This window comes from Delphinus delphis, chromosome 6 (genome assembly GCF_949987515.2).
Source record: "Delphinus delphis chromosome 6, mDelDel1.2, whole genome shotgun sequence".
Taxonomy (NCBI): Eukaryota; Metazoa; Chordata; class Mammalia; order Artiodactyla; family Delphinidae; genus Delphinus; species Delphinus delphis.
In genome coordinates this window covers 77,295,466-77,367,554 of record NC_082688.1, presented here as the reverse complement: position 1 = coordinate 77,367,554, position 72,089 = coordinate 77,295,466, and the positions used below count along the sequence as shown (strand labels likewise).

General features: G+C 34.8%; 1 long non-coding RNA gene across 1 annotated transcript; it reads left to right on the top strand.

Moving 5' to 3' along the window:
* The first annotated feature begins 11,550 nt into the window (after window positions 1–11,550).
* Window positions 11,551–68,066, top strand: LOC132426697 (uncharacterized). Its single transcript, XR_009519756.1, has 5 exons — window positions 11,551–11,662; window positions 12,910–12,989; window positions 34,627–34,685; window positions 67,798–67,909; window positions 68,052–68,066. It is a non-coding gene; the product is annotated as an uncharacterized lncRNA (long non-coding RNA).
* The last annotated feature ends 4,023 nt before the right edge of the window (window positions 68,067–72,089 follow it).

The following is a 72,089-nucleotide window of genomic DNA, read 5'->3' as shown; positions in this document are numbered from 1 at the left end:
AAATAATAAATCCTCCTCTGCTTACTCTACTGAGAGGGAATCCAACGGGCAACAGCTGAATCCATACTCATTCTCTGCCGCCTTCTGAAACTTCAATAAACTAAAAAGGTTTTTAATTGTAAATTTATGATTACAAAGAGAACATGAGTGGAGACTGTAGTGTATAAAAGATGTTAACAAATTTTTAATGATGAAATGGGATGAAGCATTAACAGATTCAAATGTTGTTGTTAGTTGCCTGCACAGGATAATGCAAATGGAAAGCACAGTGATTCATCCTGCAGAGCCCTGAGTAGACTTAGAAATCAGAGGCACTGATATTATTGAGTGAGGTGAAGAGTGGGAGTGAGGACTGTGTATTATGTGTGGGGCTAAAATCCGGGAAATTGGTTTAAAAGCACAATATGAAGCTGGTATACCCCCAGGTTACTTTCTCATTCCATGCATCCCAGTGACAACATGTCCCAAACTTTGGTTGTTTACCAGGCAACTGGAAAATTGAACTAGAGAGGCATCAGACTCAGAGATACTGGTCACTGCAGGAAGAGAGAGAGAGAGAGAGAGAGAGAGAGAGAGAGAGAGAGAGAGAGAGAGAGCTGCTTTCCAAAGAACAGAAGTGTTAACTGAAATTCAGCACATGGAATGGTGGGACTTCCAGTCCTCCTGTATATGATAAAACTTCTTAGAGTCCTGGTAGACAGATATATGTACTCCATGTGAATCCTTCTATAGAGACACTAAATAACACAATAAAACAGACTTTTACATATTGCTATTTAGAACTCCTATCACTAAATGTATGATTCCCCAACCTGCCCATCTGATATTTCTCTGAGGAAGATCATTTAGTTGACAACCTTCTTCCCCCACCCAACTTATAACTTCTATCAATTTTTTAGTGTCCTGAATTTAAACATGAAAGATAACATAAAATATCAGGTGTGTGTGTGTGTGTGTGAGAGAGAGAGAGAGAGAGAGAGATAGGGAAGGAGGGCTGATGTGAGAGTATCCAACAATATGAAAGGTAGAGACCAAAACAAATAATTAAGGGGAAAAGGGAACTAAAGGAGAAAATGAGGTGTGTATACAAATGTCTGTCTACTTATCTTTCTAGAGAGAGAGAGAGGAATATACCTATATATATATAAATATACAATATTTAAATAGATCACACACACACAGAAGCTCTCCAAATGAGCCAGCCATGAGTCTATTTCTCCCCTTCTAGAGCATGCTGTTATGACGCACGGGGTTAACAAACCTCATGTAACAAAATACTTGACCCATGGCAAATCTTTGAAACTCCATGGGCCTCAGTTGTGTCATTTGTAAAAATGAAGAGCTTGTACTTGATTTTGAAGACCCTTCAAACACTAATATTTAAAATTTTTCATCCCTTTTGATTTTTTTTACTATACACAATAACATTTATTTACAGGGTCACGTAAACAATAATTTTGCAAAATACTTCGAAATACTTCTGTTTCCAAAAGACATGAATTAAAGACACATAAAGCAGCAGATGTAAAGTCATTTCTGTACCTTTTATTCTTCCATCCATTTAGAAAGCAAGCCTTGAACTAAGTGAGCAGTAATTCCCCCAATGACCAAGGGGTTCTCTTGCAGTGACTTGGCATCTTCTGGCTCATTTTTCCCTTACACTAACTTAAGGTGTCAAGCCTAAAACAATTTTCCTATGCAAGATTTAGCATGGAAGGAATTACTGAAACCACAGGGTGGAAATTAATGATTAGCTTGAGATGCTATTAGCATACCAGCAGGAGAAAAGACTAAATGAGCTATGATCTGAAGTAAGATATGTCATCCCGGAAATTGCAAATGATGTGATGGAGAAACAGTGCTGTGTAATAGGGGAGGATAAGGAATGAGCTATTAGACTGAGAGGCAAGGAGACAAGCATTTAAATTAAGAGGACAGGACAATGAGAGAGCGTGAGTTAACGTGCAATCACCCAGACTGAAAGACACTGTGGTTAGTCACTGCCGACAGGAAACAATCTATCAGCTGGGCTAGAATGCAGCACTAAGGGGGCTAGGCAAGGAAAAGGATGTGAAGTACTTTTCTACTTGGATAAAGGAAGCAGACATAAAATTCATCCCCAGCACTTCTTCCCTTAAGTAACATCATTAAGGGCTGCCATGAGCAAGAGGCTCACTCATCAGAAAATTACTGAGAAAAAAAAATGGGGTGAGGAGATAGAAAAAGCCTGGGTAAATGTTTGAGAGAAAATACAAAAAAAAAAAAAAAAAAAAAAGCCTCTCTCTACTGTTTTGGCAAAGGAAGATATCAAAGTACAATATTCATAATTATATTTAAGGGGGGGGGGAGAGAACAAGAACCAGCAAAATTGCATCCGTGTTGCAATGAGCCTACTTTTATAAATCTAGCCAGCCTTGTGGGTTCAGACAGGTCATATTATCAAGAACTCGTTTCTTTGTTTTGGAAGGTAAGGTGTGTGTTTAGCTGTATAACACTGTTACTTCACGGTGATGTGCAAGCTTTACTTCTAGAATGTTATTGCACCCTGTGTGTCTGGCTCCAGAAAATATGAGTGGAGCAAAGATAGCAATATTATGAACTTTTAGCTGTACTGAAAATAGGCCAAGGGAGAGAAGTATAAGGTTTTTTAAAAAAAATATTGTGTATAATTGAGAATAACTAATGAAACTAGCTAAGACATTAGATTAGACCCTTTGATCACCAGGAAGCATTTTTTCCCCACTATTAGCCACAAAGCCATAGGAGTTGATAAGGAACAAATATATATGAGCCCATAAATTTCCAGGTTCAAAGTTGGATTACTGAATCCAGCAAACCCTATTTAATAAACACCAACTCTAAACCCCCAAAATTGAGATTTGTAATCTCAACATCTTTGTTTCCAGTTATGTTTTTTTAATTTAATTTTTTAAATTTTATACAGCAGGTTCTTATTAATCATCAATTTTATACACATCAGTGTATACCTGTCAATCCAAATCACCCAATTCAGCACACCACCACCATCACTCCCGCCGCTTCCCCCGCTTGGTGTCCACAGGTTTGTTCTCTACATTGTGTCTCAATTTCTGCCCTGAAAACTGGTTCATCTGTACCATTTTTCTAGGTTCCACATATATGCGTTAATATACGATATTTGTTTTTCTCTTTCTGACTTACTTCACTCTGCATGACAGTCTCTAGATCCATCTACGTCTCAACAAATGACCCAATTTTGTTCAATTTTATGGCTGAGTAATATTCCATTGTATATATGTACTATATCTTCTTTATCCATTCATCTGTCGATGGGCATTTAGGTTGCTTCCATGACCTGGCTATTGTAAATAGTGCTGCAATGAACATTGGGGTGCATGTGTCTTTTTGAATTATGGTTTTCTCTGGGTATATGCCCAGTAGTGGGACTGCTGGATCATATGGTAATTCTATTTTCAGTTTTTTAAGGAAACTCCATACTATTCTCTATAGTGGCTATATCAATTTACATTCCCACCAAGAGTGCAAGAGGGTCCCCTATTATCCACACCCTCTCAGCATTTGTGGTTTGTAGATTTTCTGATGATGCCCATTCTAACTGGTGTGAGGTGATACCTCATTGTAGTTTTGATTTGCATTTCTCTAGTAATCAGGGATGTGGAACACCTTTTCATGTGCTTCTTGTCCATCTGTATGTCTTCTGTGCAGAAATGTCTATATAGGTCTTCTGCCTATTTTTGGATTGGGTTCTTTGTTTTTTTAATATTGAGCTGCATAAGCTGTTTATATATATTGGAGATTAATCCTTTCCCCGTTGATTCTTTTACAAATATTTTCTCCCATTCTGAGGGCTGTCTTTTTGTCTTGTTTATGGTTTCCTTTGCTGTGCAAATGCTTTGAAGTTTCATTAGGTCCCATTTGTTTATTTTTGTTTTTATTTCCATTACTCTAGGAGATGGATCAAAAAATACCTTTCTGTGATTTATGTCAAAGAGTGTTCTTCCTATGTTTTCCTCGAAGAGTTTTATAGTGTCTGGCCTTACATTTAGGTCTTTAATCCATTTTGAGTTTATTTTTGTGTATGGTGTTAGGGAGTGTTCTAATTTCATTCTTTTACATGTAACTGCCCAGTTTTCCCATCACCACTTATTGAAGAGACTGTCTTTTCTCCATTGTGTATCCTTGTCTCCTTTGTCATAGATTAGTTGACCATAGGTGTGTGGATTTATCTCTTGGCTTTCTATCTTGTTCCTTTGATCTATGTTTCTGTTTCTGTGCCAGTACCATATTGTCTTGATTACTGTAGCTTTGTAGTATAGTGTGAAGTCAGGTAGTCTGATTCCTCCAGCTCTATTTTTCCCCTTAAGACTGCTTTGACTATTCGGGGTCTTTTGTGTCTCCAAACAAGTTTTAAGATTTTTTTTTCTAGTTCCATAAAAAATGCCATTGGTAATTTGATAGGGATTGCATTGAATCTGTAGATTGCTTTGGGTAGTAGAGTCATTTTCACAATATTGATTCTTCCAATCTAAGAACATGGTATATCTCTCCATCTGTTGGTATCGTCTTTAATTTCTTTCATCAGTGTCTTATAGTTTTCTGCATACAGGTCTTTTGTCTCCCTAGGTAGGTTTATTCCTAGGTATTTTATTCTTTTTGTTTCAATGGTAAATGGGGGTGTTTCCTTAATTTCTCTTTCAGATGTTTCATCATTAGTGTATAGGAACGCAAGAGATTTCTCTGCATTAATCTTGTATCCTGCAACTTTACCAGATTCATTGATTAGCTCTAGTAGTTTTCTGGTGACATCTTTAGGATTCTCTATGTATAGTATCATGTCATCTGCAAACAGTGACAGTTTTACTTCCTCTTTTCCAATTTGTATTGCTTTTATTTCTTTTTCTTCTCTGATTGCCATGGCTTAGACTTCCAAAACTATGTTGAATAATAGTGGTGAGAGTGGACATCCTTGTCTTGTTCCTGATCTTAGAGCAAATGGTTTCAGTTTTTCACCATTGAGAATGATGTTTGCTGTGGGTTTGTCATATATGGCCTTTATTATGTTGAGGTGAGTTCCCTTTATGCCTACTTTTTGAAGGGTTTTTATCATAAATTGGTGTTGAAATTTGTCAGAAGGTTTTTCTGCCTCTATTGAGATGATCATATCGTCTTTATTCTTCAATTTGTTAAAATGGTGTATCACATTGATTTGTTTGCATATATTGAAGAATCCTTGCATCCCTGGGATAAATCCCACTTGATCATGGTGTGTGATCCTTTTAATGTGTTGTTACATTCTGTTTGCTAGTATTTTGTTGAGCATTTTTTTACATCTATAATCATCAGTGATATTGGTATGTAATTTTCTTTTTTTTAGTACCTTTGTCTGATTTTCGTATCATTGTGATGGTGGCCTAATAGAATGAGTTTGGGAGTGTTCCTCCCTCTGCAATTTTTTGGAAGAGTTTGAGAAGGATGGGTATTAACTTGTCTCTAAATGTTTGATAGAATACACCTGTGAAGCCATCTGGTTCTGGACTTTTGTTGGAAGATTTTTAATCACAGTTACAATTTCATTACTTGTGATTGGTCTGTTCATATTTTCTATTTATTCCTGATTCAGTCTTGGAAGATTATACCTTTCTAAGAATTTGTCCATTTCTTCCAGGTTGTCCATTTTATTGGCATACAGTTGCTTGTAGTAGTCTTTTAGGATGCTTTGTATTTCTTCAGTGTCTGTTGTAACTTCTCCTTTTTCATTTCTAATTTTATTGATTTGAGACCTTTCCCTCTTTTTCTTGATGAGTCTGGCTAATGGTTTGCCAGTTTTGTTTATCGTCTCAGAGAACTAGCTTTTAGTTTTATTGATCTTTGCCATTTTTTCCTTGTTTCTATTTCATTTATTTATGCTCTGATCTTCATCGTTTCATTCCTTCTGCTAACTTTGGGTTTTGTTTGTCCTTATTTCTCTAGTTCCTTTACATGTAAAGTTAGATTGTTTATTTGAGATTTTTTCTTGTTTCTTGGTGTAGGGTTGTATAGCTATAATCTTCCCTCTTAGAACTGCTTTTGCTGCATCCCATAGGTTTTTTTTTTTTTTTAACATCTTTATTGGGGTATAATTACTTTACAATGGTGTGTTAGTTTCTGCTTTATAACAAAGTGAATCAGTTATACATATACATATGTTCCCATATCTCTTCCCTCTTGCGTCTCCCTCCCTCCCACCCTCCCTATCCCACCCCTCCAGGCTGTCACAAAGCACCGAGCCAATATCCCTGTGCCATGCGGCTGCTTCCCACTAGCTATCTACCTTACTACGTTTGTTAGTGTGTATATGTCCATGACTCTCTCTCGCCCCGTCACAGCTCACCCTCCCATAGGTTTTGGATTGTCGTGTTTTCATTGTCATTTGTCTCTAGGTATTTTTTGATTTCCTCTTTGATTTCTTCAGTAATCTCTTGGGTATTTAGTAATGTATTGTTTAGCCTCCATGTGTTTGTATTTTTTAAGGGTTTTTTCCCTGTAATTCACTTCTAATCTCATAGTGTTGAGGTCAGAAAAGATGCTTGATATGGTTTCAGTTTTCTTAAATTTACTGTGGCTTGATTTGTGATCCAAGATGTGATCTATCCTGGGGAATGTTCCGTGCGCACTTTAGAATAAAGTGTAATCTGCTGTTTTTGGATGGAATGTCCTATAAATATCAATTAAATCTATCTGGTCTGTTGTGTCAGTTAAAGCTTCTGTTTCCTTATTTATTGTCATTTTGGATGATCTGTCCATTGGTGTAAGTGAGGTGTTAAAGTCCCCCACTATTTTTGTGTTACTGTCAATTTTCTTTTTTATAGCTGTCAGCAGTTGCCTTAGCACCTTGAGGTGCTCCTATGGTGGGTGCATATATATTTTTAATTGTTATATATTCTTCTTGGATTGACCTCTTGATCATTATGTAGTGTCCTTCCTTGTGTCTTGTAACATGCTTTTTTTTTAAAATCTATTTTATCTGATATGAGTATTGCTACTTCAGCGTTCTTTTGATTTCCATTTGCATGGAATATCTTTTTCCATGCCCTCACTATCAGTCTGTATGTGTCCCTAGGTCTGAAGTAGGTTTCTTGTAGACAGCATATATACGGGTCTTGTTTTTGTATCCATTCAGTGAGCCTGTGTCTTTTGGTTGGAGTATTTAATCCATTCACGTTTAAGGTAATTATCGATATGTATGTTCCTATGACCATTTTCTTAATTGTTTTGGGTTTGTTTTGTATGTCCTTTTCTTCTATTGTGTTTTCCACTTAGAGAAGTTCCTTTAGTATTTGTTGTAGAGCTGGTTTGGTGGTGCTGAAGTCTCTTAGCTTTTGCTTGTCTGTAAAGCTTTTGATTTCTCTATCGAATCTGTATGAGATCCTTGCTGAGTAGAGTAACCTTGGTTGTAGGTTCTTCCCTTTCATCACTTTAAGTATATCATGCCAGTCCCTTCTGGCTTGTAGAGTTTTGCTGAGAAATCAGCAGTTAACTTTATGGGAGTTCCCTTGTATTTTACTTGTCATTTTTCCCTTGCTGCTTTCAATAATTTTTTCTTTGTCTTTAATTTTTGCCAATTTGATTACTATGTGTCTCGGCATGTTTCTCCTTGGGTTTATCCTGTATGGGACTCTCTGCGCTTCCTGGACTTAGGTGGCTATTTCCTTTCCCATGTTAGGAAACTTTTCAACTATAATCTCTTCAAATATTTTCTCTGGTCCTTTCTCTCTGTCTTCTCCTTCTGGGACCCCTATAGTGCGAATGTTGTTGTGTTTAATGTTGTCCCAGAGGTCTCTTAGGATGTCTTCATTTCTTTTCATTCTTTTCTCTTTAATCTGTTCCACAGCAGTGAATTCTACCATTCTGTCTTCTGGGTCACTTACCTGTTCTTCTGCATCAGTTATTCTGCTATTGATTCCTTCAAGTGTAGTTTTCATTTCAGTTATTGTATTGTTCATCTATGTTTGTTTGTTCTTTAATTCTTCTAGGTTTTTGTTAAACATTTCTTACATCTTGTCAATCTTGCCTACATTGTTTTTCTGAGGTCCTGGATCATCTTCACTATCATTATTCTGAATTCTTTTTCTGGAAGGTTGCCTATCTGCACTTCATTTAGTTTTTTTTCTGGGGTTTTATCTTGTTCCTTCATCTGGTACATAACCCTCTGCCTTTTCATCTTGCCTATCTTTCTGTGAATGTGGTTTTTGTTCCATAGGCTGCAGGATTGTAGTTCTTGCTTCTGCTGTCTGCCCTCTGGTGGATGAGGCTATCTAAGAGGCTTGAGCAAGTTTCCTGATGGGAGGGACTGGTGGTGGGTAGAGCTGTGTGTTGCTCTGGTGGGCAGAGCTCAGTAAAACTTTAATTTGCTTGTTGTTGATGGGTGGGGCTGGTTTCCCTCCCTGCTGGTTGTTTGGCCTGAGGTGACCCAACACTGGAGCCTACCCAGGCTCTTTGGTGGGGCTAATGTGTACTCTGGGAGGGTTCATGCCAAGGAGTACTTTGCAGAACTTCTGCTGCCAGTGTCCTTGTCCTCACAGTGAGACACAGCCACCCCCTGCCTCTGCAGGATACCCTTCAATACTAGCAAGTAGGTCTGGTTCAGTCTCCCCAGGAGCCAGTGCTCCTTCCCCTGGGTCCCAATGCACACACTACTTTGTGTGTTGCCTCCAAGAGTGGAGCTTCTGTTTCCCCCAGTCCTGTCAGAGTCCTGCAATCAAATCCTGCTAGCCTTCAAAGTCTGATTCTGTAGGAATTCCTCCTCCCGTTGCCTGACCCCAGTTTGGGAAGCCTGACGTGGGGCTCAGAACCTTTACTCCAGTGGGGTGGACTTCTGTGGTATAAGTGTTCTCCAGTTTATGAGTCACCCACCCAGCAGTTATGGGATTTGATTTTATTGTGATTGCACCCCTCCTACCATCTCATTGTGGCTTCTCCTTTGTCTTTGGATGTGGGGTGTCTTTTTTGGTGAGTTCCAGTGTCTTCCTGTCGATGACTGTTCAGCAGCTAATTGTCCAGACAGTTATTTTTAATTGAAATTTATTTTTGCTGTGTGCTTGAAAATTGAGAATAACAGTTTTTTGTTTGTTTGTTTTTACCATGCCACACAGCTTGTGGGATTTCAGTTCCCAACCAGGGATTGGACCTGGGCCGTCAGCAGGGAATTCCCAAGAATAACAAAATGTACCTATAGCTTTTCATTGTAAGTGAAAAGGAAGTAAAGCCTTAATAAAATTATCATATGTTAGGATTTTTTAAAGCAAGCTCTCATCTTGTCAATCAGATTTCCAAACTGTTTTATGTATTAGCAATTTCTTTTTAAAGTTTTATTTCCAGGAACTAGCACTACATAGGTAAATAGGACGCAGTCTCTTTCCTCATGTAATTACGCTCTAATATGGGAGTCAACATTTTACAATGAATTAGTTCATTGAGAAAAATTCTGTACTATCTATGCATATTAGAAACAGTGAGGAGACTAAGATGGCATTATCGGCTTTCTTGATAAAACAATTCTTCCCGGATAAGATACTTGAGCTGGAATCTGAAGAATGAGGAGGGCTTGCCAGTTTGTAAAAGTGGAGGTTATTTGGGGCTGACACCAGCATCTACATAGGCTTGTTAGTTTGAAAAAACATGGGTAGGGGAACTGTAAATGTATCTATATGGCTGGAGCTTAAGGAGTGAAGAAGAGGGCCAGTGAGTGGGTATATTATATTATAATATTATAATAGTTAAACATATTATAATAGTTATAGTATAACTATTATAATAGTTAAACAACCTAAAAATAAAATACAATTATCTGCCTTACTGAATTCCTATCAGATTAACAATATGAGTTGGAGCTTTGTTTTACCATAAGAGCATGTGACTTGCTTGGTCTGCTTGATTTGATCCTGGTGATCAATATTAATATACACTCTGTCAAGCAAGTCAAATTTGTCATCACACACTAGCTTCATCTATTGATTTGCTTTTTACCAATTGATCTAGCTCCACAGAATGTTTCAGAAAGGGCAACAAAAGTAGATCCTATTTCATATTCAACAGAGATGCCTAGAAATGCTATTATTTTGCATTGGGCAAAACATAGTTCTTTTCTCCTTCCTGTGTTTAGAATTAACAGATTTCTCAGCCCTTCAAATGCCTTCTTTACTAATTGGTGAAATTGATTATTCAGACAGATGGCATATTTAAGGAAAGTAGTTACTTTTATATCCCTTGGGAAAGAGCCATCTGCTCTGATTGGCGGTGGGGGGAAGCAGATGTTATAACTTCCCTATAACCTGTGGAGTCTTTGTAACCCATTATTTCAACTATGATATAGTACTACCTGTAGAATAACAGCAGTTTACATAATTCTTTCCATTAACACATGTAAAATATCTAGATACAGCCAAAGCCAAATATATTGGATTGAGACCAGAGTTCTTTACCGCATCTCTCCTGTTCCTTCTCCATCTTCACATTTTGATTCAAAGTTTGATTCATTCTAGTTGACTCAAAACTAGAGTAGATAAGAAAAAAGCCCAGGTAAAATGGGCAAAGGACTTAAGTGGACAGATATTTCTCCAAAGAAGATCAACAAATGGCCCATAACCACATGAAAAGATACTCAACATCACTAATAATTAGGAAAATGCAAATCAAAACCACAATGAGATACTACCTCAAACCCATAAGAATGGCTAGTATTAAAGCAAACAAACAAAATAACAGTCATTGGCTATTTTCAAGAAACAAACAGAAATAGCAAGTGCTATGTATTGGCAAAATTATATATCCAAAAAAATAAAATCAGGGATTCATATCTGTACACACATGCTCGTAGCAGCATTATTCACAATAGCTAAAAGGTGGAAGCAACTCAAGTATCCATATATGGATGGATGGATAAACAAAATGTGGTATGCATTCAATGAAAAATGAGTCAGCCTTAAAAAGGAAGGAAATTCTGACACATGCTACAACATGAACAAACTTTGAAAACATGATGCTAAGTGATTAAGCCAATCACAAAAGGACAAGTGCTGTATCATTCTAGGTACCTAGAGTAGTGAAACTGATGGAAAGTAAAACGGTGGTTGCCAAGGGCTGGGGCCAGCGGGTAATGAGGAGTTAATGTTTAATGGATAAAGAGTTTCAATTTGGGAAAATGATGAGTCCTGGAGATGGATGATGGTGACATTTGCACAACAATATGAAAGTATTTAGTGTCACAGAATTGTACACTTAAAATATTTTAAGTGGCAAATGTAATGTCATGTATATTTTAAAATGATAATAATAAAATAACACAGTGAAATTAGTTTGATTATTTCTATTTCAAAACTAATAGCATGTGTTCTAACTTGGAAGTTGTGCTTCACGTTTCCTTCCCACCTTGGGGAAATTTCATAAGAAAGCTCATAGCATCTGCTCTATTTTCTTAACCTTTTATCTCTCTACTAAGTTGATAAATATGTGATATTCTCCAATACAGTCAAAATATCTAATTCTCATTATACCCATAGACTAAATTTCCATCTTGGATCAAGGATAGCAACACGTTGTAAGAGCTGAACAAGGAAAGAAGACATGAGAGGAGCCTACAAAAGAAAGACACTACTGGGATCACAGTGAATCTGAGGTCACAAAAGTAAGTAAAACCCAGAGAACATAAAATTGGAGTTCAGAGTATAGTGGGAAGTCTATGTGAATACTCATGAGCCAGACATCTGCAGAACCTAAAGATCAAGAAAAATGGTCAAGCAAAGCAGTCATTGATCAAAATTCAAAGAACTAACAGAAAATTTGTACTATGCTAACCCTGGGAAATGAGGGATGCTGTGACGGGCTTTCCCACATAATTTAAAAGACCTCTTCTACTCTGTATTCTTACCACCTCCACCAGTGGCAACCTATACTAAAGAAAGCTGATAGAATGATAGTAAGAATCACTGGCAAAGTTACTCTTTCCCTACAGCACCATGCCAATATTAATAATTAATAATGAGAACTAGAATTTGCATAGCGCTTGTCATGCTTCTTATACCTAGCTGTGGTGGTTATACATTTTCTGCACCAAGGTTGTAGTTCTATACTAGAAGCAAAACTCATGCCAATTCTCCTTGCTTTGTCTACCAGTGATGAATAAGTACTTCTGATAATGTCAAGAAAATTCAGTGATTTGAGTTTCATCTGTTCAAATATAAAGTAAGAGGTAAAAATAATAAACATTCATGAAAAGGGTAAATTTTTAACTATTTAATTTACAAAAACTACAAATCTTAATGCACATTTCTTTATAAAAGGAATAATCCAAGTTAAAAAATATTAAATGCAACATGCATGGCTTACGATATTAAAAAAATCAGAATCAACTTAAATGTTCCATTGGAGGGAGATATTTTAAATATATTGTAGAAACATGACAAAATTCATAAATAGTAATGTGGGAAAAAATGCAAGATAAAAATGATACACTAAAATCACAACCATGTTAAAACATATAACCATAAAACTTAAAATGATTACACATATCTTTCAGTCAATGAAAATGTATGTGATTTTTCTCTTCTTTTAAACTTCGTATAATGATGCTATGTTAATTTAATAAGAAATGTATGGCTTTAAGTAGACATGGGGTTAGTAGTTCTTATTTATACAATATTTACATTACTTTAGTAATCTGGGAAACCTGCAAGATAAGTATTTTTATCTAAAATAAAAATGGAGGAGGATAAGCAGCAGTAGTAGTGGTAGTGGTAGTAGTAGTAGTAGTAGTAGTAGTAACTTATGGTTAAACTTGTCACACAGTTATCAAGCAGAAGATTCAAGATTTGAAAAGTGATTGGCCTGCTTCTGAAACTTATGGTCTTTTATCTATATCATGCTTTCTCCAAGCTCTACCCCATGCTGCTTCCGGGCCTTGGAGCTCCATGTTATTTTTCCAGCACACCACCTTCCATTTGTGATGAAGAATGGTAAGTAGACATACCCTTAAATGAAAGAGCCTTCAAACCTTCCAAGTTTCTCTCACCCACTCTCCCTATAGGCCTAATTTTCTTCCTCACATAAACATTTGTACTATATGTCCTGATAGAAGTAAACAGTAGCCCCCCAAATGTAGACTTTTTCTAACAGTGAAATTTTAAAAGTTAGATGGAAAAATGTGTTCCCTCAAAATCTGTATTCTCATGCTAAAACTTTTTTTTAACTTTTAATTTTGAAATGTTAGACTTACAGGTTGTGAATAGGTTCCTGTACATCTCTCAGCTTCTGACAAAATGATCAATACTACCAAGAAACAAGCATAGTTATAATACTATTAATTAAACTACAGATCACATTCAAATTTCACCAGTTTTTCCACCAATGTCCTCTTTCTGTTTCAGGATCCAATACAGGATCCTGCATTGTACTTTTTTCCCTTAGTCTGTCAAGCTGCAACAGTTCCTTAGTCTTTCCTTATTTTTTTTTAATAATCCTGACACTTCTGAATAGCATTACTGTTTAATTATTTTGTAGAATGTCCTTCAATTTACATTTTTCTAATATTTCCTCATGACTGGACTAAGGTTAAGCATGATGAGCATAACTACCACGGAAATGACAATGTGTCCTGAGTTCTCAATGCATGGTATCATTTTGCCTTTTTACTGGTGATGTTAACTTTGATCCCTTGGTTAAATAGTGCTTGTGGGTTACTATCTTTCCATTTGTAGTTAATAAATACCTTGGGGTAGATACTTTGAAACTATGATAATATCTTGTTTCTTCTCAAATTTTCACGTGCTACTCAGCAACCTAAGTTGGGTCCTGTCTACAACAGTTATGTCTGTGGTGTTTGACTAGTGCTGATATTCTACTGAAATGTAATTTGAATCTTTAGTAAGTGAAAGGCACATACATTGCACAAGTCACAATTTTTTTTTCCTTCCTCAGATCCTCAGTACTTATAGGAATGTATCTCTTAATATTGTTCTTTCCTTTCATCAGCATTGGATTCCATGAAAAATGCTACTTACTTTCAGTCATTAGTGGTGTCTCACTTTTCTCAGCCACCTAATTTACTTTGGCACTAGAGTAGGATGAGTGAAAAAATAAGACTACACTGCACAATATGAGGATATGAGTCTATTTCCTGCAGAAATTCTGATAGGGGAAAACATTGGCAGTATTCCTTTCAATATGATAGATGTCAACAACCAAAAAATCCTCACTGATTTTATTAGATATCCTCTAGTTTGTGCTTTTAATGAAACAAATCTGATTACATATAAGAAAAAAATCTCTTCAGGTTCAGTTTATTATTGTCTAGCTCTTCTTATCCTAAGTTGTTTTTCAAGGGAATCATAATAATAGACTGGGATATCATATTCCCACAATACCGAAGGAAAAGTTTCCCTCAAGGAAAAAATGTGGAAAATTAAGTGACTCAGAGATCTCCTATCCTCCCACTCCATTAAAACAAGGGGTTAGGGGAAGCAATTTATGGAGTGGGCATGGCTCTGCATCTACATTTATGTGTGTCCCAGGACAAGTCTTTCTTCCATTTCAGTTTCTCTAAAGCTAAAGACAGGCAATTAAGTGCTGTCTAAGATCTCACATTTCATGGAACTTTGAAAATATAATTTACTCAAACTGATACAGGCAAGGTGTAAATTAGACAGTTAAGCAAACAGCATTGGTTTTCCTGAATATATTTTTATGCATTTTATTTATGAATAACACTACTTGTTATTCCACTTGCCTCCTTGTTGCAGGTTAACTCTGACAAGTAGGAGGTAGGTTAAATTAATCCTTATAATGTGTATATGACTAGCTTTATTTCTATCATTTGCATATTACTTCAAATATGCACTATTTTATAAATGATATCAAGACATAAAAAGAAGCATGCTCATTATTTTCTCCAACATATATAGAGTATTCATAACAAATGTTTTTTTTTTCAATTACATTTGCTTTTTAATTTACCTATACCAGAACAATCTTAGGAAAAATTGTACAGTAAGTAAATTAAGTCTTTGCATTCTCTTATTTTCCTTCTTTACTAAGTTCCACATATAAAACTGTGAATTAATTGAAGACAGGATCTTTGTCTTAGCCATATCTATATTTTCATTGCTTATATAAGACTGTCACAAGCAGTTTATTATTATATAGGTATTCAGAATTATAGGTATTCAGAATATGTTTTGCTGAATTCAATGGAATTGATTGAAATGGAATGCAATACAAGATCATCTCTAGTTAGGGATGAGAGATGAGAATATGGAGACAGAGAATCTGAGGTCAATCTGAGAATCACTCAAAAACTATGACACATAGACATTTATCCAGCCCTCAGTTTCTTGACTAAAAGAAAAGTTAAAAAAAAATTCTTACAGAGTTGCTGTGTGGATTAAATCATGGCATCCTGAACTTCCACTCCTGTGACAGAATATGTCTCCCTAATATGAAGAGGCACCACTAGTGAGCCAGAAAATTAAAGAATTTCTGAAATATAGAAGGCAAATGAGATTAGATCAAAAGCAAAGTAAAAGCATCATAGCTCCAATACATACAACACAAGCTGGAGAAAATGTCAGCAAGAGGGAAAGAAATTTTCAGACATGCCAAGTTCTAGGTAAAATATATCCTATTCTTAAAAGCTGTGCCTACCTTACTGTCCTATGAACATTTTCTTTCTAAAGCAAGCCTAAGTTCTACCCAAAGGAAGGGCCCATGTGCAGGTATTAGGATCAGAAGAAAAAGTGGGCATAGCTGGACTTTTTAAATAATCAAAAAGAGAAAAAATAGTTCTATACATAAAAGAAATTTACCTTCTTATTCTCGAAATTGGTGGGTGCCTAGTTTGTCTGATACATAACATGCTAGAGCAAAACCTATTTATTGGCATATACTACAAACCTAGCAGACCATTTTAATAGAATCTGCTGTTTATGCACATCTAGGGGAGGGAACTATTGGGAAAAGAGGCCTGCATATATGCAGAGAAAACACATCTATTGATCAGCCTGATTTTCCACTCAAAAATGTGGCAAACAATCCTAATCACCTGGCAATTTAGGCAAAACAAAAATCAGAAAAACCCACCTATTTGAAAAAAGAGCAAGATGTGCAAACAGAAAACCCAACTCAGAGGACATAAAATAAGAATTTAAAAACCTCTAGTCAGTGTACTCAGAAAGGTATGAATAGTCATTGTCTCTATAAAATAAGGAGTAAAGAAGCACAACAAAAATGAACTGGGAATTTAAAATAAAATTACAAAATAAAGCTTAAATAGAATGCATAAATAATAGGATGAATGCAGCTATCACACGTTTTGTTGGGAGAAAAAATTCCTAGAATCCAAGACAAGAAGAAAACAATGGAAAATATAAAAACATTGAGAGACATGGAGCATTAATACACCTAATTAATAGAAGAGTATGTTTCTTATCTAAAACATCTTAGCAATTTTATATTTTCAAAATGAAACAGTATGCTTTGTTACAGACAGAAGGAATGATAAATAATATGCACCTATATATTTCAGAACTCCATTTATGATGATATTCCTTTCAGGAAGATGAAATTGGTTACCTACAAATGAATGCAAGTCATTGGCATAACTTCTAATCAATAACATATGAAGATAGAAAATAATGTTAAATTTTCTTTAAAATTCTGAGAAAATTAATTTGTTCTAAAAATTTTCTAGCCAAAATAGCAATCAAAAATGTGTGTGTGTGTGTGTGTGTGTGTGTGTGTGTACACATGTGTGTTCAGTGAAGTGAATCCATACCTATTTTCTTTATTTGAAAAAATTACCAAAGATCCTATGGTGAAAGACCAGAAAAGAAAAACAAAAAAAGGTTGACCTGAAATATCACAGACAAAAATTATAGTTAAGTATGGCCCTTAAGACATCAATAAATCATGAAAGGAATTACAGGAAATTTCACTTCACCTTAAAGATTAGAAAATTTTTCTCCAAACAGCGTATGTTTACTTATTTTTCTACAAATGCAAACACAATGCTTATTCTGCATTTCTATTTACATGATGCATTAAAACTATCTTATACACTGAATATCTGTGTGAAACATTTCCAGCAATCTGGATTATGCATAAATTCTATAACTGTTCCAAATTTACTTGTTAATTCTGTCTGTTTACTTCAGAACAATTAATTTTGCAACAGCGAAACCCCACTCTCTATAAGCATTCCCCCCAATATCTCCCCCCACAAAAAAACCCCAAATGTGACACTGTTCTTTCTGGAGAACAGGTCTGTCAGCATTTTTACAATATAAGCGTTTCAAATACATCAGATGAGATCAAAGAAGCAATTTCTTTTCAATTTAGTGAAAAGAAAAATATTCTAAAAGGAGAAAAGCTTTATAATTACAGTCAGTGAAGTACCTGTATTATGAAAAGGACAGGATAAACCCATTCAGGCTCCATATACAAAGAGAAATATAAAATAATGAAAGTGAATATAAATTCTTTGTACAAAGAAGCACCCCAAATTTCATGGGAATAATTTAGATCAAAAGTGAGAAGGAATATATGTAACATATACATAAGGTTTGAATTTAGGATTATAGACAAACATTAATTTATATTTTCATACATCTGTATTTTTTTCTGTTCCAACTATTATAGAGATGTTTCAAAGGAGACACCATATTGACTCCTAAAACACCATATTGACTCACTACATTTTCAATTGCCATACTTAAGACTTTAATCTCTCTCACTGGTGTCCCAAATACTACAGTGGATGATAGTTTAAAATGTTGTATTATATTTCTATTGTTGCTATAAAATTATACAAAATTCATGGTTTAAAACAATGCAAATGTACTATCTTATAGTTCTGTAGGTGCGAAGTCCAACATGGGTCTCAATGGGCTAAAATCAACGTGTGAGGAAGGCTGTGTTTCTTCCTGGAGGCTCTAGCAGAGAATCCATTTTCTTCCCTTTCCCAGCTTCCAATGAACATATACATTCCCTGGCTCTGTACCCACTTCCTCGGTCTTGCATCTCTCTGACCATTCTTTTGAAGTCAAATCTTCCTCTGACCCTGACTTCAGCCAGAGAAGGTTCTTTTAAGGACTGATATGATTAGGTTGAACCCCTCTAGATAATCCTGGATAATGTCCCATCTCAAAATCATTAACCTTAATCACATCTGCAAAATTCATTTTCCCATGTAAAGACAACATGATTACATGTTCCAGTGATAAGGATGTGGACACATTTAGGGGCCCATTATTCTGCTTACCATAGTCTGTCCCCCAAAGATTCTTATTCTTTCCATATACAAAATATACTCAATCTATCACAACATTATAAAAAGTCTCAACCCATTACATCAACTCAAGTTCAAAATCTCATCTAAATCTAATTAGCCAAAAGTCTAAAATCTCATCATCTAAATCATCTAAATTAGATATGGGTAATATTCTGGTAATAATCCCTACTGGGGCATCCTGTTCATCTATGAAGTCATGGATCTTAAGAAGCAGTTATCTATTCCTAAAATAATATGGTGAGACAAGGCATAGGATAACAGTTATAGAAATTCTGGTTCAAGATAGTCAAAAATAGAAGGAAAAAGAGTTACTGGACCCAAGCAATTTCAAAATTGAGCTAGGAAAACTCCATTAGATTTTTTTTTATAATAACTTTTTGTTAAAACATCTTTATTGGAGTATAATTGCTTTAAATGGTGTTAGTTTCTGCTTTATAACAAAGTGAATCAGCTATACATATACATATATCCCCATATCTCCTCCCTCGTGCGTCTCCCTCTCACCCCTCTAGGTGGTCACAAAGCACCGAGCTGATCTCCCTGTGCTATGCGGCTGCTTCCCACTAGCTATCTATTTTACGTTTGGTAGTGTATATATGTCCATGCCACTCTCTCACTTCGTCCCAGCTTACCCTTCCCCCCTCCCCATGTCCTCAAGTCCATTCTCTACATCTGCATCTTTATTTCTGTCCTGCCCCAAAGAGTCATGTGCCACAATGTTAATTGCACCACTATTTACAATAGCCAGGACATGGAAGCAACCCAAGTGTCCATTGACAGATGAATGGATAAAGATGTGGCACATATATACAATGGAATATTACTCAGCCATAAAAAGAAACAAAACTGAGTTATTTGTAGTGAGGTGGATGGACCTAGAGTCTGTCATACAGAGTGAAGTAAATCAGAAAGAGAAAAACAAATACCATATGCTAACACATATATATGGAATCCATTAGATTTTATGTGCTGGGATTAATCCTATGTGGCTCAAGTTATTTGGGCTGTTGGCTCTGCCCTCCTAGGTATCCTCCATTTTTCATAAATGATAGTACATGTTTTGTAGCTCGGTAGTTTTATCAACCTATTTCCTGCCTGTAGAAATTTATGGTTCTACCAGCCTTCTTTAATTTTGTACTCCATCCCTTTCATTCCCAGCAAGCATTGTTTCTGCTGGCTAGTTCTGGAGACTCTTGCGGCTCTCCTGTATATGTCATGGGATTCACTCCATTAGACAAGAAATTCTTCCACAGATCTTTCCTAGATAACCCAACCTCTATCTTTGCTTTTTTTGTTTTTTGGGGGATGACTGAAGAATTATGCCCTAAAACTTCCTAAATGTTTTCTAGTTATATTAAAGTGATCTGTGAGATGAACTTTAATCTCCTCAAAGAGCCATTTGTGTGAATGAACATTATAACCTTTTGATTTTTCTGAGGTATTAACAAAAGATGGCAGCACCTCATGCTTGGATTTTTCCTCTAGGTCATGATTTTCAGGCAGCAAATCTCTTTAGTACTTTTTATTCTACAATCTGAATAGGCTTAGAATTTCCAAAATCATCCAATACTGACATGCTTTTTTGTACGTTTTTTTGTTTGTTTTTCTTTTTTATTATTTTAATTGTTCTTCCTCAGTTAATCTCCTTCCACTAATATTTTACTATAAGCAGCAAGAAGAAACCAGGCTGCATCTTCAACACTCTGCTTAGAAATATCCTCAGTTAAATGTACAGTTTCATTATTTACCAGTTCTGCTCTCCACATAACTGAAGGACACAGTTCTGCTAAGCATTCTGCAACTATGCAGCAAAGATGTTCTTTCCTCTAGTTTCCAGTAACATGTTCCTCATTTCCTTTTCAGCCTTCAGCAGCTGTTCCATTAACATCCATATTTTTCTTAACAGTCTGTTCACAATGATTTTGGATCCTGCAAGATGATTTATGTTTTCTCAGTTCTGCTTCTCACTTCTTTCTGAGTCCTCATTAAGAAGAGTTCCCATCAATATTTCTACTAACAGTTTCTTCAGAGAAATCTAGCCTTTTTCCATCATTCTCTACAAAATTCTTCCAGTCTCTCCCTATTGTGCAATTCCAAATACATTTTCACATTTTTAGATATTTGTTATAGCAGCACCTCACCCCTGGTACCAAATATATATTAGTTTATTACTGCTGCTGTAATAAATCGTCCAAAAAAGGTAGTTTAAACAATGCAAATTTATTATCTTATAGATTTGTAGGTTAGAATTGCAACAGAAGCCTTATTGGGCTAGAATCAATGTGCCAGCAGAGCTGTATTTTTTTGTGGCATCTCTAGGGAAGAATGTTTCCTTGGCTTTCCCAGCTTTTAATGGCTAACCAAATTCCTTGACTCTTGCCCCCGATCCTTTATCTTATATCCAGCAATGTTGCATCCCTCTAATCATTCTCACAACTCCTTTTCTGACCACAGTTAGGAAAAGCTTTCTGTATTTACAGATCTCTATGACTAGACTGGGATCCCTGGATATCCAGTACCATCTCCCCATTTCAAGGTCCTTAACATTAATCACATTGGCAAAGTCCCTTTTGCCATATAAGGTAACATGCTCATAGGTTCTGGAGATGAGGATGTGGACAACTTTGGCAGCCATTTTTTCTTCCTACTTGGCTTCATCTGAACAGACTTGACCACTATCCAGGGCTTCTCCTTTTCCTTCTTTGAGTACTTGCTGTCCCACATCTACATGTTTTTCATCTTTTGAGTGAGCGTGACCATTTGTCTAATCATTTTAACCAATTAACCTTGCTTGCTTAATTCCGTGGATCCCTTGGTAGCTGACAGGGGATAGGGACTCAGATTATTGTAGACCTCCCTGAAGCTTGGGTTCCCCAGAAAACAGACTGTGAGGTGGGGCATACATTCTAGGAAGTTGGTCAGGGAGTGTTTTGGAGATCATCACTGTAGAAGAGGAAGGAGAGAAGCTGCAAGGTTGGGCAGAAGAAGAGATCAGGCTGCAAGGTGGTCTCAACAAAAGCCTCAGGTGACCAGATGTTAGAGAAGGAGTTTCTGAAACCAGATGGACCCCTTAGATTATTCTGTGTTACGGTGAGAGAACAAGTCCTTTCTGCTCTAGAAGCTACTAATCATCCAATGTGGGCTGCCCACAGAGAATTAAAGCAGTCTCTCCAACCCAGGGCAACTTCCAGAGAGGGCTGGCAGTTGAAAGCCATCAGAAGGCAATACTCACAACAGATGGGGAAATAAGCCCTTTAGTCTTGAATGAAAATCTGGAAAGTATATCACAGCACCCACTACTCCTCCAGATTTTGATTTCTTAACTTAGATCTGATCTTTGCTTCAGTATATGTGTTATCTGTTTCTCTGGTGATGGTGTTTGCCCAAGCGACAAATACTGCCATCACCCAAAATTGGCATTAAAACTGAACATTTGCTTGTTTGTTTATATGTGTCTCTTCCAGCTCTATTCAATTCCTCTTGTTAACAAATGCTGCTAAATCACTCCTTTCTCATTTGAGGCCTTAGTGTACTAGAATAAATTTGGTGGAGCTAAAGAATGTAATTTTCCTTGTACAGGGCTGGTTGTTTTCTACAGTAATTCAACTTCCAATTTAGTCCATAGAATGGGATGGTGTTAGGTAAAAGGGGGGCCTATACCATACATTCCTAAAGTTATCTGCGGATGAAAACTAGAATTGAGAATTCTTTCTCCCTCTCACTATCCTGTGCAAAACTTACCAGTTTTGTGACTTGTGGCCAAAAACCTTAACTACATTGAGCCTCGATTTCCTTATTTGCAAAATGTAAATTATCCACTTTACAGGGTTGCCTATGTGCTGAAAAACAGTGGTATAAAATCTTTAGCACGGTGGGTGGCACAAAATTATTGTTCAGAATGCATTACTTTTCTTTTTCTCTTAGGTCACTTTTAAATCTTTAATAAAATAGTCCTTCATCTCTCTTTCCTTTATCTCTATCCTTTCATAGGCCACCATTCTCATTATGTACTTATTACATTGTATATCTATTATCATAAGCCTAGCAATGTAATATTTATATAAATTTAATTCATGAAATGCTGCTGTTTTAAGAAGTAAATAATTTTAGGAAAAATAAAATACATAATATGCTTTACTCACACCTTTATAAGTCTAAATGTTCTTTCATTTTTATATAAATAAAATTTTTTATTTATATAAATAAATTTTTATTTATATAAATAAATTTTGTATATAACCTAATTAGAATGTAAATTTAAGTTGGGAACAAAGAATCAATTATTTCGGGTACATTTGTTTGTAAAATAGACATATGAATATAAATTATTATATTCATATTTCAAAATATACCTGTTCTAAAACTACAAATATAATAATTAAATTTGCTTTATGATAAGTATGTCTCTTGGGCTTTTTGAAAAAAATATATAAACCTCAGATGAAAGGCAAAACACTTTTCCCCAGAAAATGTGCATAAACAGAGAGTTTTGAAGACCATTTTTAGAGTTTTGAAGACCATTTTAGTGAAATAAGTGAGGTAGAACCATAAATTCTCACACAGTGGCTATCAAAACTTTAAATATCTATGTATAGTATAAGTATAGTTTAACAACTCTGTGTACATGCACACACTTATGTACACAAAGGAAATAAAATGTTCATGAGACAACACCTATACTATATATATATACTATATGCTGTGCACTCTGAATTTTGCTGTTTTGTTCTATCGTATTCTATTTTATTTAAAAAATTGTTGCCTAACCTCCTAACTTGATCTCATGACCCACTACTCCATCATAACCCATAATGGGTCAGTTCACAGTTTGAAAAACACTGCTGTAAGACTCCTAGGTTTCCATATTAAAAAGTAATGCTTGAGGGTCTAGATAAAAATACGGCTAGAAACTGCTATGACATAAGGAATTAGGTATATCTTAGTTGTGTTAAAGTTATAATTCCTAAAAAAAGCAAAAAATAAAAACAAACAAACAAAAAAACAGGGAAAGAGGAGAAACCATCACCGCAAAACAAAAGTCAGTCACACTGTCCATTTATGTATCTGTCTGCCTATCTATCTGTCTACCTATCTATCTGTCTATCTGGAGAGAATTATATTCATCAATTTCAAGAAAAATTATGAAGTCATTTAATAATATGGTGTATTAAAAATACCCAATAGATACATATTTCTCAAGTAGAGCTTTGTCTAATTTCAGTTCCTGAGCCATTCTATTTTTACCATATATTTAATTTTATGCCTTAAATTCATTATCTTCTCAAACTCAAAAAGAAATAAAGATATGTGTGAATTAAAACCAATTTATTTTTACCACTAGTTTATTTCTTAATTTTATGTGTTTCTAAACACAGCAATTTCATTCCCTTGTTTCAAAATAGAAGGAATCAAAAGCATGTAAGATGCAGAGTCAATCCTGTTTTCATTCATTCACCTTGCTACAAGGTATCAGGACATAAATGTTTGACAGAACTGCTGATTACATTTCTAGCTTATACCTGAAAATTGCACCAGATTATGCATCCTTGAAAGTGCCTTTGTATAATCTAATCCTGGGGCACTGCTAGTTTAAGACACAAATCACAAGCCATAAGATTCAAAACTAGGTTAATATCACTCTCTTTTCATGTTTCTTTCCTTCTGTTAAATTCAGGGTATAAGTAGCACACTAATGAGCAATTTTATCATTCCTGTGTTCTAGTACTATATTCTATTTTAAGCAGAAATGTACAATGTATATTTTCTAAATTAATATACATATTTTCTGAAAATAAGGGCCTGGTCAAATAAAAGCCTCAGAAACTTTGCATGCCAAACTCCTTTTGAATAATAACAGTGTTGAAAGATTATAAAAATTCCTGCAATCAATAAAACAAACTAATCTAGCATTTCCTAAAACATCTGGATGTAAAGTCTCCCTCTTTTTTTGTAACAGCTCAATTAATATCATATACATATTACCTTAAACTAGAAATATAATTATCAGTGTTTGAAGCCTCTGATTTTTGCTAGGTTTAATATCCTCTCTAAGTATTGGTTTCCTAATAGTTACTTCATAGTGATGATTAAACAGGAGTGCCTCTGTAAAGTGTGTGGCAGGTAGCATTTTGTGACAAAGTGGATGGCCTATTTTTGTTATTGTTCTTTATCAGTGTATTTATTTATTATACAATTTTTAAAAGTTACATTCCATTTACAATTGTTACATAATATTGGTTATTTTCCCCATGTTTTTTAATATATCCTTGTAGTTTATTTTATATATAATACTTTGTACCTCTTAATCTCCTACCCCTAAATTTCCCCTCCCCCTTCCCTCTCCTCACCAGTAACCACTAGTCTGTTCTCTATGTCTGTGAGTCTGCTTCTTTCGTTACATTCACTAGTTTGTTGTATTTTTTAGATTCCGCATACATAGTATTTACCTTTCTATGTTTGACTTATTTCACTTCGCATAATACCCTCCCAGTGCATCCATGAAGCTGCAAATGGCAAAATTGCATTCCTTTTTACGGCTGAATAGTATTCCATTATAAAAATATGTGTGTGTGTGTGTGTGTGTGTGTGTATATATATATATTTCACATCTCCTTTATCCATTCGTCTGTTGAGGGACGCTTAGGTTGCTTCCATATCTTGGCAATTGTAAATAATGCTTCTGTGAACATTGGAGTGCATGTATCTTTTCAAATTAGTGTTTTTATTTTTTTCAGATATATACCCAGGAGTGGAATTGCTGGGTAGTTCTTTTAGTTTTTTGAGAAACCTCCATACTGTTTTCCACAGTGGCTGCACCAATTTACTTTCCCACCAACAGTGTACAAGGGAGAAACCACATCTTCATTCTTCACATATTGATAATACTTTGGACTTGAAGTCAGGTGGTTTGATGTCATCATCTGCCTCCAATTACCAGGTGTACTAACTTAAGGCTGGGGATATATCATCACTAAGGTTAAGTTTCTTTACCTGAAGCTGTAGTTTTTAATAGTATCTATCTCAGAGAATTATTGTGAATATCTAATGATATGATATGTGAAAAGCACTTAGAAGTTTGCTAGCACAAAATACATGTTTAGTAAATGTTAGTTATCCTTATTATTTTCTTTCCCCTACCTCCTTGCTTCTCCTTTCATCCAAATAAGCTCCAATAGTGAAGTATGTAGATATGTACCTCAGAGAATGACAGGAAAATAACATTAAATCTTACCCACTTATTTTCACACTTCGCATCCAATTCTGTCAGCTCTCCTTTCACAATATATCCAGAATCTGAGGGCCGTGGTTCAAAAGGGTTATTGCAATGATCTTCTGACTGTTCTCCCTGCCTCCACCCTTGCCCCACCATAATGAATTTTCAAAGCCAACAGCTGGGAGGTCTTACACAACCCTTCATTTGTGGCCTCTCTGACTCAGCTCTTACTTCACTCCCCACTGCCACTTCAGCTTATTATTCTTTGAATGTGACAAGACATGATTTTTGTCACAGGATTTACACTTGCCGTTACTTCTGCCTGGAAATTTCTTTACTCATGGTTCACAAACTCTTTGTTGTCAAGTCAGTGCTAAATATGATTTTATCAGAAAAGTCTTCCTCAAGAATATAATCAAAATACATCATCTTTCTCTCTTCCCATTACCTATCTTATTTTTCTTCTTTGAACTTATCACATCAGATAATTCCATTTTTGTCTCAGTAAAATGTAAGTTCCATGAAGAAAATAAGTAACTTTTTTTCCTCCCACTGATGCATTTTTAGAACCTGCAAAAGTATTTGACACACATTGGTGCTTAATAAATATTTACTGAATGGATTCCTTTGTTGAAGAATAAATGCTTAGATTTTGCCATTTTTTTATCCATTGAAGAAGTTAGTGTGATATTTCTTAATGCTTTTAACTACCTTGCAATAAGAGCACAGATGGGCAGAAAAACTTAGTACATGCATCACCAGGCACTGTTATAGGCACAGAAAATGTCACAAGATCTACTGAAGATAACACAGATGGAAAGGAAAAACAAAACAAATGTTCTTTTATTCAGAGAAGCCTATTTTTGCTTTATGAATGTGAACTCTTTTTGAATTTCTGACAATATAAACTATATATATATTTTTTTCCATTTTCTATTTTCTTGAATGTTGGTTTCTTTGGCCTTTCTGTTTTCTCTCGCTTCATTGTCCTCACATATCTAGTGATAATTCATTGTCTATTCATGTAAATAATAGTGATCATTAATAATTAGTAATAATAAATTATCAGTATTGGAAACTAATGGGTTTCCTTATAGAGATCACCCTTTCTCGAGAAGGAAATGCAATTGCGAGTGGCAAAGCCTTGTTCTGATAAGTGGATAAGATATTTTTACAGTCTGTGAGCTGTATACACCACTTGGAACAGACTAAAGTGACCCAAAATACCATCTTTTTTTTTTTATAACCCTATCCTACTTTCTAGGGGACTCCATACACAAATTCTTCATTTTGCTTTGAGGGCTGGTATTACTAGCTATACTAACCCTGTAAGCAAACCACAATAGAGCTGGTTTTGTATGAGGGGGAAGAGGATCAGCCAGTGAGTTACCATTTCAGACACCATACTGCAGACTCCAGCTAATGGCTTCTAGGAGCTGTCCAAGGCTACCTTGTTATATAAATATGCGTTTCTTCAGCAGCTCTTCTATGTCTGCTGGTTTCTCTGGCTATATTAGATGTGTTATTGATTTGAACAAAAGAGCTCTTTAATTTCCATAACTCTTTGATGCAACTGGTTGACTTTCCTGATTATTTGGGAGGCTATACATTTATTTAAATTTCATCTTTTCAGTATATCTTTTCAATAAGAGTTTGGAACAAAAGCATTGCACCCCTTCCTTTCAATCAAATATGTGTTGGGTGTTTAGTAGTTTCTATGCATGTCCATGAATATAGGTGAAGGATTCATGGTTACTGGTACAGGTTGTTCCAGCGGAGGAGACAGAAGAGATAACAGATAATGTAGTAGACTAAACACTACAGAAGTGGTAACTGTGAGATAACATATTTAGCAAACAGAAGGAGTACTAAAACCAGCCTGGGGATTTGAGATTGTTTTTAGAAGAGATGATGCTTATGCTGAGTACTGAAGAATAGGATTTAAACAGGCAGAGAGGGCTAAGGGAAAAAAGCCCAGAATCAAAAGCTTTAAAAAGAATATTCTAGGTGGGGGAATTCTAATACGATACAACATAATACAATACAATGTAATAAAATAACCTGTAAAACATTTGCATCTTTAACACCTACTTGCTACAATTAGAATAAAATATTTCCTGGCAAAAGGAAATGGGAATTTACAAACTGGCCGCTAGACATTCTTACTTTCTTCCTCAATATTGTTTTTAATAATATGATATTTTTGTTTTCAATAAGGCAGATTGTTAGGCCAGAGTAATGCTATAATGTACCTAAAATATTTTAATGTCAATGTCCAAATAAACACAGATCCGCTGCTCTTTTGAAAGTCATTAGGCCTTACGATAAGGAAAGATAGCAGCTGATTAATTTTTTGCAGTTATGTCTCTCATTTTATGACACTCCAGATGCTTCCTTTCCCTTCGTTTAAACACTACACACAGTGCAAAGCATAAACATATTTGTTTTCCAATGTGCAATTAAAACTGCCCAAACTCTAGAGACCATAAGCAATATTATTTGACCTTGTGTGGTCTGTAGTTACAATATTCAGTAACCAAATGACAATAAAACAAATAAGAGGTTAATGAAACTGCTTTGCTTCTTTAAATTTACAGTATAGTGCTAATTAAATATGTTTGTTTCTACTTCTTTCTTTCTCATTCTGTCTCCATTTTGCCCTATATTTACATTGTCCTTCAAAGCTTCATCCAAAATTCTTTCAATTATTTTGCATTACTAACTTCATTATATGTATATGTATGTGTTTGTTTTCTTCAAGTCTACTGCTTGTTTTTTTATTCTTTTTACAGTTCCTTTCAAAGAACAGATGCTTTTAATTTTAATAAAGTCCAGTTTATTAATTTGTTCTTTTATGGGCTTTGTTTTTGGTATCATATCTTAAAATGAGTTTGTATAGCCCAAGGTCACAAAGGTTTTCCCTTATGCATTTTAATGGAAATTTTATAGTTTAAGGTTTTACATTGATCCATGATTCATTTTGAGTTAATTTTTGTACATGGTATGAAATAAGAATCTAAGGGGCTTATTTTGTTTGTTTTACGTATGGCTGTTAAGTGTTGCAGCTACTGAAGTACTCTTTTCCCTTTTTTGTAAAACATCCGTTGCCTATATATGTGCAAGAATAATTCTGGAATCTTTATTCTGTTTTGTTCCACTGATCTATTTAATGGTCTATATGCCAATTCTGCACTGCCTTGATTATTGTGCAATTATAATAGGTATTGAAATCAGGTAGCCTTAGTCCTCCAACTTTGTTCATCTTTTACAAAATGTTTTGGCTATTCTAGGTTCTTTGCATTTCCTTGCTAATTTAAATGTAAGCATATGATTAATTTTTAAAATTAATTAATGAGTAAAGATTAACTATACATAATGTTCATCTAATACCCCAGGTAAATGCTAAGTAGAAAATAAAATGTAAAGATAAGGGCTCACCTACTTTACACTTTTTTTGAGTCACTTAAAATATTTCAAGTTAATTACAGCTGGTAAGTTGACACAATAAATACACTGAATTGGCACCTTGTATCTAAAATGTATATGGAATTTAAATAAATGAAGGTTTCTCTTCTAGAGAGTTAGAATACCTCAGAGCTGGGAAGAATGATCTAGTTCAACTGCATCTTGAGCCTCAGGGAAGTCGGGAGGTTTGCAGAGGATTAAAACACTACTATTTATAGTAGGCAAAGTTAAGATTCATAGCAGGTGGGCCCTGATCAGTATATTTTATATTATGCTCATCTGTAGTTTCCTCAGAGATACTGAGAGGCTGTTTCCTGGGCTATCGTCCTCAATAAACTGAAACTCACTGCTAGCTAGCTAGCTTAAGTAAATCTACATTCTTGAAGAAATAAATGAACAAGCCATTACTACTGCTATATTTTACTTTATGCAATGTAACTATATCCATATCACTACTGTTAATATATAATGGAAATCTAATGTGCTTTGATCTTCGGCCATAAGGTGCATATTTTTTCATCTTCCACATCATCATCTTAATGAAGTTTATTTTACATTAAAATTCTGGTAGGCATTGCTCAATGTCCTCTGATAGACTGTATCCAGCTCTGTGAATTTGGCCAAATCATTTTAGTAAATGTCTTAATTTCCATATCTAAAAATGACAGCTTTATATATGAAGGTACATATTAGGACCCCAAATATTAAATTCTATAGTATCTATTAGATATTTGAAAGCAATGGATGTGTAGAATCAGTCAGCATGTTAACAAATATCTGTATTGAAGACACAGAAACTCTGGTTCAGAAATAATTCAGGGATGCCTGAGCAAGTGGAAAAGTAGATATTGTCAAGTTGAGTGAGGATAGCAGTTATTCCTGAAATATTTGTAATTCCTATTTTAAGTTCTACATGCAAGAGAATAACACAGAGATAATGCTATTGAGTCTTCTGCATTAGGAACAAAATTGCCAACCTAGGATGCAACCAAATGATCAACCAGAGAAAGGACTGATTAAAATACACTTGCATTGGAGATTAGGTCTCATTCTCATTGCCAGTATCTTGTTAACTCTAGAATTCATTTTGTGTTCATTTGTGTTTATTAATCTTCATAGAAGGCCATTTCTTTTTACAGAATATTTCAAGCATCCTATGAAAAAAGACAGTGTAAAATGTAATCATCCACTTTATACTATCTGTCTATGCTACCAACATTGGCAGAAGGGGGTTAATGATATTCATTTCAACCTCCAAGCATCCTTAATCATTAATCCAATAGTAACAAACATTGTCTCTGGTCCAAAGCTACTCTCCTGTAGCTGTCACCTTTCCTCCTAAACCCCTTCAAATGATCTTCAGGGAGTCCTGTGACAGCACTTCCCAAGTTATTCTCTAACATGATTTCTAGGGTGCACTTGTCACATTACTGAGAAATTTGGTAGCAAGAAATATATTTTTCTGAACAGCAAGCTCAGTAAGAATAAGATGGTTGCAGAACAACTCTCTAGATGATCATGTTTATGTTAACATGAGGAAAAGTTTGCTTTTTGTAAAATATTGTGATATTGTAATATAATTCTTGCTATGTTTTCATTGATGTCACATAACAAGAAGTTAATAAAATAATATATATGATAATAAACAAATTTAACTGCTACAACAATGGGTTTTCACCTTGTAAATTGGTAATAACTCAAAACGTAAAAATAATTTCACATTCATGAGCAAATTTTCTGTTTTTTTTCTCGACTGTTTTTATAATTCAACTATTTAAAAAAGTTATCAGTTCCTCAGAAGAATAGGTCAGGACCTCGACTCGGTGCTTTGTGACTGCCTGGAGGGGTGGGATAGGGAGGGGGGGAGGGGGGGAGGGAGGGAGACAAGAGGGAAGAGATATGGGAACATATGTATATGTATAACTGATTCACTTTGTTATAAAGCAGAAACTAACACACCATTGTAAAGCAATTATACCCCAATAAAGATGTTAAAAAAAAAAAAGAATAGGTCAGGACCATATCAAAGCTCTCTTTGAAATTTTGCAGTTCTTTACATATTGAGGTGTAATATGAATTGACGATACTGCAACAATTCTTAAAATGTGTTAATTCACCTTTAGACTATTGTAACTTTGTCACTAGCATCAAGCAGATTTTTAAAGACAGGTAAATCTAAATAATCCAGAGACCTCAGAATCATGAGTTGCTAGTTAAACGTGTTAATACTATTCAGATTAAAGCCTTGTTATCTGAAGAAAATGAAGTTAAAATTATGTTGTCTGCTGATTTTTTTTCCAAAAATTATACTGTAAATAGAAAATTTCAAATGTCCACATATACTTTGTAGTGATTGGACTCTGTTTGTAATTACCTTTACATGGGTAAATATCTATTTGAGGCACATAATTAAATCTTTTATAAGAAAATGTATATTCACTTTATTCTTAAAATTTCAGTAAATAATATTAAATTATAGTAGTGTTGTTTTAACTAAACATGGCCTTATTTAGTGTAGGCATTAAAATGTGCAAACCAGGAAGACCAAACTAAAGAACTGTTGAAACAAGAGATATAAATGCATCTTTAGACCCCTTCCCAGCATATTATATATAAAGTGATCAATAAGCGTTTGTTAAGTGAATGAATCTTATGAACTGTGATGTGGGAATCTAAGTTTTCAGGATGATATGCTAGCACTTTGTTCTGTCAGAGAGACAAAGATGTTACAGAGCTCTGAAGTTCTTGGAATATTATTAAGTTTCATAAAGTTAGGTAGAAATATTAGAATATGTCATCAGATTATTTTCCTAATTTGTAAACATTCAGGTCTGAGTGATCTGAACGACTGCATGTAACAATTAGGAGGACTTGGTAAAACAACTCAACATCTTCACACTGAAAAAAAAATGAGTAAATGAGTAAATTATATCTATATATACCTGATCTAACTGCAAAGGAATAATGTCCCCCCAAATACCTACTGCTCTCAAACTCCTGCCTAGAAGTTGCCAGGGTTAACAGAATTTTAAAAATCACTTCATCCTCAAAAACAAAAAAGCAAAAATGTTCCTTCCAATTTACATTTCTCTTACTGAATTGTTTTTTTTTTAACACCTTTATTGGAGTATAATTGCTTTACAATGGTGTGTTAGTTTCTGCTTTATAACAAAGTGAATCAGTTATACATATACATATGTTCCCATATCTCTTCCCTCTTGCATCTCCCTCCCTCCCACCCTCCCTATCCCACCCCTCTAGGTGGTCACAAAGCACCGAGCTGATCTCCCTGTGCTATGCGGCTGCTTCCCACTAGCTATCTATTTTGCCTTTGGTAGTGTATATGTGTCCATGCCACTCTCTCACTTTGTCACAGCTTACCCTTCCCCCTCCCCATATCCTCAAGTCCATTCTCTAGTAGGTCTGTGTCTTTATTCCCGTCTTACCCCAGGTTCTTCATGACCTTTTGTTTTTTCTTTCTTGGATTCCATATATATATGTGTTAGCATACGGTATTTGTTTTTCTCTTTCTGACTTACTTCACTCTGTACGACAGACTCTAGGTCCATCCACCTCACTACAGATAACTCAATTTCGTTTCTTTTTATGGCTGAGTAATATTCCATTGTATATATGTGCCACATCTTCTTTATCCATTCATCTGTCCATGGACGTTTAGGTTGCTTCCATGTCCTGGCTATTGTAAATAGAGCTGCAATTTTATGTGTTAGTTTGGAATACATCAAATGGATTCTGTCCTTGGGCAAGTCACTCTGCCCCAAGGGGTGCTCCTTTGCTTACATTTGTGTTAAGGAGGAACGTAAAGTAACTGATATAAAATTATGGCAAGTATTTGGATCCAAGCAAATATACAGTTGCAAATGATTATAGGACGTCACCAGGAAAGTTTGATTGGCTATATTTTAGAATCTTCAAATTTCAAAGCAGACATTTTTATTTCATATGACCTGAAAGCTGTCAGTGCCATTTAGTATACCAAGAAGATTTCAACATCAAACAGAACTCTGTTTTTAATCCCAGGTCTGTCACTTGTTTAAAAAAAGTAACTTCTTATGCTAAAAAATTTTTCTTATTAACTTACTCTGGTATTTTATTTCATTTTATTATTTTATTTATTGTATTTTAATCCAAGTAATATAGCCTTAGTTTTGTAATGAGAAAGGGAAAATATCAAAACTTGAGGTTGTTATGAAGATTAAACAATATAACTAATTAAATAATGCAGTAGGATTCAATAATACAATATATAAATATAAGCAGTCTAATTCCTACCTCATTATGACCTTTGTATCCCCAGTACCTGCCTTACTAGTACCAACAATCCAAAAATATGTATTCTTAGAAATTAACATATGAAGATGCAATAAAAATTGGAGCCTGGAGTTCCTTCCACCAAATATCCAGGGAGTCAGTCCAAATAACACAATAAGAAAAAAGAGTGTAGGTTCTTACTATATATACAATAGGTAGCTAATAAGGACCTACTATATAGCACAGCGAACTCTACTCAATACTCTGTAATGACCTATATGGGAAAAAGAATCTAAGAAGGAGTGTATATATGTATATGTATAACCGATTCACTTTGCTGTACTGTAGAAACTAACACAACATTTTAAATCAACTATACTCCAATAAAATTTTTTTTAAATAGTGTAAGTTCTACTTTCTATTGAAGATTGACAGAGAGATTATTAATTAACCTTTTAGAGGAAACTGACTAATTCCATCTTCAAAAAATTCAGAAAAGTAACTATCAAAAGAGATATATTATTAAGCTAAAAAGGGTTTTCCTTTTTTTCTATTTTTTTCTCAAACAGAATTTCATGAGAGATCATGTGGATTATTACTGGGTTGTCTTTAATTTAACTGCCATATTGATTCAATATAGTATTATTTACAAACTATGAATTTAGGATCCAGGATTGGCATAAGACTAAAGAGTAATCAACATAAAAGCAAGAGGTTTCCTTTTCTTATGTTTACCATACTTTATTTTAAATACTTGTCCAGTGGTCTTTTTTCCTGAGTAGTTTCTAAATATTTTTGAGATTAGCAATGACATTTTTCTATTTATACTATTTGTCTGTGCCTAGTATATACATGACATGTAGAAAGCACAGGAAATATACATTAAATTGAAAGATTAAAAATGATCATAAGAGGACATAGAGGAGGTTGAGTTCCTCTTTCACATAAGGTAGTTGAATTCAGATCTATTTAAATTATGGTTGTAGAATTTGGAGTGCTTGTCAGGTATACAAGCTAATAAATTACCCTAAAAGAAAATGCTGTGACTATCATAAGCTACACAATAAAGTATAGCCTCATGATCTTGTCTACTAAAGAAGCCTCTAGCTTTCTTACTGCTTGAAATGGGTGGACAAGAGAAAAATATTTTTCAACCTTACATGCTTTGGAACAAAAATTAAAATGACAAAATATTGTAATAACAACTATACTTCAGAGTTTCCAACTTGGGTAGAAACACAGAGTGAAGATACTTTGTAGTCATAGCCTTAGAGGTATTTGAAATATAACAGACTTTTACATTTGGTTGGACAACCAAGTTTTTATGATTACCAACATGGCATATCATAATATTTTGCAGCTACCCATCAGTGTAAAGAAAAAAGGAGATGAGGGAACCGCATGGCCACCTAATGATGGGTGAGTACCTTATATTCTGAGTAGAATGGATTTTTTTCTTCTGGTTTTATTGAAATATAATTGACATCCAACACTGTATAAGTTTAAGGTGTAGAGCATAATGGCTTGACTTACATATACTGTGAAACAATTACCACAATATGTTTAGTTAACATTCATCACCTCATATAGTTACAAAAAAGGTTTATTTTGTGTGTGTGTGATGAGAACTTTTAGGATTTACTTTCTTACCAACTTTCAAATGTACCATACAGCAGTGTTAATAGTCATCATGTTGTGTATTACATCCCTAGTATTTATTTATCCTATTTCCGGAAGTTTGTACCTTTTGACCACCTTCACCCAATTCCCCCACTCTCCACCCCTCGCCTCTGGAAACCACAAGTCTGATCTCTTTTTCTATGAGTTAGATTTCTTTAGATTCCATATCTAAAATTAAGATTATGCAGTATTTGTTTTTCTCTGTCTGACTTATTTCACTTATATAATGCTCTCAAAGCCCATCTATGTTGTCACAAAAGACAGGATGTCTTTCTTTTTAGTGGCTGAATAGCCACTATATGTATAATTGACACTTAGACAACTCAGGGGTTGGGATGGCGACCCTTTGCACATTTGAAAATCGATGTATAACATGTAGTCAGCCCTCCCTGTACTGGGTTTCTCATATCTGCACTCTACATCTGTGGATCCAACCAAACTCGGATTATGTAATACATAGTATTTATTATTGAAAAAAATCTGAGTATAGATGGACGTGTAATGTTCAGACATTTGTTGTTAAATGGTCAACTGAATATACCACAACTTCTTTATCTATTTATCTCATGATGGTCACTTACATTGTCTTTGTCTTGACCATTGTAAATAATGCTGTAAGAGCATTGGGTACATATATCTTCTCAAAAAAAATTTTTTTGTTTTCTTTGGGGAAAAAACCGAGAAGTGGAATTACTGTATCATATGATAGTTCTGTTTTTAATTTTTTGAGGATCTTCTCTACTGTTTTCCATGGTAGCTATAACAGTTGACATTCACACCAACAGTACACAAACAAGGGTTCCTTTTTCTCCATATCCTTACCAGCATTTGTTATTTTTCTTTTCTTGATAATAGCCATTCTAACAGGCATGAGGTTGATATTTTTCTCATTGTGTTTTGATTTTCATTTCCATGATGATTAGTGATGTTGGGCATCTTTTCATGTACTTCTTGGCGATTTTAATGTATTTTTGGGAAAATGTCTATTCAGGTGCTTTGCTCATTTTTAAATTGGATGATTTATTTGCTATTCAGTTGTGTGAGTTCTTTGTATATTTTGGGTATTAACTCCTTATCAGGTATGTGGTTTGCAAATACTTTTGCCTATTCAATAGACTGCCTTTTCACTTTGTTGATTGTTTCTCTTGCTTTGCAGGAGCTTTTTAGTTTGATGTAGTCTCATTTGTTTACTTTTATTTTGTTGCTTTTGCTGTAGGTGTCATATCCAAAAATTTATTACCAAGACCCATGTCAAGAAACTTTTTCTCTAAGTTTTCTTCTAGGAATTGCTTGGTTTCAGGTCTTATATTTCCGAGTCTTTAATACATTTCAAGTTAAGTTTTGTGAGTGGTGAAAGATAGTGGTCTATAGTCAGTCTTTCACATGTGAATATCCTATTTTTCCAGCGCCATTTATTGAAGAGGCTCTTTTCTCCTTTGAGTATTCTTGACTCCTTTGTCAAATATTAGTTGGCCACATATGCAGGAATTTATTTACAGGCTCTCAATTCTGTTACATTGGTCTATGTGTCTGTTTTGATGTCAGTGCCATACTCTTTCGATTACTATAGCTCTGTAATATAGTTTGAATTTCAGGTATGGTGATGCTTCCAGCTATGTTCTTTATTCTCAATATTGCTTTGTATAATCAGGGTCATTTGTGGTTCTACACAAATTCTAAGATTTTTTTTCTAGTTCTTTAAAAAAATGTTTTTGGAATCTTGATAGGATTTTCAATAAATCTGCTGATGGCTTGAAAAGAATGTCTTAAAAAGAAAGCCATTTCATGCAAATGTAAACTGGAAAATTTTAATTTCAACGAAACTTTAATTTTTAAGTTTTTCAACTTGAGTACTAAGGAATCAGGATGCTAGGCACTAATAGAAGTATTCTTGTTATTTTGAAATATTATAATTCAAATAGAACACCTGTTGCATTTTCTGCAAATAGGATGAATTATACAAGAAACATTCATTTCTCTTCAGAAAAAAATGACTTTTCCAGAACAATGCTTTTAAGAATCAAGTCCACAGTGGTATAAATGGAAAATATTTAGATGTGTTCCCATGTACTTAAGGAGGTATATTTCTTTGAAGAAACAGACTTCATAATACTAAGGAAAAGGAAAATAATTCAGATTTCCTTTTTATATTTTCTTATTATCCCTAAATGAGTGAACTATTTCACTATTTTGTTTCTATTAATTTTTTAAGCTTTTTGTTTTGGGATAGTTGTAGCATCACATGAGCTATAAGAAATAACACAGAGAGAGCCCTATACTATAAATCACAATAAGAATATTGGCATTTTAGAAATCCTTTGACCTTACTCAAGTCCACCAGTTTTACATGTGTTAATTGTGTGTGTTCGTGTGTAGTGCTATGCTATTTTATTACATTTACATTTATGTGCCCAGCATGTAAGTCAAGATACAGAACAGTTTCATCACAAGGATCACACATGTTGCTTTCTTATAATCACAGACGCCTGTCTCCACCACCACCTCCAACCCTCTTACCTCTATAATTTTGTCATTTCAAGAATGCTATATAAGCAGAATCAAATAGCATGTAACATTTTGAAGACTGCCTTTTTACTCAGACTGAATCTACCCAGGCTGTTATGTGTATCAGTAGTCTCTCTTGATGAGTAGGATTTAAAGACGTGGATGTAACACTCTTTATTTAACCATTCACCCTTTATTTTTTCTTAACTAATTAATTAATATATTTATTTTTGGCTGTGTTGGGTCTTCATTGCTGTGCACAGGCTTTCTCTAGTTGCAGCAAGCAGAGGCTACTGTTCGTTGTTGTTCATGGGCTTCTCATTGTGGTGGCTTCTCTCTGTTGTAGAGCATGAGCTCTAGGTGCACAGGCTTCAGTAGTTGTGGCATATGGGCTCAGTAGTTGTAGCTCTCAGGCTCTAGAGCACAGTCTCAGTAGTTGCAGCACATGGGTTTAGTTGCTCCGCGGCATTTGGGATCTTCCTGGACCAGGGCTCGAACCCGTGTCCCCTGAATTGGCAGGCAGATTCTTAACCACTGTGACACCAAGGAAGTCCCCATTCACCATTTAAACATTCCAGTTTGTGATTCTTACAAATGGAGCTGCTATAAACATTTGTTGACAAATTTTGCATGAACATAATATTTCACTTGTTAGAAATAAATGCCCAGCAGTGCTATTGCTGGATCACATGGAAAGTGCATGTTTAGATTTTTTTTTTTTAAAAGAAACTGCAACCTGTATTTTATAGTGGCTGGACAATTTTACATTCCTTGAAGCATTTCATGAATGATCCATTTTCTCCACATCTTTACCACCATGTGGTATTTCCACAATTTTTTTTTCAATTTTAGTTATTTTGGTAGGAGGTACTGATACCCAATTTTTGGTCTTAATTTGAATTTCCTTTATGGAAAATGATGTTGAACATATTTTTATGGGCTTATTTTCCATCCATGTAGCCTCCTCAGTGAAATGTTTGTTCATTTATTTTACCCATATTTTTCATCATATTTTTGGTTTGGTTTTGTTTTGTTTTTACTAAGTTTTGAGAGTCTTTATACATTCTAGATGCAATTCCTTTGTCAAAATGTGCTTTGAAAATACTTTTTTCCAGTACCTTGTTTATCCTTTTATTTTCTTCACAGGGTCTTTAACAAGGCAAAACTTTGTTGTTGTTGTTTTTTCATTTTGACATAGTTTAATTTGTCAACTTTTCAGCTTTTGGATTGTGCTTTTAATTTCAATTCTAAGAACTTTTCACCTAGCCTTAGGTCCAAAAGATTTTTCTCCAGTTTTTATTTAAACATTTTATAGTCCTACATTTTAGATTAAATTGTTATTTAAATTATATACAGGCATAAAATTTAAGTTGAGACTAATTTAGACACCCAATTGCTTCAGCATCATTTGTTGAAAAGGTGCTCCTTCCCTTATTAAATTGCTTTGGTACCCTTATAAAAAAAAGTCAGTTGGACAAGTATATGTTGGTCAACTTCTGGGTTCTCTATTTTTTTTTCCTCTGGTCTTTTTGTCTGTTTCACCAGTAGTAGCACATTGTCTTGGCTGCTGTAGTTGTCTAATAGGCCTTGATGTTGGGTAGAGAAATTTCTCCATTATATTCTTCTTTTTTCAAAATTATTTGAATAATTCTAGGACCTATACCTCTCACACAAGTTTTAAAATAAGCTTGTCTGTGTCTAAAAATATATTGCTAAGATTCTGGTAGAAATTGCATTAAACAAATGGATCAGCTTGGAAATAATTAAGATTATTACTCTGTTAAATCTTCTAATCCATGAACACAGTGTTTCTCTCCATTGATTTAGAGCTTCTTTGATTTCTTTAATTTACATTTTGAAATGTTCATGTTACGGATGCTGTACCTGTTTTCTTAAATTTATACCCATGCCATTTTCTTCAGAGGAATTGTAGATATTTTTACATGTTTAATTTTGGTTTCCATGAGATTGTTATTAGTCTGTAGAAAGGCAATTAATTTTTGCATTTTGATAAATTGTCTGGCAAACTTGCCAAACTTACTTATTACTTTTAAGAATTTTTTTTGGTAGATTTTGGAATTTTCTAATGAGACAACAATATCACATGCATGTGCAGATTTTTTAAATCAATACTTTCCAATATATATGCCTTTTCTTTTACTTGCCTTAGTTCAGTAAATAGAACTTCCGTATTATGTTGAAGATATTGTTGAGAGTAGATGTCCTAGAATGAGTCCAATCATAGAAAATGTTTAGCATCTCACCAGTAAATATGATGTTCACTGTAGATAATCCTATTAACTTTGAGAAATTCTCCTTTATTCTTAGTTTGCTGAGGGTTTTTTTTTAATAAATGGGTATTGATTTTGTCAAATTTTTTGTTTCAGTTAATTATGATCACATGATTTTTCTTCTATATCCTATTAATATGGTGAATACACTGATCAATTTTTGAATATTGAACTAGTCTTGCATACCTGGAAGAAACTCCATTTATTCATAGTATATATATATTTTATACATTACTGGATTTGATTTGGTAATATTGTCTTGAGGATTTTTGCATCTACGTTCCTGAGAGATATTGTCCTATAGCTTTCCTTTTTGCACTATCTTTGTCTGATTATAGAATCAGGATAATAGTAATTTCATCAAATGAGTTGGAAAGAGTTTCCTACTGACCTATTTTCTGGAAAAGTTTTTGTAAAATTTATGGTTACTCTTTAAATGTGTGCATGATTCTCTAGTGAAAGCATGTGAGCCGAGGTATATGTATCTGGAAGATTTTAAATTAGAAATTTAACTTCTTTAGAGATAATGAGTCTAGTCAGAATGTCTATTTCCTTTTGATTAATTTTGTGAATTTGTGATTTTCAAGGAATGGAAATGGCTTAGGATCTGTTATTATATCCCCATTCCCTTCCTAATTTGAGAGTTATTACTTCATTCTTATGTTTGTTAGTCTTTCTCAAGGTTTATCAACTTTATCGACTTTTACTAAATAACAAACCTTTGACACATTGATTTTTCTCTATTTCAGGTTTAATTTTTTGACATCTTTTCTTTTCTTATCCCTACATTGCATTTATTTTGTTCTTTTTCTAGTCTCTTGAAGTAGGAGATTAGATTACTGATTTAAGATATTTCCTCTTTTTCTAACATAAGTGTTATAAATTTCCTTCTCAGAAATGATATACCTGTGTCCTACATATATTGATATCTTGTATTTTCACTCAGTTCTATGTATTTTTGTCACTAACTTTGCAACTCTTTCTTTGACTGGTAGATTATTTTAAAATGTATGATTTATTTTCCATGTGTTTGGAGATTTTCCTGCTGTATTTCTATTATTTTTTTCCCCTAATTTGATTTTACTGTGGTCAGAAATCAGAATCTATCTATCTGCAATTTATTGAAATTGGTTAAGGTTTGTTTTGTGATTAAGACATGCTCTATCTTGGATAAATTTTGAGAGGGGTGTTGAAGTCTCCAAGTATAATTCTTGATTCATCTATTTATCCTTTCAGTTTTATCTGTTTTTGCTTCACGTATCTTTCAGTCTGCTGTTCAGTGCATATTCATTTAAAATTACTGTATCACTTTGATAGATTGACTCATTCATCACTGTAAAATGTACCTCCCTATCCTTGGTAATATTTTTTTGTTATGAAGTAAATTTTATCTCATATTGACATGGCCACTCCTGCTTATTTTATTTTTTAATTTTTTTTATTTTTGGCTGTGTTGGGTCTCCATTTCTGTGCGAGGGCTTTCTCTAGTTGAGGCGAGCAGGGGCCACTCTTCACTGGGGTGCGTTGGCCTTTCACTGTCGAGGCCTCTCTTGTTGCGGAGCACAGGCTCCAGACGCACAGGCTCGGTAGTTGTGGCTCACGGGCCTAGTTGCTCCGTGGCATGTGGGATCTTCCCGGACCAGGGCTCGAACCCGTGTCCCCTGCATTGGCAGGCAGATTCTCAACCACTGCACCACCAGGGAAGCCCCCCTGCTTACTTTTGATTAATGATTTTATAGTATTTTTTTGCCAGTATTTTCACCCTACTTATACCAATATCCTTAAAATGAATTTCTTGTATAAAGTGTGTAATTAGGTCATGTGCTTTTTCCACCTGATCTCTATCTTTTAATCAATATATTTAAACAGTTTACATTTAATGTTATTATGCTATGTTAAATTTTAATTCTGCTGTTTTATGTTTTGTTTTCTGCTTAGTACCTCTGTGTTTTTGTTTCTGTGTTTTCTATTTCCTATTTCTCTGTAGGTCACTTAAATATTTTTTTGGAATTTCATTTTTATTTATCTCCAGTATTCTTGAATATATCTCCTTACATAGCTTTTTAGTGCTTCTGCTAGTATTATGTTATATATAAATAATTTAGCACATCTACAGTGTTGACATTTTACCAATTTGACTGAAGTATAGAAAACTTACCTTCTTTTATTCCTCTTTGCCCTCTCCATTTATTAAAAAAAAGGCTTAAATATTTTCTGTACATATTTAGATAATATTAGATGGTATTAAAATTTTTGCTTCAAACATGATTTAAAAATCTCAAGAAAAGGAAAATGTATTGCCCATATACATAATTTTTTCTATTTTCATTGCTATTTCTTCCTTCCTAACGTTACAAAGTTTATTCTTTTAATATTTCCATTGTGTTTGTGGAACTCCTTTTAGAAATTTTTTAGGGCAGGCCTGTTCACTCATACCCAAATGCTATTTTTCTAAGTATAAAATTCTGATTTGACAGTTCTTTTCTTTCAGCACTTATAAAAATGTGTTTACTTCCTTCTGATATATATAATTTCTTTTTTAAATTTTACTTTATTGAAATATAGTTGATTTACAGTGTTGTGTATTTTCTGCTCTACAGCAAAGTTATTCAAGTATACATATATATATATATATATATATATATATATATATATTCTTTCTCATATTCTTTTCCATTATAGTTTATAGGATATTGAATGTAATCCCTGTGCTACACTGTAGGACCTTGTTGTTTCTGGTATCTATAATTTCTGATGTGAAATTAGGCCAGATCTGAATTTTTTTCATCTCAATAAATAAATAGTTGTTTCTCTTTAGCTGCTTTCAAGACTTTTTCTTTGTCTTCAGTTTTCATAAGATTGGCTATGACATGTCTTGTAATTTATTTCTCTTGGTTTATCCTGTTCTAATTTTAGGTTTATGTCTTTTGCCAAATTATGGAAAATCAGCAGTTATTTCTTCAAATATTTTTTAGCCTACTCTTCTGTGAATCAGCTGCTGTGATTGAGATAGACATAGATGTAGATATAGAGATTATAGTACCACAGGTCCCTGAAGCTCTTGTCATTTTTCTCTATTTTCTCTCTCTTATTCAGATTGTATAATTCTATTATTCTAGCTGCATGCTCATTGACTTTTTATTCTTTCCATTTTGCTCCTTAGTCCATCCATTTAGTAATTGTTGTTGCATTTTTCACTACTAAAATCCAATTTATTCTTTTTTAAAAATTTCGAGTTAAATTCATATACCATAAAATCCACCATTTAACCATGTTATATTGTGCAATTCAGTGATTTTAGTACATTCACATGTTGCGTGTTCATCAATGCTATCTGATTCCTGAGCATTTTCATGACCCTTTTGTTAACTATAATTTATAGTAAGAAATATATAGTTGATCTTTGTGCCCATCTATGGCACACAGCTCCTAAAATGCTTGGAATTTTCTAAGTGATGAGAGTGATAAAGGTATCTTTGTTAGTTTGATGAGGTTATATTTGGAACACACCTAAGGGGCTGATTTTCTTTGAAGCCAAGCATGTGGTTAGAGAGTTGGAACTTTCAGTTCCCCAAACCCTCCCACCCCACCTCGAGGGAAGGGAGAAGGGCTAGAGATTGAATCAACTGCCAATGGCCAGTGATTTAATCAACCATGCCTGAGTAATGAAATCTCCTTTAAAATATAAAAGAACAAGGTTCAAAGACCTTCTGGATTGATGAACACATGGAGATTCAGAGAGAGGGGCATACTTTGAGAGGGCATGGGAGCTCTATGCCCTTTCCCATACCTTGACCTATGAATCTATTCCATCTGGCTTTTCCAGATGGAAACTAAAATGTTTCTCTGAGTTCTGTGAGTTGCTCTAGCAAATTAATCTTACTGACAAGGGGGTCGAAGGAACCTCTTACTTATAACCCATTGGTCAGAAACACAGGTAACAACTTGAACTTGCAATTGGTGTCTGAAATGAAGGGAAGCTTTTGTGGGACTGAGCCCTTAACCTGTGGAATCTGATGCTATCTCCAGGTAGACAGTGTCAGAATTGGTTCAAATTCTGGGATACTCAGCTGGTATTGAAGAGTTTTTGGTGGTGGTGAGAAGGCAAGGGGAAACCCCTCTAACACATTGGAATTGGGTCCAGAACGTAAATAGCCCCAAAAGAAAACCTACACCTCCCATTATCCCTTGAATAACCAATAATCTATTTTCTGTCTCCATGAATTTGTGTAATCTTGATATTTCAGCTAAATAGACTCATACAATATGCAGCCTTTTCTTTCTAGCTTATTTCATTTGGCATAATGTTTTCTACATTCATTCATGTTGTAGCATGTATCCATACTCCACTCCTTTTTATGGTAGGATAATATTTCAATGTATGGATATACCACATTTGTTTATCTGTTCATCAGCTGATGGACATTTGCATTTTTTCCACCTTTTGACTATTATAAATAATGCTGTTATGAACATCAGTGTATAAATATTTGAGTGGACATATATTTTAATTCTCTTGGGTAAAGACCTAGAAGCAGAATTGTTGGGTCTTATACTAATTCTGTTTTACTTTTGAGGAAATACCAAACCATTTGCTACACTGTTGAATCATTCTACATTCCTGCAAGCAATCTATGAGGGTTCTAACTTCTCTACATCCTTACCAACAATTGTTATCATTATTTTTATAGTCATCCTGGACAGAGTGAAATAGTGTCTAATTACAAATTTGATTTGGATTTTCCTATTCATGATCATGAGCATCTTTTCCTGTGTTTACAGAGAAGGGTTGGTGCTGACTCTTCTTTAAATGATTGATAGAATTCACCAGTGACACCATCTAGTCCTGGGCTTTTCTTTGATTGGAGTTATTTAATTAATAATTCAATCTCTTTTTATATATTCATATTATCTATGACTGTATGAATCAGTTTTGATATTTTGTGTATCTCTAGGAATTTGTCCATTTCATTTAAGTTAGTTAGTGTGCTTGATGGTGCCCCACAGGTCTCTTAGAATGTGTTCACTTATCTTCATTCATATTTTTTCTGTTCCTCATATCAGATATAATTTGAAATAATTTATCTTGAAGTTCACTAAATCTTTATTCTGCCTGCTCATATCTTCTATTGAACTCTGAGTGAATCTTTTATTCTAGTTATTGTACTTCCCAGCTCTATTTTATATATATGTATACTTATATTTGTATTCATGTATAAATCCTTTTTAGAATTTCTGTCTTCTTATTGATAGTTACTATTTGGGGAGACATTATTCTCATGGTCTCTTTTAGTTGTTTAGACATGGTTTCCATTAATTCTTTGAAGACAGTTAAGTGTGTTTTAAATTTTTTACTAGTAAGCCTAATGTCTCAGCTTCTTCATAAATAGTTTCTATTGATTGTTTTATTTCCTATATATAGACCATGCAACAATAGAACCTCAGGGTTCTGTTGTTGCTTAAAATTGAACTTTTTGAATATTACAGTGTATAAACTCTGGTAATCATATTTTCCTTCCTCCTTTTAATAGTTTATTGTTACTGTTTGTTGGAGTTGTTGCTATTTGTTTGTTTAGTGGCTTTCCTGAACTAATTTTACAAAGTCTATATTTCTGTCATTTGTAACCTCTGGAGTTTCTATTTTATTAATCTTAGTGATCAGCTAATGAATAGAAAAAAGATTTTAAATTTCTGAGACCAAAATATCTCCCAGCCTTTTAATAAGAGTTCTATGTATTTGAGCACACTTTCAACACACAGTGAGGCAGTTTACAACTCTCTCTTAACCTTCACTTCCTCATTGTACAACACCTCAGGGTCATTCAAGGAGATAGCAGCCAGCAATGATGCTAAAGCTGAGGATCTTACTAATGTGAAAGACATCTATGAATACATATATCTAGGTGGATAGCATGTATAAATAAATACAGAATTAGGTTTTCTGCAAGGACAGGAACCAACTGTTAGCGATCATTTCCTCTGGGTGGTGTTTTGAGGTGACTTAAACTTTCTTTTTGGCTTTTTTATTGTTTAAATTTAACAACAAAACAAATAAAATATTTAACAATGAATAATATATTCTTTTGAGACAAATAATTTTTTAAGTTATCGTTTAAATTTGTTTTCATCACTTAGACACCCTTCTCCACTCTGGTTATAAACCAATGAGTTTTAATGTTTTGTATGAGCAGATAATTCTTATAAGGATTTATCAGGAGATACATTAGTACACTGTGTTATGATGAGGGGAGAATATGATAAGTTACTTTGGTTTACAGGATAATTGGCTAAGCTTCTTCCAATCTAAAAACTCCAGTGAGTTTTGAAAAACTTTAAAAAAGGGTGTGAAGGAGTACCTGAGTTAAAGTGTAACATTTATATAATTTACCCAGTATTGCACATCACTAGTTAGAAGGCAGCTCTAAGGACAAATAAAAATAATATTTTGTATAAAACTACAAATTTTAATGTGTGGAATGCCTTCAGAATTATTTCCCTAAATCTAATTGTATTGTATATGTGTGCACCCAAAGAAGAAAATCTCTTTATTTCCAAAGTCACACATAGTAATTTAACAGTCTACAATTGACATGATAAAACCACTTAGAATAGTCAAGAATATTGCATATAATGTAAATTCTTAGCATAATGAGTACTTACAATAAAATTATTCAAGCAAGCTATTGGTCAGATCTTACTAGGAGAACACCTATCTATTTAGAAATATTTTAAAGTAACAATACAGAGCATGCCACTGTTTCCCTACGCTGACAACAACAAAGAAAGAAAGATCATCTTCCTTTTTCCTTGAGATTTTATTTTATTTTATTGGCATACAGTTGCTTTACAATGTTGTGTTAGTTTCTACTGGACAATGAAGTGAATCAGCTGTATGTATACATATATCCCCTCCCTCTTGGACCTCCCTCTCACTCCTCCCCCCATCCCACCCTTCTAGGTCATCACAGAGCACCAAGCTGAGCTCCCTGTGCTTTACAGCAAGTTCCCACTAGCTATATATTTTACACATGGTAGTGTATATATGTCAATCCTAATTTCCCCATTCATCCCACCCTCCCCTTCCCGCACTGTGTCCACATGTCTGTATAAAAGATATGGCTATGGAAAGTAAGAAGAAGAAAACAGTGTACAACTTCTAAAAAACTGTTAGGAGTATAGATATATTTGATATTCTTCAGAATTGAAGTGTTGTGACAATCATGAATTTTAATCACCTGAAATAGACAATTCAAATAAGAATGTTAAATTATTTGAGCAAATGTTTTGGGGAAAGATTAGGAGCGTGGGACATTGGAATCTATTTTCATCAAAACAAAAACAGGTATTTATACAATCTTCAAACTCTAGGAGATGTGTACCAGCTAACGGTTTAACTTAAACTTGCTATAGGAAACTATCTTGAAACTGAGTATGGGACTGATTTATGTTTCTTTTAGATAAAATTATTTGATTCCAGGACAAAATAGAATGTTTATTTACTGATGAAAAATAGGCACCATCACAAACAAAATTCACCAGGTCTCTGAACTCACTCATAGGCACATAAATGCCGCCTGTGATTAATATAAAGCTGAAACATCTCTGAATGTACCTAGGTCAAAATGTGTAGCAGACATGGTTGCCAAAGGGTTTCACTGTTAATTCATGTAAATTAATATAATCATTCTGAGGGAGAAAAATAGTGGCCTATTGCTTTTTTCATGAAGGTCAAAGCAGACCACTTTCTACATAAAGAATAATGCTGGGACTTCCCTGGTAATGCAATGGTTAAGAATCCACCTGCCAGTGCAGGGGACATAGGTTTGAACTCTGGTCTGGGAAGATCCCACATGCCACGGAACAACTAAGCCCATGTGCCACAACTACTGAGCCTGTGCTCTAGAGTCCGCAAGCCACAACTACTGAGCCCTTTTGCCACAACTACTGAAGCCTGCACACCTAGAGCCCGTGTGCTCTGCAACAAGAGAAGCCACTGCAATGAGAAGCCCACACATTGCAATGAAGAGTAGCCCCTGCTCGCCGCAGCTAGAGAAAGTTCATGCGCAGCAACAAAGACCCAACACAGCCATAAAGAAATTTATTTATTAAAAAAAAGAATAATGCTAATCAATAATAGTGATGTAACTCTGACACAGACTGGGAGAAGAACTAAGAACTAGTTGAGGTTTTAACGGTTAATTGGAAGGATCACAACAAAAGCTGAACATCTGCACAGTGGTTTTTTTTTACAGTTTTATTGAGATAATTGACATACAGCACTGTATAAGGTATACAGCATAATGACTTTCAACATATGTATACCACAAATGACTATTATAAGTTTAGTTAACATACATCACCTTACATAGTTACAAAACAGGTTTTACCCTGTGGTGAGAATTTTTAGGATTTACTCTCAGAAACTTTAAATATGCCATACAGCAGTGTTAATTATAGTCCTCAGTTTGTACATCCCATCCGCAGTACTTATTTATCTTATAACAGGAAGTTTGTACGTTTTGACCACCTTCACCAAATTTCCCCACAACCGCCACTCCCAGGCTTTGGCAAACACACGTATCTCTTTTATTATAAACTTGGTTGTTTTAGATTCCACATCTAAGTGAGATCATACAGTATTTGTCTTCCTCTGTCTTACTTATTTCACTTACATAATGCCCTCAAAGTCTATTCATGTTGTCACAAATAGCAGGATTTCCTTATTAATGCTGCAATGAACATGGAAATGTAGAATCTCTATGAGATCTTTATTTCAGTATCTTTGGATATATATCCAGAAGTGGGATTGCTGGATCATATGTTCTATTGTTAATTTCTATTGTTAATTATGGAACCTCCATACTGTTTTCCATAATGGTTGAACCAATTGACATTCCTACCAGTGGTGCATGGGAGTTCCCTTTTCTCCATATTCTCACCAATATTTGTAATCTCTCATGTTTTAATGATAGCAATTCTAACATGAAGTAATATCTTATTGTGGTTTTCATTTGTATTTCACTAATGATCAGTGATGTTGAGTAAGTTTTTCATGTACCTGTTGGCCATTTTTGTCTTCTTTGGAACAATGTCTATTCAGGTCCCCTGCCCATTTTTTTCTTTAGATTATTTGTCTTTTGCTATTCATTTCTATGAGTTTTGTAATATAGTTTGGCTATTAATCCCTCATCAGATATGATTTGCAAATATTTTCTTTTATTCCATAGGTTGCTTTTCTTTTTTTTAATTTTTTTCTTTTTCTTTTTTCTTAAAAGAAAGTAAAATTGCTTTACAATGTTGTGCTAGTTTCTGCTGTACAATGAAGTGAATCAGCTATATGTATATTTATATTCCCTCTCTCCCAGACCTCCCTCCCACCACCTCATCCCACCCATCTAGGTCATCACAGAGCACTGAGCTGAGCTCCCTTTGCTATCAGCATGTTCCCACCAGCTATCTATTTTACACATGGCAGTGTGTTTATGTCAAACCTAATCCCCCAATTCGTCCCACCCTCCCATTCCCCGACTGTGTCCACATGTCCATTATCTACATCTAAGTCTCTATTTCTGCCCTAGAACTAGGTTCATCTGTACCATTTCTCTAGATTCCACATATATGCATTAATGTATGATATTTGTTTTTCTCTTTCTGGATTACTTCACTCTGTATGAGAGACTCTAGGTCCATCCACACCTCTACAAATGACCCAATTTCATTCCTTTTTATGGCTGAGTAATATTCCATTGTATATATGTACCACATCTTCTTTATCCATTCATCTATTGTTGGACATTTAGGTTGTTTCCATGTCCTGGCTGTTGTAAATAGTGCTGCAATGAACATTAGGGTATATGTGTACTTTTGAATTATGGCTTTCTCAGGGTATAAACCCAGCAGTGGGATTGCTGGGTTATATGGTAGTTCTATTTTTAGTTTTTCCAGGAAGCTCCATACTGTTCTCCATAGTGTCTGTATCAATTTACATTCCCACCAACAGTACAAGAGTGTTCCCTTTTCTCCATGCTCTCTCCAGCATTTATTGTTTGTAGATTGTTTGATGATGGCCATTCTGCTGGGTGTGTGATGATACCTCATTGTAGTTTTGATTTGCATTTCTCTAATAATTAGTGATGTTGAGCATCTTTTCAGATGCCTCTTGGCCATCTGTATGTCTTCTTTGGTGAAATGTCTATTTAAGTCTTCCATCCATTTTTTAATTGGATTGTTTGGTTTTTTTTGATATTGAGCTCCATGAGCTGTTTGTATATTTTGGAGATTGATCCTTTGTCCATTGCTTCATTTGCAACTATTTTCTCCCATTTTGATGGTTGTCTTTCCATCCTGTTTATGGTTTCCTTTGCTGTGCAAAAGCTTTTAAATTTCATTAGGTCCCATTTGTTTATTTTTGTTTTTATTTCCATTTCTCTAGGAGGTGGGTCAAAAAAGATCTTTCTGTGGTTTATGTCAAAGAGTGTTTATTCTATGTTTTCCTCTAAGAGTTTATAGTGTCTAGTCTTACATTTAGGTCTTTAATCCATTTTGAGTTTACTTTTGTGTATGGTATTAGGTATTGTTCTAGATTCTTTTATGTGTAGCTGGCCAGTTCCCAGCACCATTTATTGAAGAGACTGTTTTATCTCCATTGTATGTTCTTGCCTCCTTTGTCATAAATTAGGTGACCATATGTGTGTGGGTTTATCTCTGGGCTTTCTATACTGTACCATTGATCTATATTTCTGTATTTGTGCCAGTACCACATTGTCTTGATTACTTTAGCTTTGTAGTATGGTTTGAAGTTGGGGAGCCTGATTCTTCCAGCTCCAGTTTTCTTTCTCAAGATTGCTTTGGCTATTTGGGATCTTTTGTATTTCCATACAAATTGTAAAAATTTTGTTCTAAATCTGTGAAGAATGCCACTGATAATTTGATAGGGATTTCAGTGAATCTGTAGATTGTTTCGGGTAGTATAGTCATTTTCACTATATTGATTCTTCCAATCCAAGAACATGGAATATCTCTCCATCTGTTTTTGTCATCTTTGATTTCTTTCATTGGTGTTTAATAGTTTTCTGAGTACACGTCTTTTGCCTCCTTAGGTAGGTTTATTCCTAGGTATTTTATTCTTTTTGTTGCGATGGTAAATGGGATTATTTCCTTAATTTCTGTTTCTGATTTTCCATTGTTAGTGTGCAGGAATGCTGAAGATTTCTGTGCATTAATTTTGTATCCTGCAACCTTACCAAATTCATTGATTAGTTCTAGTAGTTTTCTGGTGGCATCTTTAGGATTTTCTATGTATAGTATCATGTCATCTGCAAACAGTGACAGTTTTACTTCTTTTCCAACTTGGATTCCTTTTAATTCTTTTTCTTCTCTGATTGCTGTGAGTGGACATCCTTGTCTTGTTCCTGATCATGGTGGAAATGCTTTCAGTTTCTCACCATTGAGAATGATGTTTGCTGTGGGTTTGTCTTATATGGCCTTTATTATATTGAGGTAGTTTCCCTCTATTCCCATTTTCTGGAGAGTTTTTATCATAAATGGGTGTTGAATTTTGTCAAAAGCTTTTTTGGCATCTATTGAGATGATCATATGGTTTTTATACCTTAATTTGTTAATATGGTATATCACATTGATTGATTTGCATACATTGAAGAATCCTTGCATTCCTGGGATAAACTCCACTTGATCATGGTGTATGATCCTTTTAATGTGTTGTTGGATTCTGTTTGCTACAATTTTGTTCGGGATTTTCGCATCTATTTTCATCAGTGATATTGGTCTGTAATTTTCGTTTTTGTGATATTTTTGGTTTTGGTATCAGGGTGATGGTGGCCTTGTAGAATGAATTTTGGAATGTTCCTCCCTCTGAAATTTTTTGGAAGAGTTTGAGAAGGATAGGTGTTTCCTCTTCTCTAAATTGATAGAATTTGCCTGTGAAGTCATCTGTTCCTGGGCTTTTGTTTTCTGGAAGATTGTTAATCACAGTTTCAATTTCATTATTTGTGATATGTTTGTTTATATTTTCTAATTCTTCCTGGCCCAGTCTTGGAAAATTTTACCTTTCCAAGAATTTGTCCATTTCTTTGTGGCTGTCCATTTTATTGGCATATAGTTGTTTGTAGTAGTCTTTTAAAATCCTTTGTATTTCTGTGATGTCAGTAGTGATTTCTCCTTTTTCACTTCTAATTTTATTGATTTGCATCCTCTCCCTTTTTTTCTTGATGAGTCTGGTTAAAGGTTTATCAATTTTGTTTCTCTTCTCAAAACACCAACTTTTAGTTTCATTGATCTTTGCTATTGTTTTCTTCATGTCTATTTCATTTATTTCTGCTCTGATCTTTATGATTTCTCTCCTTCCACTGACTTTGGGTTTTCTTTGTTCTTATTTCTCTAGTTGCTTTTAGTGTATGGTTAGATTGTTTATGTGAGATGTTTCTTGTTTCTTGAGGCAGGATTGTATTGCTGTAAACTTCCCTCTTAGAACTACTTTGTTGCACCCCATATGTTTTGGGTCCTCGTGTTTTCATTGTCATTTGTTTCTCTGTATTTTTTAATCTCTTATTTGATTTCTTCAGTGATCTCTTGATTACTTAGTAGCACACTGTTTAGCCTCCATGTATTTGTGTTTTTTACAGTTTTTTTCCTATAATTGGTTTCCAGTCTCTTAGTGCTGTTGTCAGAAAAGATGCTTGATATGATTTCAATTTTCTTAGATTTTCTGAGGCTTGATTTGTGACCCTAGATTTGTAATCTGTCCTGGAGAAGGTTCCATGTGCACTTGAGAAGAAAGTGTAAAGAAAGTGTATTCTGCCACTTTCGGGTGGAATGTCCTATGAATATCAATTAAATGCATCTGGTGTATTGAGTCATTTAAAACTTGTGTTTCCATATTTATTTTCTGTTTTGATGGTCTGTCCATTGGTGTAAGTGGGGTGTCAAAGTCCCCTACTATTATTGTGTTACTGTTGATTTCCCCTTTTATGGTTGTTAGCATTTGCCTTATGTATTGAGGTGCTCCTATGTTGGGTGCATATATATTTATAATTGTTATATCTTCTTCTTGAATTGATCCCTTGATCATTATGTAGTGTCCTTCCTTATTTCTTGTAACATTCTTTATTTTAAAGTCTATTTTATCTGATATGAGTATTGCTACTCCAGCTTTCTTTTGATTTCCATTTGCATGGAATATTTTTTTCCATCCCTTCACTTTCAGTCAGTATGTGTCCCTAAGTTTGAAGTGGGTCTCTTGTAGACAGCATATATATGGGTCTTGCTTTTGTATCCATTCAGCTAGCCTGTGTCTTTTGTTTGGAGCATTTAATCCATTTACATTCAAGGTTATTATTGATATGTATGTTCCTATGACCATTTTCTTAATTGTTTTGGGGTTGTTTTTGTGGGTCTTTTCTTTCTCTTGTGTTTCCCTCCTTTAGCATTTGTTATAAAGCTGATTTGGTGGTGCTGAATTATCTTAGCTTTTGCTTGTCTGAAAAGCTTTTGATTTCTCCATCGAATCTGAATGAGCTCTTTGCTGGGTAGAGTAATCTTGGTTGTAGGTTTTTCTCTTTCTTCACTTTAAGTATATCCTGCCACTCCCTTCTGGCCTGCAGAGTTTCTGCTGAAAAATCAGCTGATAACCTTATGGGTATTCCGTTGTATGTTATTTTTTCTTTTCCCTTGTTGCTTTTAATATTTTTTCTTTGAATTTAATTTTTTGTTAATTTGATTAATATGTGTCTTGATTTGTTTCTCCTAGGGTTTATCCTGTATGGGACTCTCTGTACTTCCTGGACTTGGGTGACTTTCCTTTCCCATGTTAAGGAAATTTTCCACCATAATTTCTTCAAATATTTTCTCTGACCCTTTCTTTTTCTCTTCTTCTCCTGGGACCCCTATAATTCGAATATTGGTGTGTTTAGTGTTGTCCCAGAGGTCTCTGAGATTGTCTTCTTTTCATTCTTTTTTCTTTATTCTGCTCCTTGACAGTTATTTCCACCATTCTGTCTTCCGGCCCACTTATTCTGTTATTGATTCCTTCTAGTGTATTTTGTTGTTCATCTCTGTTTGTTTGTTCTTTCATTCTTCTAGATCTTTGTTAAACATTTCTTATATTTTCTCAATCCATGCCACCATTCTATTTCCGTGATTCTGGGTCATCTTTACTATCATTACTCTGAATTCTTTTTCAGGTAGATTGCCTATTTCCTCTTCATTTATTGGGTCTTGTAGGTTTTTACCTTTCTACTTCATCTTTCTTTGACATATTTTTTGGTCATCTCATTTTTTTTTGATGTGTGGGATTGTGTTCCTGCCTTACGGGTTGTTTGGCATGAGGCTTCCTGCACTGGAGTTTGTAGGCTGTTAGGTAGAGCTGGGTCTTTGTGCTTAAATGAGGACCTCCAGGAAACCTCACTCAGATGAATATTCCCTGGTGTCTGTGGATCTCTGTTAGTCCCATGGTTCAGGCTTGGAGCTCCCACCACTGGAGCTCTGGCCCGACCCCTGGCTCATGAACCAAGATCGTGCAAGCCATGCAGAGCAGCAAAAAAAAAAAAAGAAAAGAAAGAAAAAAAGCAGAACAATAACAAAGAGTAAAAATAAAATTAGAAAACTAAAAGATATGTTAGAAAGAATAAAAAAATAAAAATACAGATGAAACAACAACTGGAAGGTAAAACAGAACCACAATAGTAAAAATAGAGGAAAATTGTAAAAAAGCAATAGTATAGAATCAAAATAGTAAAAAGGCAGGGGTTTGGGGGTGGTGGTGAGATGAATTGGGAGATTGGGATTGACATATATACACTAATATGTATAAAATAGATAACTAATAAGAACCTGCTATATAAAAATAACTAACTAAATAAATAAAATGTTTAAAAAAATTGGAAAATCCCTTGGCTGTGGGGCAGGGCTTAGGCAGGGCTGGGGTTTAGGCAGTGGGTGGGGCCTATGCTTAGGACCCACAGGGCCAGAAAAGGCCCTGGGTGGGTGAAGCTTAGGCTCAACACAGCAGGAGAGCCCCAGGAGTGCCTCAGGCCTTGGAGGTCAGAGGACCAGGTCCAGGACCCCAGCCGGCTCACTGGGCCTGAGTGGGTGGGGGAAATGCTAGGCACATTCCCCCCATCCTTCAGTCCCAGAGAGCCCCTCCCCACTGGCCTCTCTCCTCCTTCCCCCTGCCTCCCTCCTATGCCCCTAGGAGCCACTCGGCCTGAGGGGTCCCAGAAGCCAGGGGACCAGACCCTGAAGCCCAACAGGCTTCCGGGATGAATGGGTAGGCAAAACACCCTTCACACCTCCCCTGATCCTCTGATCCCAAAGGGCCCCTCCCTGTCTGCCTCTCCTCCTCTTCCACCCCCCTCCCTCCCTCTTACACCCCGAGGACCCCTGCAACCAGAAGGGTCTTTGGAGAATGGAGGACCATGCCCAGGAGCCCAGCAGGCTTTCCAGGGCCTGAATGGGTGGGGGAAATACCCTCCACGCCTCCCCTGATCCTCCAGTCCTGGAGGGTTCCCCCTCCACCATCCACCTCACCTCCTCTTCACTCCTCCTCTCTCCTTCCCATGTCCCTAGGACCTACAAGGCCAGAGGGGGCCCCAGAAAATGGAGGACCAGGCCCAGGAGCCCTGCAGGCTTCCCGAGGCCCGAGTGCACAGGGGAAATGCCCTCTGCACCTCCCCTGATCCTCTGATTCAGGAGGGCCCCTCCTGTCCACTTCTCCTCTTCTCCCCTGCCTCCCTCCTACTCCCCTAGGACCACTGCAACCCAGAGGGGGCATTGGAGGGTAGAGGACCCAGCCCGGAAGCCCTGCAGGCTTCCTAGGGCCCGATTGGGCAGGGGAAACGCTAGGTGTGCTCCCCCCTGATCCTCTGAGCCCCTGGGGTCCCTCCAGGCAAGGGAACCCCTCTCCCCCTCCCAGCCACCCCTCAGGGGTGTGGGTCCTGTCCTGCCTCCACTTTTCCTTCCCCCTTACTTCCCCCACATCCTACCTTGTCACTCGGGAGTTCCTCCCATCTCCTTGGGCGTCAAGTTCCCCCACCAGCATCCAGCAGGCACACTAGTTCCTTAGGTTGCTTTTCCATTTTGTTGATTCTTTCTTTTGCTGGACGGAATCATTTTAGCTTGAGGTATTCCCACTTGTTAATTTTAGATTTTGTTGCTGGTGCTTTAGATGTTGTATTAAAAAAATTGTTTCCAAGACCCCAGTCAAGAAATTTTTCTATACGTTTTTTTCTAGGAGTTTTATGGTTTCAGGTCTTACATTTTGAGTTAATTTTGTGAGTGGTGAAAGACAGGGTCCAGTTTCTTTCTTTTATAAGTGAATATCCAATTTTACCATCACCATTTATTGAAGAGACTATCTTTTCTCATTTGGTATTCTTGACTCTCTTGTCAAATAAGTAGTTGACTGTATAGGTATGGATTTATTTCTGGGCTCTTGATTCTGTTATACTGGTCTAGGTGTCTATTTTTATACAGAACCATACTGCTTACTATATAGCTTTGTAATACAGTTTGAAATCAGGAGGTCTAATACCTTCTGCTTTGTTCTTCTTTTGGGGATTACTTTGGTTATTTGGAATCTTTTGTGGTTTCATTTGAATTTTAAGATTGTTTTTTCTACTTCTGTAAAAAATGACATTGGAATTTAGATTCAGTGTAATCTCTATCAGTAGATGGCTGTGTATAGTATATACATCCTAACAATATTAATTCTTCTAATCCATGATACAAGATATCTTTGCATTTTGTGTGTGTGTTCTTCTATGTCATTTATCAATGTCTTATAGTTTTCAGTGTAGAGGTCTTTACCTACTTGGTTTAGTTTATTTTTAAGTATTTATTCTCTTGATGCTATTGTAAATGAGAGCATTTTATTTATTTCTTATTCAGAAAGTTTGTTTTAATGTATAGGAATGTTACTGATTTTTGTATGTTGGTTTTATACGCTGCAACTTTACTAAATTTGTTGACTAGTTCTAGCGGTTTTTTTGGTGGAATCTTTGGAATTTTCTATATATAAAATCACACCATCTGTAGACAGAGACAATTTTACTTCTTTCTTTCCAATTCTGAAGCCTAATTAGTACTATATTGAATAAGTGTGGTAAGAGTAGACATTCTTGTCTTGTTCCTGACCTTAGAGAGAAGACTTCCTACCTTTTACTGGTGAGTATTATGTTAGCTGTGGACTTGTCTTCTATGGCCTTCTTTATGTTGAGGTATGTTTCTTCTGTATCTGATTGGTTAACAGTTCTTATCATGAATGGATATTGAATTTTGTGAAATGCTTTTTCTGCATACATTGAGATGATCATATAAATTTTATCTTTTCTTCTATCAATGTGGTGAATCACATTTATTGATTTGCTTATGTTGAACTATCCTTGCCTCCCAAGCATGAATCCCACTTTAATATGGTGTATGATGCTTTTGACGTGCTGCTGAATTCAGTATGCTAAAACTTTGTTGCAAATTTCTGTATCTATATTCATGAAGAATATCGGCCTGTAGTTTTCTTTCCTTGTAATGTCTTATCTGACATTGGTATCAGGGTAATGCTGGCCTTGTAAAATGAGTTTGGGAATGTACCCTCCTCTTGAATTTCTGGGAGAGTTTAAGAAAGATTGGTATTAATTATTCTTCTTTAAATGTTTGGTACAATTCACTAGCAAAACCATCTGTTCCTGGGTGTTTTTGTTTTTGGAGGTTTGTGATTCCTGATTTGGTCTCCTTGATAGTAACTGATCTATTCAGACTTTCTATTTCTGCCTGACTCAGTCTAGGCAGGTTGTATGTTTCTATGAATTTCTAAGAATTTCTAGGTTGTCCAGTTTTTTGGCATGTAGTTGTTCATAGTAGGCTCTATTATCCTTTGCATGTCAGTGATATCAGTTGTTATGTCTCTTCTTTCATTTATAATGTTGTTGATTTGGGTCCTCTCTTTTTTTCTTGGTTTGTCTAACTAAAAATTTTTCAATTTTGTTTATCTTTTCAAATAATCAACTCTTGGATTTTTAATCTTTTCTATTGTTTGCCTGTTCTGTATATCATTTTTTCCTGCTCTTATATTTAACATTTTTCCATCTCTTAACTTTCAACTTTAATTTGTTCTTCTGTTTCTCATTCCATGAGGTGTAAAGTTAGGTTGTTTGAGGTATTTCTGTTTTTTTTTATGTTTGCATTGGTGGTTATAAACATCCCTCTTAAAACTGCTCTTGCTCCATCCCATAAGTTTTGGTATGTTGTATTTCCACTTTTATTTGTCTTAAGTATTTTTGAAATTTCCCCTTAATTTCTTTTGTTGTCCACTGGTTGTTCAGCAGAGTGTTGTTTAATTTTCATGTATTCATGAGTTTTCCAGTTTTTCTCCTATTACTGATTTCTTGTTTCATACCATTGTGGTCAGAGAAGATACTTGGTATGATTTTAATCTTCTTAAATTTGCAAAGACATGTTTTGTGGCCTAACATATGATCTATCCTAACAAATATTCCATGTGGGCTTAAAAAGCCTGTGTATCCTGCTGTTGTTAGGTAAAATATTCTGGATATGTTTGTTAGGTTCATTTGGTTTATAGTGTTCTTCAAATCTGTGAGGGTCCTCTTTTATTCTCTGTCTGGATAATCTATCCATTTTTGAGAATGAAGTGTTAAATTACCCAACTATTGTTGTATTGATGTTAATTTCTCTTGTTAGTTCTGTTAGTATCTGCTTTATATATTTAGGTGCTCCTAAATTAAAAAAAAAAAGTTAATGGGCTTTCTCCAATCAAAAGAAAGAGTGACTGAATGAATAAATATAAACCAAGATCTAACAATATGTTGCCTATAAGAAACTAACTTTTTAAAAAAAATTTTATTTTTATATTGGAGCATAATTGATTAGCAATGCTGTGTTTGTTTCAGGTGTACAGCAAAGTGATTCAGTTATACATGTACATGTGTCTATTCTTTTTCAAATACTTTTCCCATTTAGGTTATTACAGAATACTGAGCAGCATTCCCTGTGCTATACAGTAGGTCCTTGTTGGTTATCTATTTTAAATATAACAGTGTGTACATGTCAATCCCATACTCCTATCCCTCCTCCCACCCTTTCCCCATGGTAACCATAAGTTCATTCTCTAAGTCTGTGAGTCTGTTTCTGTTTTGTAAATAAGTTCATTTGTATATTTTTTTAGATTCCGCATATAAGTGATATCATATGATATTTGTCTTTCTCTGTCTGACTTACTTCACTTAGTATGATAATCTCCAGGTCCAATCACATTGCTGCAAATGGTATTATTTCATTCTTTTTAATGGCTGAGTTATATTCCATATGTACCATATCTTCTTTATCCATTCATCTGTCGATTGACATTTAGATTGCTTCCATGTCTTGGCTATTGAAAACAACACAGCAATGAACATTGGGGTGCATGTATCCTTTTGAACCATGTTTTTAAAGTAATTATTGATAGTTAAGGACTTACTATTGCCATTTTGTAAATTGTTCTCTGTTTTGTAAATCAATTGTTCCTTGCTCCTTACCCTGCTATCCTCTTGCATAATTTGATGACTTTTGATATCAGTATGCTTTGGCCTCTTTATCAGTTTCTTTTTATGACTCCTTTGGGTTTTTCATTTGTAATTACCATGTGGCTTACATAAAATATATTTAAATTATAACACCTTAATTTAAACTGGTAACATCTTAAATAGTATTTCTAAACTTTACATTTTTACTACTCTACCCCCTACACTTCACATTATTATTACAGTTTATGTATTATGTACCCAATAACAAATTATTGCAGTTATAATTATTTTTAATACACTTTTTTTTAACTTTTAAACTAGAGTTGTAAGTGAATTATGCACCATAATTATTATTATTAGAGATCTGACTTTGATTATATATCCATTACCAGTGAATTCTACTCTATCTTCATAGGTTTTTATAATGTTAATTAATGTCCTTTTATTTCTACTTGAAGTACTCCCTTCAGCATTTCTTGCAAGGCAGATCTAGAGTTGATTAACTCCCTCACCTTTTGTTAGTCTTATCTTTCCTTCATTTCTGAAGGACAGCTTTGATGGGTATAGTATCCTTGGTTGACATTTTTGTTTTAGTTTTAATATTTTGAATATATCATCTATTCTCTCCTGGCCTGGTTCTCTACCCAAGTAAGGTCACAGGATAGGATCCACAGTTGCCAGGATTTTCTGGTCAGGCTTCTTCAGTGGTCAGGACTGGGTACTATACTCACCAGAAGATGGGGTTATGAATTAGCTTTCCTGCCTGGATAGAGAGGCAAACCAAGGTCCAAGGCTAGCAAGGCTCTCGGTTTGGCATCCAAAATCAGGCAGACCTACGTCCCATCAAGTTTTCTGGTCAGTACACCATTGTCTTGCTTCTTCAGATGAGCAAAGCTGCTAGTAGGATTTCTACTTGGGAGTTGTTAGGTACTGTAAACCATACCCCTCTTCTCAATCACATTGATTCACAGTGGTCAAGCCCTTCAGATTTCCCTGTGATCCCTGTGAGGTACAACTAGAGCAGGCCCCCTGGAAAGCAACATGTAATGGTGAGGGAATTGTACGTCCACACTGGGCTTTCTTTTTCCCACTGGAGAAATGATAGTCTTGAGGGCGGGGGGGCCCTCTCAGTGCAATACGCATTGGTCTAGACATTCTTTAAAAAAAAAAAAAACTGGGCTTCCCTGGTGGCGCAGTGGTTGAGAGTCCACCTGCTGATGCAGGGGACATGGATTCGTGCCCTGGTCTGAGAGGATCCCACATGCTGCGGAGCGGCTGGGCCTGTGAGCCATGGCTGCTGATCCTGTAAGTCCGGAGCCTGTGCTCCGCGACGGGAGAGGCCACAGCAGTGAGAGGCCCGTGTACTGCAAAAAACAAAACAAAACAAACTGTCATTTTACTTGAATTTTTATTTTGCCTTTTTATTGTAAAATTATATACAGATACAGAAATCTACACAGAAATGAATAGTGCAGTGAAACATTATTAAATGGACACATGTAATCATTACTCAGCCCAGGAACATTGTCAGGAAACCCAGAAGCCCTTGTTCGTGCAAATATCAATCACACATTCTTCAATTGCTCAAAAGTAACTACTATCCTGACTTAACTAGCAATCACTTCCTGGCATTTTTTTTTTAATTCATCACCTAAGTATATATTTCTAGGTATTATAGCTTTGTTTTGCCTCTTTACTATCTTGATAATTTGTTTCTTTTAACCTAAAGGTTTCTAGTCCTTTATTTTCCTTATCATTTTTATCTGTTTACGGTATTAGGCCATTTAATCTAGAATGTCTCACAGTCTGGATTGTGTTCATTGTGTATTCATGGTGCATGGTAGCAATTTATTCACTCATCTTTAGTTATTTCAAACTGGCAATGGACCCAATGGCATGACCAAATCAAGTACAGTCTCTTTGGCAAGGATATAGATTCACTTGTGCTCCTCCCTTAGGAGGCACGTGTTTGGATTTTCACTCTCTTTGGATGTTAAAATGCATAGGGGCTCAATGTCTAGATCCACTAATTCAAGAAGTTTTCAAGATGGCTCTATTTTCATTGTTATTTTTTTTTAATTACTAACAAATATTTTATAAGGTGACATTCTTCCTCATTTATAATTTGAATATCCACAATGTAGAAAAAGACACCTAAAAATGTTTGATTCTTACATGTCATTTACCTGGTTTATATGAAAATTGATTTCTGTCATCCTCAAAAGCTGACCAATTATGTTTTTTTTAAATATGGTTATAAACTGAGATTTAAACATATTTGGTGAAAGGGAACACTCTTGCACTGCTGGTGGGAATGTGAATTGGTACAGCCACTATGGAGAACAGTATGGAGGTTCCTTAAAAAACTAATAATAGAACTACCATATGACCCAGCAATCCCACTACTGGGCATATGCCCTAAAAAACCCATAATTCAAAAAGAGTCATGTACCAAAATGTTCATTGCAGCTCTATTTACAATAGCCCGGAGATGGAAACAACCTAAGTGTCCATCATCGGATGAATGGATAAAGAAGATGTGGCACATATATACAATGGAATATTACTCAGCCATAAAAAGAAACGAAATTGAGCTATTTGTAATGAGGTGGATAGACCTAGAGTCTGTCATACAGAATGAAGTAAGTCAGAAAGAGAAAGACAAATATTGTATGCTAACACATATATATGAAATTTAAGAAAAAAATGTCATGAAGAACCTAGGGGTAAGACAGGAATAAAGACACAGACCTACTAGAGAATGGACTTGAGGATATGGGGAGAGGGAAGGGTGAGCTGTGACAAAGCAAGAGAGAGGCATGGACATATATACATTACCAAATGTAAGGTAGATAGCTAGTGGGAAGAAGCCGCGTAGCACAGGGAGATCAGCTCGGTGCTTTGTGACAGCCTGGAGGGGTGGGATAGGGAGGGTGGGAGGAAGGGAGACACAAGAGGGAAGAGATATGGGAACATACATATATGTATAACTGATTCACTTTGTTATAAAGCAGAAACTAGCACACCATTGTGGGGCTCCATCCATAGCAATTCTTATTCATGACATTCAAAATATCCCCTCTTTGGACAGTGGTACTCTTCCCAAATTGCTTCCTATGGCCTTTTGGTTCTTTAGACAGGGCATTAACATTTGTTGATAGCTACCTTATAATCTGGTATGAGAAGTTGATCTGGGCTCATCTTAACACATGGCCAATTCTATGTTAGCCCTGGATTCCTTTAAAGGGAAATGGTAATTTAAGAAAACAATATGGATGCTCATTGCTACTTCCTTTAAAGATAATGTACAGGATATATATGTGCATACAATGTATATGTATATACAATCATCAGAAAATATATATATCTCCTATATGTGGAAGAGAGGAATAGAGAGATGGAGAGAAAAAGACTTTAAAAAGATAGATGTGGGCCTCCCTGGTGGCGCAGTGGTTGAGAGTCCGCCTGCCGATGCAGGGGACACGGGTTCGTGCCCCAGTCTGGGAGGATCCCACATGCCGCGGAGTGGCTAGGCCCGTGAGCCATGGCCGCTGAGCCTGCGTGTCCGGAGCCTGTGCTCCACAATGGGAGAGGCCACAACAGTGAGAGGCCCATGTACTGCAAAGAAAAAAAAAAAGTATAAATATAGGTAAAAGGAACAAAATTTCATGAGTTCCTACTCACACTACTAATACATTCTAATACAGTTCTAATTCATAACTAATTGTAGGGTTTTCACTTAATCTTTTCTATATTATATTCATATTGTATCTGTACATATCCTCTTTCTTCCACACAGAGATCTTGGTTCTGAAGAATACAGAAGGTGGTAGAATTAGAATATTCCATGATTACTCATTTTGCTTTATAGCATATTACATGTGAACAGATTGAGAATGATTAATGTCAATATCAATGATGGTTACTGAAAACAGTTTAAACATTTTTTTGCATATGATTTCTTCACATTCTCTCCACACTTTCATGTTCACACTGTGTCTACAATAGCAGATAATACAGCCATTACGTGCTATAAATTCTTTAAGACTTCATTTTACTTCTGTAAGTAACTATGTATATAACTCCTACCACCAGTCCTTAGGTCAGTACCTTTCTAGTTTTTATCATTGCCCAAATCTCTTTCACTAAGAGATAATTGAGGAAAGTCTCATGACAACAATATCTTATTAATACTTGCACATTAATAATAGTTGATAGCCTTTCAAAATGAAGATCAGTTTTGCTGAGTAAGAAATCCTTGTCTCACATTTTCTTTTTTTTAAGTACTGTAAAAATGTTATCCCATTTTCCTGTAGTATAAGGTGTAGCAGTCTTAATATCTCATGATAATTTACTTTCTTGTGTAAACCTTGTGCTTTGTTGCTTGAATGGCCCAAGTTTTCTATTTTCTTTTTCTATTAAGTTCAATCATTTTACAAAAATTTGTTGGTCATTCTGGGTTAACAGTTTCAGATATTATGTTTTCTCTTTTAAAAAGGGCAATAGAAACTTTCTTAGTTTTTGAATTATAGTTTTAATATATTTTTATGTATTCTATGTCCTTGATGAGACATTCTTCTTCAGTTACTACTGTTATCCATATGTTAGATTTTCTTTGCTTGTTCTTGCCTTCAATAACTGTTACTTTTCTCAATTTTTTTACCTCTTTTTAATCTATTAAATTTCCTTATTTTGTACTATCAGTTGCTATTGAGGTATTATGTTCTGTTTATTTGCTCCTGTACTGCTTTTACAGTATTCTTATGATTTTTTAAAAATTTATAATTCTTAACTTCTATCATCTTGTTTCTGCATTTTTATCTATAATTTCATGCCTGCATAAATATTTAACCTACTCAGCTTATCTTGAAATATACATTAGATTCTTAATGTTTTCTGGGAATGCTTTTCTGGCATGCATAGTTTTTCTGAAAGACTATTATTCTGCTCCTTAGTCTATTTTATATTTTCTTATACTTGTAGCTTATATGGTATCTGGTCTTAATATTTTTGTGTTGCTTATATTTACATGAATTGAGTTTTCCAAATTTTTACCAGAAAGTATGTTTTAAGGTAGTTTTTATAATGTACAAAGCTCCCTTTATTCTTGTTTTTGTACTTTAAAAATATGGCAGCTTGCTTTCTGAGATTTCCTGGCTATATTTTTTTCTCCACTTTTATCTAGAATTTTTCTCTCTATTGTCTCTGTCCTACTCAATTTTGATTCCATTCCCAGAAATTTTTCCTCCGTGTGGAGCCCTTCCCTGAAGAGATGTCCTCATGGGTCAGTTTTGAGATTTCACAGGCTTTTCTAGCCCAATTAAGACTGACATAGGTATCTGGCATGCAATGAAGAATGCGGTAGGCAAAAACCATATGGGTTTCAGCTGATGATCAGTGTTGCTGAGTAGGAAATCCTTGGTTCTCATTTTCTTTCGAGTACCTTACATATGTTACTCCATTTTATTGTTACATAAAGTGTAGCTGTCTTAAATATCTCATTACAATCTAATTTACTTAACCATATAAATCTTGTGTTTTGCTGCTGTGCTTTCCGAGGAGTAACTGTTGGATTTTAGGGATTCTTCTTTTCTTAGGCTTTTCAAATGTCATGTTAGTTCCCGCTGATATTTTCCACACAACCATTGTTACACACAGGTCTTACAAGTCTTTAATAATTTGTCTCCAGGGGCTTGTATGGATACTTATTATCCACAGATTTTTGTTTTTTCTATCCAGTTCTGTTTGTTTGTTTTTATGTGAGGATTCTTAAAAATTCAAAAACTAGCCTTCCATTGCATTATCATCTTCTTCCCTATAATTTTAACAAAAAATATTCCTGACATTTATTTACTGAAGGTTGATCACACTGAACTTAGACATGGAGATATTTCTTATTTCTTGTAACCCTTATATTAAGTAGATATAGTTGATGTTTGAGTTGCATGGGTCCCCTTATACACAGATATTTTTTCAATAAATATATTGAAAAAGTGTGCATGTAGAGATGAGTGACATTTAATGTAAAATTATTAATGTGCTAGTTTTCTTACTGTTTTATAGCTTTGCTTTCAAAGAATTACACTATTGGGCAGTATGCCTCTATCTCTCCTAATTGGAGAAACTGCATATCAGCCTATCATCACAGGTCAACAGTATTTTTTTAAAATGTTAACAGTTTCCAAAACTATATTATGAATATGACTGTAATACTGTATGCCATGTAAATTTTACAATGATTCATTCATTAATGTAGAGGTTGGGTTACTGTGAAGCAATCATATTGATTATACTAGGCTCCCATAAAGCAATCATATTACTGCTTCTTTGTTATCAATTCATGAATTGTTACATCTGTAGATAAATATGAATTTCTTTTTTACATCTTTTCATTTTTGATGTCTAGTGTTAGTAATATAGATAACATCTGTAATGTTTTGTATAATACAAGACAATATTGATGTAAGTACTGACAAGTGGTTCATCTTGTAAACAGAGACCATAAACTTACAGTACAGTAAATATATTTTCTCTTCCTTATAATTTTCTTAATAACATTTTCTCTAGCTTACTTTATTGTAAGAATACAGTATTTAATATACAAAACATAAAATATGTGTTAATCAACTGCTTATGTTATCTGTAAGTCTTCTGGTCAACAATAGGGCTATTAGTAGTTAAGTTTTAGGGGAATCAAAAGTTCCACATGGATTTTCAACTGTGTAGGGGTCAGCACTCCTAACCCCCACATTGTTGAAGGGTCAACTGAATATTCAACAATGTTGCCTCATGCAACTATCCATTTACTAATGCTGTAACTTTCAGAATCTGGTGCTTTTTGCATCTAGAGGTATAATTGTAGGTCCTATGTAACTTCCAAGGGAGGACAGCCAAGAAAAATTCATGAGATGATTGACACTGCCTTTTTGTAATCATGATGTACAATTTCTTCTACATATTTTGATAATACTATTCTTATTACAGCACTAAAAGGTTCAGCTAAATGTTAAATATAACAAGCTGATGAATTTACTTAAATATAGCAGCACAGTTGAATAAATTTAGATTGCAATATACTCTGGAAGTAGAAAGCATTTAGAATTTTACCTTTTCTTTAAAATGCAAAATATATATTTTTTAAGCAACAAGTCCTGAGAACCCAAGGGAGCTCCAAGTCCCTGTATTAAATCCTCAAGTAGCTTATGAATTGTTTAATATTTGAACACCTACAAAGTGCTCACATCAGTTCATCTTCTCTAAAGTAGATACATCTCTAAGAGGGTGCACAACAGCAGCTTAGCTGCAAAAAGTGAAAGTGAAACTGTCATGTTTAATCATTTCCCTTCCTGAGAAGAAAGATTTAAGCATGTGATAATGGAATCACTCAAGTCAGAATTAGGCCAACTGCTGTGACTAATATCTCCATGATGAAACAAGCTTGTTCATTTTGTATTCCAAGCAACTAGGTAAAAGAAGCACAGTGTATAAAACATAATGGATACCAAAAATTTCTTCTTGAAAGAATGAATGAATCAGTGATTGGAAGGACAGGTTTTTTTATTTGTTTTTGAAAGAATGAGTCAATGAGTGAAGAGACAATCATATCTTTATGAAGAGGTAGAGAACCATTAAAATGTTCAATAACAGGGAGGTAGGTCGTAGATAGGAAAGAGTATAAATTTTTAATCGGATAAACATCTTTGAATTTCATTATTGTGTGACCTTGAGAAAATGTCTTAGTCATACCTTTCATATCTGTAAATTTTTTAAAAATATTATATACCTCACTAGATTTTAACCCAAAATGTTTGTACACAGGACTTTACTACTATTAACCACTCAATAAGAATTTCTTCCCTTCCCTTTCCTTAGAGCTAAACTCTAAAAATAAGATAATGAAACATTATTAATTACTAAGAAAAACTATAAAAGTTTTCATTTTGTGATACTTTTTTCCCTGTTTTGATGCAATATATTTGACATATAACATTCTACAAGTTTAAGGTATAAAACATAATGATTTTATATATATATATATATATATATTGCAAAATGATTACCACAATAGGATTAGTTAACATCTATCACCTCACATAGCTACATTTTTTTTCCTTCCTTGTGATGAGTACTTTTAAGATTTACTCTTAGCAACTTTCAAGTATAAAATATTGTTAACTATAGACATGCAATGTTGTACATTACATCCCTAGAAATTATTTGTCTTATAACTGGAATTTTAGCCACCTTTACTTCACTCTCTCACCCCCAAATCCCACAGCTGCCCAAAACAAATCTGATCTGTTTCAATGAGTGGCTTTTTTAGATTCCACATTTAATGAAATATAGTATTTGTCTTTCTTTGTCTGACTCATTTCACTTAACACAGATGGACATTGAGGGCATTATGCTATCACAAATGGCAAGATTGCCTTCTTTTCTATGGCTGAATAGTATTCTATTTTGTGTACCACATTTCTTCATTCATCTCTCTGACACTCAGTGTATTTCTGTGTCTTGTCACAGGTCTATTATAAGTAATGCTGCAATGAACATTGGAGTACAGATACTTCTATGAGACTGTGATTTCTACCTCTTTGGATACATATACTCAGAAGTAGGATTGCTGGATCATAGGGTAATTCTTTTAACTTATTTTTTAAAAATTTTATTGAAATATAGTTGATTTACAATGTTTTGTTAGTTTCAGATATAACTGCAAAGTGATCCAATTATACATATATATGTATATTCTTTTTTTGTATTCTCTTCCATTATAGGTTATTACAAGATATTGAGTAGAGTTCCATGTGCTATACAGTGAGTCACTGTTGATTATCTATTTTACATATAGCAGTATGTATATGTTAATCCTAAACTCCTAATTTATCCCTCCAAACTTTCCCCTTAGGTAACCATATGTTTGCTTTCTGTGTCTGTCAGTCTATTTCTGTTTTGTTAATAAGTTGATTTGTATAATTTGTTTAGATTCCACATATAAGAGATATCATGTGATATTTGTCTTTCTCTGTCTGGCTTACTCCACTTAGTATCATAATCTCTAGGTCCTACCATGTTGCTGCAAATGGCATTATTTCTCTTTTATGGCTGAGTAATAGTCCATCATGTATGTATACCACATCTTTATCCATTCATCTGTTGATGGACACTTAGGTTGCTTCCACGTCTTAGCTATTGTGAATAGTGCTGCTGTGAACAGTGGGGTGCATGTATCTTTTTGAATTCTGGTTTTCTCTGGATATATGCCCAGAAGTGGGAATGCAGGATCATATGGTAGCTCTATTTTTAGTTTTTTAATGAACATCCATACTATTCTCCATAGTGGCTGTATCAATTTACATTTCCACCAACAGTGTAGGAGGGTTCGTTTTTCTCCACACCCTCTCCAGCATTTATTATTTGCAGACTTTTTGATGATAGCCATTCTGATGGGTGTGAGGTGATACCTCACTGTAGTTTTGATTTCCATTTCTCTAATAATTAGCGATGTTGGGCATCTCTTTATGTGCCTCTTAGCTATCTGTATGTCTTCTTTGGAGAAATGTCTATTTAGATCATCTACCCATTCTTTGATTGGGTTGTCTGTTGTTTGTTATTGAGCTCTATGAGCTGTTTTTGTATTTGCAAATTAATCCCTTGTCCATCACATCATTTAAAAACATTTTCTCCCATTCTATAAGTAAGTTGTCTTTTTGTTTTGTTTATGGTTTCCTCTGCTTTGCAAAAGGTTTCAAATTTAAATAGGTTCCATTTGTTTATTTTTGTTTTTATTACTCTAGGAGGTGAATCAAAAAAGATATTGCTGCAATTTATGTCAAAGTGTGTTCTGCTTATGTTTTCCTCTAAGAGATTTATGGTCTTATATTTAGGTCTTTAATGCATTTTGAGTTTATTTCTGTGTATGGTGTTAGTGTTCTAATTTCATTCTTTTACATGTAGCTGTCCAGTTTTCGCAGCACCATTTATTAAAGAGACTGTCGTTTCTCCACGGTATATTCTTGCCTCCTTTGTCATAGATTAATTGACCATAGGTGCGTGAGTTTATTTCTGAGCTTTCTAGCCTGTTCCATTGACCTATATTTCTGGTTTTGTGCCAGTACCTTACTGTTTTGATAACTCTAGCTTTGTAGCATAGTCTGAAGTCAGAGAGCCTGATTCCTCCAGCTCTGTTTTTCTTTCTCAGGAATGCTTTGGCTATTCGGGGTCTTTCGTGTTTCCATACAAATTTTAAAATTTTTTGTTCTAGTTCTGTGAAAAATGCCATTGGAAATTTGATAGGAATTGCATTGAATCTGTAGATTGCCTTGGGTAGTATAGTCATTTTGGCAGTAGTGATTTTAACAATCCAAGAACATGGTATAGCTTTCCATCTGTTTGTGTCATCATTATTTTCTTTCACCAGCATCTTATAGTTTTCAGAGTACAAGTCTTTTGCCTCCTTAGATAGGTTTATTCCTAGGTATTTTATTCTTTCACATGCTATGGTAAGAGGGATTGTTTTCTTTCTTTCTGATTTTTCATTGCTAGTGTATAGAAATGCAACAGATTTCTGCGTATTTATTTTGTATCCTGCAACTTTACTGAATTCATTGATGAGCTCTAGTCATTTTTTGGTAGCATCTTTGGGATTTTCTGTGTAGAGTATCATGTCATCTGCAAACAGTTACAGTTTTACTTCTTTTCTGATTTGGATTCCTTTTATTTCTTTTTCTTCTCTGATTCCTATGGCTAGGATTTCCAAATCTAGGTTGAATAAAAGTGGCAAGAGTGGACATCCTTGCCTTGTTCCTGATCTCAGAGGAAATGCTTTCAGCTTTTCCCCATTGAGTATGATGTTAGCTGTGGGTTTGTCATTAATAGCCTTTATTATGTTGAGGTAGGTTCTGTCTGTGCCCATTTTCTGGAGAGTTTTTATGATAGATGGGTGTTGAATTTTGTCAAAAGCTTTTTCTGCATCTACTGAGGCGATCATATGGTTTTTATTCTTCAATGTGTTAATGTGATGTGTCACACTGATTTATTTGCAGATATTGAAAAATCTTTGAATCCCTGGGACAAATCCCACTTGATCATGGTGTATGATCCTTTTAATGTATTTTTGGATTTGGTTTGCTAGTATTTTGTTGAGGATTTCTGCATCTATGTTCATCAGTGATGTTGACCTGTAATTTTCTTTTTTGTGTGATATCTTTGTCTGGATTTGATATCAGAGTGATAGTGGCCTCTTAGAATGAGTTTTAAGTGTTCCTTCCTCTGCAATTTTTTGGAAGAGTTTCAGAAGGATAGGTGTTACCCCCTTCTCTTGATAGAATTCACCTGTGAAGTCGTCTGTCCTAGACTTTTATTTATTGGGAGTTTTAAAATCAAAGATTCAGTTTCAGTGCTTGTAATTGGTCTGTTCATATTTTCTATTTCTTCTTGCTTCAAGTCTTGGGAGATTGTACCTTTCTAAGAATTTGTCCATTTCTTCTACGTTGTCCATTTTATTGACATATAATTGCTTGTCTCTTATGGCCATAATTGCTTGTCTCTTATAGCCCTTTGTATTTCTGTGGTAGGGGTTGTAACTTCTCTTTTTTCATTTCTAATTAATTTTATTGAATTGAGCACTTTCCCTTTTTTTCTTGATGAATCTGGCTTAAGGTTTGTCAATTATATTTCAAAGAACCACCTTTTTGTTTCATTGATCTTTATTGTTTTACTCATCTCTATTTCATTTATTTTTGCTGTGATCTTCATGATTTCTTTCCTTTTACTAACGTTGGGTTTTGTCTCTTCATCTTTCTCTAGTTGCTTTAGGTGTAAGGTTAGGTTGTTTATATGAGATTTTTCTTGTTTCCTGAGGTAAGCTTGTATTGCTATAAACTTCTTTCCTAGAACTGCTTCTGCTGTGTCACACAGGTTTTGGATCATCGTGTTTTCATTTGTAGTTGATTTCTAATCTCATATTGTTGTGGTCAGAAAAGATGCTTGATAAGATTTCAGTTTTCGAAAATTTACTGAGGCTTGCTTTGTGGCCCAGCATATGATCTATACTGGAGAATGTTCCATGCACACTTGAAAAGAATGTGTATTCTGCTGCTTTTGGATGGGATGCTCTATAAATTAAGTCCATGTGATCTAATGTATCATCTAAAGCCTGTGTTTATTGATTTTCTGTCTGGATGATCTGTCCTTTGATGAAAGTGGTGTGTTAAAGTTCCCCACTATTTTCTTACCATTGATTTCTCCTTTTATGGCTGTGAACATCTGCCTTATGTATTGAGGTGCTCTTATGTTGGGTGCATATACATTTACAATCATCATATCTTCTTGGATTGATCCCTTGATCATTATATAGTGTCCTTCTTTTTCTCTTGTAACAGTCTTTATTTTAAAGTCTATTTTGTCTGACATGAGAATTGCTACTCCAGCTTTCTTTTGATTACCATTTGCATGGAATTTCTTTCCATCCCCTCATTTTCAATCTGAATGTGTCTCTAGGTCTGCAGTGGGTCTCTAGTAGACATCATATATGTGGGTCTTGTTTTTGTATTCATTCAGCCAGTCTGGTTGGAGCATTTAACAGTTTTACATGTAGGGTAATTATCAGTATGTATGTTCTTATTGCCATTTTGTTAATTGTTTTGGATTTGTTTTTGTAGCTCTTTTTTCTTCTAATTTGATGAGTTTCTTTAGTGTTGTATTTGGATTCCTTTTTCTTTTTTGTGTGTATATCTATCTATCATAGAATTTAGACTTGTGGTGAGTGTGAGGTTTTGATATAGCAGTCTATATATACAGGATTGATTTAAGTT